Source organism: Trichogramma pretiosum, unplaced genomic scaffold (assembly GCF_000599845.2).
Source record: "Trichogramma pretiosum strain Unisexual culture from Peru unplaced genomic scaffold, Tpre_2.0 scaffold79, whole genome shotgun sequence".
NCBI classification, from domain to species: domain Eukaryota; kingdom Metazoa; phylum Arthropoda; class Insecta; order Hymenoptera; family Trichogrammatidae; genus Trichogramma; species Trichogramma pretiosum.
Genome location: NW_019641700.1, coordinates 261,991 through 333,753, shown reverse-complemented (window position 1 = coordinate 333,753; position 71,763 = coordinate 261,991). Strand labels below are relative to the sequence as shown.

General features: G+C 37.5%; 7 protein-coding genes and 1 long non-coding RNA gene across 8 annotated transcripts in view; 5 read left to right on the top strand and 3 right to left on the bottom strand.

The window, feature by feature from the left end:
• The window catches only part of LOC111694431, a 3,448-nt gene extending 2,823 nt beyond the window's left edge, over positions 1-625 (top strand). Inside the window, exon 3 of the mRNA XM_023462620.1 lies at positions 1-625. This exon is cut by the window's left edge and continues 454 nt beyond it. Coding sequence (XP_023318388.1) covers positions 1-625 — 625 coding nt within the window.
• A 1,114-nt stretch (positions 626-1,739) lies between these two features.
• On the top strand, positions 1,740-2,315 carry LOC111694430. The gene is made up of 3 exons (XR_002763631.1): positions 1,740-1,899; positions 1,969-2,083; positions 2,155-2,315. It is a non-coding gene; the product is annotated as an uncharacterized LOC111694430 (long non-coding RNA).
• A 2,662-nt stretch (positions 2,316-4,977) lies between these two features.
• LOC106657736 (transmembrane emp24 domain-containing protein 3-like) lies at positions 4,978-6,504 on the top strand. The gene is made up of 3 exons (XM_014379397.2): positions 4,978-5,442; positions 5,602-5,847; positions 5,926-6,504. Exons 1-3 carry the CDS (start codon positions 5,281-5,283, stop codon positions 6,148-6,150), a joined length of 633 nt encoding a protein of 210 aa, XP_014234883.1. The 5' UTR covers positions 4,978-5,280; the 3' UTR covers positions 6,151-6,504.
• Positions 6,505-6,704: 200 nt separating this feature from the next.
• On the top strand, positions 6,705-9,252 carry LOC106657734 (CDK5 regulatory subunit-associated protein 3). Its single transcript, XM_014379396.2, has 9 exons — positions 6,705-6,859; positions 7,033-7,207; positions 7,280-7,518; positions 7,601-7,871; positions 7,943-8,058; positions 8,118-8,417; positions 8,490-8,695; positions 8,774-8,945; positions 9,027-9,252. The coding sequence occupies exons 1-9, from the start codon at positions 6,854-6,856 to the stop codon at positions 9,096-9,098; spliced, it is 1,557 nt and encodes a 518-aa protein (XP_014234882.1). The 5' UTR covers positions 6,705-6,853; the 3' UTR covers positions 9,099-9,252.
• Positions 9,253-9,411: 159 nt separating this feature from the next.
• Positions 9,412-11,278, bottom strand: LOC106657722 (otoconin-90). Its single transcript, XM_014379382.2, has 5 exons — positions 11,239-11,278; positions 10,856-11,123; positions 10,250-10,417; positions 9,980-10,089; positions 9,412-9,638 (listed from the first exon to the last, which is right to left on the bottom strand). Exons 1-5 carry the CDS (start codon positions 11,276-11,278, stop codon positions 9,472-9,474), a joined length of 753 nt encoding a protein of 250 aa, XP_014234868.1. The 3' UTR covers positions 9,412-9,471.
• A 22,686-nt stretch (positions 11,279-33,964) lies between these two features.
• Positions 33,965-39,277, top strand: LOC106657738. Its single transcript, XM_014379399.2, has 4 exons — positions 33,965-34,174; positions 34,783-34,929; positions 38,245-38,501; positions 38,575-39,277. The coding sequence occupies exons 2-4, from the start codon at positions 34,848-34,850 to the stop codon at positions 38,623-38,625; spliced, it is 390 nt and encodes a 129-aa protein (XP_014234885.1). The 5' UTR covers positions 33,965-34,174; positions 34,783-34,847; the 3' UTR covers positions 38,626-39,277.
• A 2,548-nt stretch (positions 39,278-41,825) lies between these two features.
• On the bottom strand, positions 41,826-47,647 carry LOC106657737. Its single transcript, XM_014379398.2, has 6 exons — positions 47,467-47,647; positions 45,690-45,825; positions 43,056-43,091; positions 42,771-42,984; positions 42,539-42,707; positions 41,826-42,461 (listed from the first exon to the last, which is right to left on the bottom strand). Exons 2-6 carry the CDS (start codon positions 45,781-45,783, stop codon positions 42,432-42,434), a joined length of 543 nt encoding a protein of 180 aa, XP_014234884.1. The 5' UTR covers positions 45,784-45,825; positions 47,467-47,647; the 3' UTR covers positions 41,826-42,431.
• Positions 47,648-62,050: 14,403 nt separating this feature from the next.
• LOC106657727 (calexcitin-2) overlaps positions 62,051-71,763 on the bottom strand; it is a 48,852-nt gene continuing 39,139 nt past the window's right edge. The window contains exons 2-7 of the mRNA XM_014379387.2: positions 70,582-70,658; positions 64,788-64,840; positions 64,483-64,602; positions 62,997-63,111; positions 62,527-62,624; positions 62,051-62,404 (exon numbers count right to left, since the gene is read on the bottom strand). Coding sequence (XP_014234873.1) covers positions 62,297-62,404; positions 62,527-62,624; positions 62,997-63,111; positions 64,483-64,602; positions 64,788-64,840; positions 70,582-70,639 — 552 coding nt within the window. The 5' untranslated portion in view covers positions 70,640-70,658 and the 3' untranslated portion in view covers positions 62,051-62,296. The remainder of the gene's footprint in view (positions 62,405-62,526; positions 62,625-62,996; positions 63,112-64,482; positions 64,603-64,787; positions 64,841-70,581; positions 70,659-71,763) is intronic.

The window sequence follows — 71,763 nt, the reverse complement described above, 5'->3', positions numbered from 1 at the left end:
AATGGAAGAGATCCTCGCCAACAACGGAGTTATGCGAGAGGAAAAGGCGAAATTTCCCGATCCACTCAAACGTGTCAACGAGTCTAAAATCATCCATGAGGTTAAGCAAAGATTTTCCACTCACCAAGCATTTGTTCTTTTCTTTATCGAAAAATTCAAAATTTCGTCACCCTTGTTATCAAGTTATGTTTTGCATAACATACACCCCGATAATATATCAGATAAAGTTAAAGAAATTATCCTTAAGGGTCAAATAGCTCAACCTAAGCCACCTACAACGCGGAAATATGAACCAAAAGATAATAAAAAGGTAGATAGTCTTGTTGAATACGAAGAAAGTCATCGAAATCGATTGAGACATAACGCAATGGAACGTAAGCGACGTTTGGAGCAAAAGATGGGCTTCGAGATCGTCAAACTAATGTGTCCCGAGCGGTATAAGAAAAAGTCTTCCATTCACAATATTCTAAGAGGACTCAAGAATACGCTGAGCATGACTTCTACTTACTTCTATAAAAAAGTTGTCTTTACGTTGGTGCAAAAAGGATATGGAAAATTAGAACTTTCGAAATTAAAAAAGCTTTGTAAGGAGACAAACACACAATTATGTTTATCTAGTCAGTAAGCAGGCTAGTGCACCATTGTTTATGTTTATATTTTTGTAAATTGTAATCTTCTTAAGTAATAAAAATAAGAAATTAAAAGCAGATACGCAAAAAATTTGAATATTATTATTTCATACATCCTAAATCGATTCTTAAATCACTGCGTAGCAATGACAGAACAAAATTTGGCTGTTTCATAGATGTTCGAGTTTTATCGTAAACCCGCTTTTAATTAATTTAATACCGATGAGACTCGTATTTATATTATTTGTGATAATTTTTGTGTGATAATTCTCAAGTTATACATACATGTCGGTCTACTGGGCGGAGCTTATAGAGCTGACATCATATACGCGAGCAGCTTGAAGATGTAAGCCCATAATAGATATGTACAGCAACGGGTATGTTTGGGACAGTCTGAACGATCTAGCAGCATCCACGATACTGCATGTACTATTGTTTTATTCATTACTTCTTGCTATTTCTCTAAAAGTAACATCAATGAAAACCGCTTATGGTACCATTAATGATTCAAATTTTGCATTATCGTGGAATTTTCGTAAAAATAATGTGAAAAATTAGTAATATTTATGCGTCATCAATTGATGCAAATTTTTCAATTCTCTTTCTCCCGCAATCATTGATAATAAGATACAATGATTTTGACTGATGTATTATGTTAAGCTGAGAGGAGCATTGACAGGAGTTTCAAATAAACCAGGAATGCAACGAAACAGATTTTCAAGCCAAAAATTGAATTTCCTTGTTATAAACAAATAATTATGCGTAGAAAAATTATTATGATATGCATTTTTGATTCTTAAACTTTTTTTATGGCATTTTTATCTTATTTTATATAAAAAAGTACCCTTGTCATTTTATTACAAACTTGACAGTCCTGCTCACAGATTCAAAATTTCAAAGATATTTAATTTTCATTGATAATTCTGGTGTCATTTTAAGGACAGCCAAGTGCCTATGTCGCATTGCACATAACTGCGTACCTACGATCAGTCGACGGTGGAAGGGGAAAGGGTCGTCGCTAAGGAGCTATCTCAATCGCGGGGTCACCTCACAGATTATCGAGTAGTACGTTCAGTCGAGGATATGAATTCCTGCAGTAATGAGTAAGTGTTTACAAAAATTATACCCGTCAAAGTGTCTAGGAACTCGAGGTAAAGTGCTGGCAACTCGAGGCCTTTAACCTAAAATATTTTTTCAGTGCGAATTGTGAAAATTCATAGTAAATACATATCATATGATTAGCGATGGAAAACATAGATAATACAGTCAGGTATAACTCTTTTGTGATTTCTATCGTATTTTTGAATCTACTGCCTCATCAAACTTGATTATTTTTCAGGGTAAAAAAAGAAATGAATGATACTTGACTGAAAGCCGATGATGATCATGTTTTTGATCCAGTGGATTCTCCCGAAGCAAACATTTTTAAAACATTCCCGGTTCACGAATCGATAGTGAGTTAAATGACTTACGAATTGTATTCTAATTTTCCACTATCAAAACTATTGAATAATTTTAATTTTAGAGAAATCATATGAACAAAGCTATTGATTTGAACGAAAAGTTGGAGAAAAAGATGACCATTGAATTTGAGTGCAAAGATGTTAAACTTGAACTGCCGTCTCTATCGACAACCATATGCAAAACTGAGTTTCAGAATTATCCACCAATTGTGAAAGAAGAAAATCCAATTCAGACCAGTTACTTAAACGATAAAGATTTGATAATTTCGATAAAAAAAGATTACGATTATCATAATAATTTTTCATTTCAAGTCGATTACCGATTGAAATTTGACGAGCATAAGGAGGTTGAAATCAAAAAAACTTTTCAAACCAAATCATACAAGAGTGATCTCAAAACGCTTATAAATTCAAAACAAGATCAGAAAAAACACTTTGAGTGTGACATTTGTCACAAATCATTTTCGCTCAAGAGTAATTTCACTGAACATATAAGGATAGTACACAATCGCAGCAAACCCTTTGAATGTGAGATTTGTCACAAATCATTTGGACATAAAGGTGATCTCAAAAAACACATAATAACAGTCCATAATCGGAGCAAACCATTTGGATGTGATATTTGTAACAAATCATTTGGACAAAAAAGTCACCTTAAATGGAGTACATGTTCGTAGCAAACCATTCGAATGTGAGATTTGTCACAAATCATTTGGACTCGAAAGTAACCTCAAAATTCACTTCAATATAGTACATAATCGTATTAAACCCTTTGAATGTGAGGTTTGTCGCAAATCATTTGGACGAAAAGGTGATCTCAAAACTCACATAAACACAGTACATGATCGGAGCAAACCATTCGAATGTGAGATTTGTCACAAATCATTTGGACTTGAAAGTAACCTCAAAATTCACTTCAATATAGTACATAATCGTATTAAACCCTTTGAATGTGAGGTTTGTCACAAATCATTTGGACATAAAGGTGATCTCAAAAAACACATAATAACAGTCCATAATCGGAGCAAACCATTTGGATGTGATATTTGTAACAAATCATTTGGACAAAAAAGTCACCTCAAACGTCACTTAAATAGAGTACATGTTCGTAGCAAACCATTCGAATGTGAGATTTGTCACAAATCATTTGGACTCGAAAGTAACCTCAAAATTCACTTCAATATAGTACATAATCGTATTAAACCCTTTGAATGTGAGGTTTGTCGCAAATCATTTGGACGAAAAGGTGATCTCAAAACTCACATAAACACAGTACATGATCGGAGCAAATCCTTCGAATGTGAGTTTTGTCACAAATCATTTGGATACCGGAGTAATCTTAAGAAGCACATATATACCGTTCATAATAAAAGTAAACTTATCGAGAGTGCAATTTGTCGCACCTAATTGGACATAGAAAATCACTCGAATGTAAAATTGTCATAAATCATAAGGTCTTAAAGGTAACTAGAAAGCTCACATAATGAAGATAATCGGATCGAGTAGTATGAGATTTGTTAAACATTTGAATGCAGGAAGACTTCTACACTTACATATACACGTTTTGTATTTTTAGAAAATCTTGCACATGAATACCTTTCAATTTCGTGGAAAACAACAAAAATAATTCAACTTTTCATTTAATACATGGTGCTGGAAAAAACTGTTTTACTCACTATTTGTATATAAAAAATATTTCTTTTTTAATTCATTCTCAAAAGTATTGCTGTTCGAATTTTCAAATTTCCAATCATCAGTTGAACCTTGCGTAACTCCTCCTTATTGGGCTGTGAATGAAAAATCTTGACTATTAAGATTTTTACATATTACTTTTAGTTTTGCTATATCAACAGTTTCATTAGAAAAACGCAATTTTAAAATAATGTGTCCCTTCCTTGATCGATGAATACTCGACCTTAAAATACTTGGCTCTTTGACTTTTGCGATATAAAATTAATTGTTTTATGAAACATTTTTTCTGGATATTTAGCAAACATTTGATGAATAAAAAAAGATTCGAACATCGAAAATTCTCAGGGTTGCATAAAAATTGATTTTACAATTGAAGGCTGTAAGTTTTTCCGTTTTTGATATATTTTTCTTTTTATAATGAACTATTGATTACGTACTTTTCGAAAAATAAATCGAATAAAAATGTATCATAGTTATCTACTTTCCTTGTCAATAAGTCAGAAAAAAATAAATATTCAAGAAAATTATAAACTTTTCAATTCGAGCCGACTCCGAATTCTTTATAAACTTACGTGGATTTTCTACTGTTATTAGATCTTTATAGAGTCTTTTGCATAAATCGATCCATGACTTCCTCTGGGAAGAACTTGAAGTTCCCGGCAGAAGTCAATGCCTAATCTTCGACTCAATCATCTTCCACAACGTGTCGCAAATCTGCGCAAAGATATTCGCAATTTACCAACGGTCGATACGACTTACGAAATTTCAAATATGTAAAGTAATTATAATATTTTTTGCACATAGTCAATGAAAAATGTTGTTTTTTTGAATTTTCCGTACATGCTCAATGAGATACAAATAAAAATGCTAAAAAATTTGTAGCTCGGTTTAACCATCTTCAAATGTAAATACTCGAGTGGGACTTCTAATTGTTTAACTGACAATCAACGCTCGACTTTGGGTCGATTAGCTGCTGCAATATAATTGCCAATTAAATATTATCCAAGCGCAGGTGTTATAACACATTATCGTACATGGCATTGATAATTGAAACGAAGCTCCCGGACCCCTGACAATGTGTATGATACCTACACACGTTACATTATTATACATTCATACACACTCACGAATGACATACGTATACAAATGCGACACGTTTATTATGGCCACGTTAATCCACGCACGCAGTGCGCAATGTCAACTTGCCATATCTAACACTGTATTAGCGTAAAAGCTGCTGTGTGTATGTGCGGGCAGAAATCAGAAGCGGCAGCAGCAGCATTGCCCCGTGCTTTCTACATAACTACAGCAGCGCTATTTCTATAGTACATATAACAAGTTGCATTGAAAAAGCATCCGGCTTCGCGAGTCGTCTGCGCCCATCCAGCTCTACGCCCGCACCGGATCACGACACGGACGCACCGCGCTCGATTTCTCTCGGCACGAAAATTGGCAGTGCAGCTTAGCAAAAAGTTGCTTCATATGTTAAGGCCGCGATGACCAAGATGCTAGGCTCGCAAATCGCTGCGTTGGTTACGATACTCGGCCTGGTCCTCGGGGCGGCTGGCGTTGAGTTAACCTTCGAGCTGCCCGACAACGCCAAAGAGTGCTTCTACCAGGAGATCGAGAAGAACGTCACCTCCACGTTGGAGTTTCAGGTTCGTTGCTCGCCACCTCGGCTCTTTTCCGGCTGCTATGAAGCTTTACTGACAGAGATTCCTCTCTGATGTCAAACAATATTGCTTGCGAGCCATAGTTACTTGACACGCACATGCTGCAGCCTAGTATGACATATTTTGATCTGATTGTTTGTTTAGGTTGTCACTGGTGGCCAGTATGATGTTGATGTTACTCTGGAGTCTCCCACAAAAGAAATTATTTATAGACAAGTGAAGATGCAGTACGATGCACACACGTTTACTCCAACAGTGTCCGGTGTTTATACTGCTTGTTTTAGCAATGAATTTTCTACTTTTTCACACAAGCTAGTGTACATAGATTTTCAAGTTGGAGATGAGCTTCCTCTGCCAGGACTTGGTGAGCACGTCACAGTTATGACACAGGTAAAGCTAATTTTCATAACACATACTGTACTTTTCTGCATTTCTTTGACTCTAATGAAAAATATTATGTGTTTCCAGATGGAGTCATCGGCTCAAGAAATTCACAAAAATTTGAACAGTATCCTTGATTATCAAACTCATCATCGTTTGAGAGAGGCTCAAGGACGCAAAAGGGCAGAAGATCTGAATGAAAGAGTTTTGTGGTGGTCTGCTCAAGAAGCTATCGCTATTATAGTTATCAGCGCTGCTCAAGTGTTAGTTCTGAAAAACTTCTTCACAGACAGAAAACCTACATTATATTAAATTATTTAGTCTAGGGTTGAATAATTTGTTATTTATGTGTACTTTAAGCTTTTGTTTGTCTCTGATCAACGAGCTCCACCAAAGTTTCAAGAGCTTGAGTATGGATGTATAAAAATACAGAATGTTGTTACTATGAGTTGTAAAATACGATACATGTATGAACATCTGTAATGTGTGGTTATTTAAATTAAGAAAAGTTTTATTATTACATTTGCCAATAATCTAAACTGTCTCTGTAAAAAAAAAAAAAAATGGATAATGTTCTTGAGTCTGTTTTGAGAAATTGTGAGTTAAATCTACTATACTATTTATGTGTGTAAAATAAACCAAATTAAAATTTTTAATTTACTTCAATTTTCATTTATTCTTTGTTATAATCATCATGTTTTTAAAATTACAATGAATGAAAGCTCAATAATTTTCGACTGAATAAATTAATTGAAAACATTGACAGATGATATTAAATCACCGCACTTGAAAAAAAGCGCCTACGTGTCAGGTTTCTTCCGACTTGTTTCGCGGATGAACTGTTAGTATCTGCAGATACACTGAGTCTGACACACAGTACTAACAAACATAACCTTCGCGCGTCAAATTCCCGTATGTTTTTGTAGCAGTAAAACTGGACGACCGACGACGTTTTGCTGTTCTGTCACTTGCTGCCAGCTGTGATTAGTTTGTAACGCATTAGCTATTCGACATTATGGAGGTAAAATTATAATTCAAAATTTTTGTTATTGCAAATATGTTTTAGTTTACTAATGATCTCTTTAATTTCAAAATTTATATTATTTATTTATGTCGATATCGTGACAACATTAAAAGTTAGCAGTGCTTATGAAAAATCGAATCAACAAATGAAAATTATTTTAATACTTTTAGGATCAAGATATTCCAATTGATATAAACAGTGGCAAATTACTTGAATGGCTTGTCAGCAGGAGACATTGCAAAAAAGATTGGGCAACCCATATTTTAAAAATAAGGGAGAAAATAAACAATGCTATTCAAGACATGCCGGAGCATAAAGATATAACAAAGCTGCTGTCAGGAACATGTATGTGACAATTGATAAACTGAATTGTTATTGTTAGAAATTCATAATATAGTGAGTCTTTTTTATTTTCAGTTATAAATTACTTTCACTGTAAAAAAATTGTGGAAATATTAAAAGAGACAGAGGCAGATACAAAAAATCTTTTTGGTCGGTATGGATCACAAAGAATGAAAGACTGGCAAGAGATTATTCGCATGTATGAAAAGGATAATTTGTACCTTGCAGAGGCTGCTTCTATGCTTATTAGGAATGTTAGTTATGAAATACCCGGATTCAAAAAACAAATACAAAAATTAGAACAAATGAAAGTTGTAAGTTTACTTATTTATATGTGTTTATTTTTAAAGTTGTTATTATAAATAATAATAATTAAATGTATTACATTTAATCTAGGACTTTGAAAAAAAAGAAACAGAGTACAAAAAATCAGAACATTTTCTACAATCTGAATTCAATAATTTATGCAAACAGTTGGGAATCTCAGGAGTTAAAATCAAAAAAGAGTTGGCTGAAAGAATAATTGATCTACCTCTTTATTATGACAAGATTATAAAACAACTTAATGGAATAGAAAATGTTGTTGAATTTTATAATGCTTTTGTACAGTTTACTCATGGCATGCCTCGCAATGAAGGATGTGTGCCATTGTTGAAATATTTAATAGGTATAATTCTTAAAGTCAAGCATTGAAAATTTGTATGCGCTTTTAATTAATACTCATGATTTCACTTGTAGAAAAAGGAAATACTACAACATATGAATATACATATGGAGAAGCGCCAATAACTATTACTGAGCCTAATTATCATATTGATGTAGAAGATGAGGATGAAAATAATGAAAATAATGAAGTATGTAAAATGTTTTACATCATAGTTAAAGAAATTTTTTTGTAAATAAACTGTTACAGATTGATTTTGGTTGCCCAGCTGTTGAAGGAATAGATTTTAACAATATTGATTTAGATGGTGGAGAAATTGATTTTGGAGGTGACATTCAGTTAGAAGATGGAGGTGAAATTGATTGGGGTGGAGTAGCAGATGATTCTGTTCCAGCAGAAGAAGCAATAGATTTTAATATTTCTCTGGAAGAATCTGGTATTGTTGTTGAATCAGTTGGAACTGATGGTGGACACGCAACAGGAACACAGGCACTGTCAGTTTTAGATAATCCAGAAACACGAAACGAATTTATTAATCAACTTTATGAGGTAAATAATTTGATAAAATTGAATGCATCATATGATGGGTGTAAAATAAATAATTTTTAATTTATTCTTTAGCTGGAAGCATTTTTAAAAATGCGCTTGTATGAATTCAAAAGTGAAAATAATAAGAATACTTTGAATATGACACAAATGCAAGATGCATCTCTTCAGCACACTACTGTGGATACAACACAAAGTATGTTGGACAGCGTACAAGTTATTCTTTCTGAAGCACTGGATACAAAGCTGAAACACTTGCACAGCATTAAACATTCACCCAGGTACAATGAAACTCTTAAATTAATCAACTTTGATGATATTTTACATAGTGAAATTTGACCATTTTTTTATTTTTTCAGATACGTTGATATATTAGCATCTAGTTTAAAACAGAAACAAAAAATGATCAAGAAAATGCAAGACTTGGCGCAATCAATGAGAAATAAACAAGAAGAAACACTTTCTCAAGCTGATGCACTTAGACCTATACTAAAATTAGTTGTACAGAAAACGAAAGAATTACAAAGTGAAGTAAGTAATTTATTACTCAAAATATTGTTAAAACTACACACTGAAAGTATAAAAAATTGATTACATTTTTACAATTTTCAGATTGAAAACGATATTTCCAAGAAATACAAAAATAGAGAAGTACTTTTAACTGGTATCATCAACACATTGTAACGAATGATGGGTTAAATCGGTAAATTTTCGGTGAACCGGCGATAAATTTTATTATTTTGTACATAAACACTATCTAAATTATCAACTATCACTGTTTTAAAGTTATAATAATACATTTATACTTTTACTAAACATAAATAATGATAAAACGATTTGTACCGAAAAATTTTACAAGAATTTAATAAAAATTGTAAATAAAACAATTCGATCCTTAATAACAAAGTGTAATCAGTATGGTAACTTGGCTACATCATATACATTGAAAATATAATACAGCAAAAAGCGTGAACGGTCAATTGGCACAGGTGGCAACACTTGTATGATCGGCTCGGTGTTATATAGTAGAAGCTCCAACTAGCTCTATTTAAGCCCGTCAGATGATCATGAATAAATTCTGTATCAAGCGCCAGGGCGACGACGTGCACACGGCTTTATGGCGTGGGCAGCGATATCTGCGCAGACACTCGGCGAAGGTCCTGTCGCACTCGCAGAGCCTCTGGGCGCAGGATCCCGAGCTGCCCCAATCGCCGTGCTCGATCGCTGCAACATCGTATCCAAGCCCATTACATTATATACATATTATGCACGTTGCGCGCACGTAAATCCTATAATTGAATATGACGCGCGATTGATTAGTGCAACTGAATTACGCGCGGCTCTCTCGTAGTATATGTAAAGGCATACGGCGATATATTACGCTGATTCTGACGTGTGTGGCGTAAGGATATCATCGCGCACGTGAAAAATTGATGAATTCTCAATGTGTCTTCGCTATCGCGTGAATTATTATTTATTAAGCGGTTATTGGATTGTGTGCCGGAAGCTCGATTATTTTCGATTGAAATTTTTATGCGTATATGCTTTTATATAATGAAACTCACCGCAGATGGGCTTGTAGCCTCGATAGCATTTCCAGTAGTATGGGACGAAGTACTCGATGAACATCGGGCATTCCGTCGCGTCGTAGCACCAGTCGTGCATTTTGCAACATCTGCATCGTGAAAAAATTTATGTTTAATTATCTGAATGAATAGAAAATTCGTTTGAGATTGACGAGTCTATCTTTAGTCATTTAATAGTACAATCATGAAATGAAATGTTCCGCATTGATTCGAGTATTAGTAAAAAAAATCAGATTATAATATTTGTACCTGTCGATACCGTCCATCGGATAACCGGAACCCAAAAATCCGCAGTAGCATCCGTAGCCCTTGTAAGCCAGGGGATTGCAGCCGGTCGCGCAGAGTATCATGTTGTACAGATGAGTCACGGCCCTTTTGACTCTGCCGTGTCCGTGGCTGCTGCCCCTCGGGGATGATCTGCCGATTCGTCGGTGGAATTTTCGGATTACATCAGTTGTGCGATATGTATGTCAATATATTATTAAATCATGCGCGAGTTGACCCGGACAATAAAAAGAGATCTCTATAGCCGCTGCTGAGCTGCTCTTAAACGTGAAGAAATATACGACAATTGCAAAAGAGATGGTGTTGAGACACTGCGCTATAGGCACTGCAGTTGGCATTGAAATGGTTATTGTTTTGCGCTTGTTTTTCGACGAGCGGGCTCGAAATAATTTACTGCACACCGCAGCCGTTTTCGCATAAAAATCTAATTGGCCAACGCACCCGTAATTTCCCTTCTTAAATATTTTTTAGAGCGTAGGTAACGATCGTCAAAGAGCTCTAAATACTTGCGTTCGTTTGCATAAAGAAAAATTATTGAAAAGAGTAAAGAAAAAAAAATAGTGCGCTTACTCAATCGAAGAATCGTTAAGTTCCTTAGAGGCATTAATCTTGGCGAAATTTTGATAATTATCGCGAAACATGGAAAATTTCCCATCGAGGTAGCCGCTGTAAGCCAAGTAGGTGTTTGCTCCATCATCATCGTCGTCGTCGTCGTCGTCATCGCCGTCGCCGTTGCCGCCGTCGGTGGCCTCGTCGTTGTCGGCGGAAATTATTTCATTCGACGCAATACGATGGCTGCTCGGGTCGCTCGAGTTCCTCAAGTCTACGGCGTTTCCAACTGGAAAACGAAAAAATGGATGAAAAAAAAAACAACACAGAACACGGTGCAAATTATTGTAAAGATTGGAAGCAGAAAAGTAACGAGAGGGAAAAAAATCAGTATTAATAATTGCGCAACTGGTTGAGAGCAAAACATAGTCGAAAGGACCCCATGCGTTGTTGATAATTCGTTGCGATATGCGGGCCTTTCTTCTTTCTCTCTCTCTCTCTCTCTCTTTTTCACTCTGTTAGACTAGATCTTGAAAATCCGCGCGGGTGCATATATCCAGGACTTCCGCCAAGGCATAATTTAGCCAGGCGTGAAAAAGCAGCTCGTCTCGACTCTCTCGCGTGCAGAGGGATTTACGGTCTCGACGTATTGTTTTAAAATCTCCTCTTCGTTGTGTGTGTGTGTGTGTGTGTGTACATAAACTACACATATATTATGTGCGAGTATATGTGTGCGTATACCTTAAAGTAAAAGTGAATCGGCGCAGTCTTGCGCTTTGACTCTCGCGATGTATAATAATGTACACAATATTATATATGCACCTTGCTCGCTGCCTGCTGCGTGCACACATAATCGTGGAACGGGATTTAGTCGGATGAGCCGAATGTATTATACGTATATCGCAGCTGCGCGTGCGATTATACCTTCATTGTTCGAGTTTTACTCAGCTTGTATCTATACGCAGCCGTGATATCCTCCGTTATAAAAGTAAGAGTAAAAGTATGATCCATCAGGGCGTTACATAGCAGCGCACTTCTCGTGTCTAAATTTTCCGCGGCGAGCTATGCGATAATAGATATAATTTAAGACCGCGCACGAGTCGAGGGGACGATCTTTGTTCCTCGCAGCGTGCACATATTGGTACATAGAGATCGGATCGAATGACAAAGCTCGCGATGTGTACGTATTTTACAACATCATCGTGGCTCAATCGCGAGCCGCGCAATGGAATATAAAGGTGGAACGCGCCGCGTCTATTATTACGCGTGTATATATATATACACCTATGCAGTCGTGCGCCGCCTTCAAGTTGAAGGTTTATCGTTACACGTACATACACGTGCGAACTCTCTATCTATATTATATGTGTGACGTATTATCTGTCGTATCGTAACGCGCTCCAATGCTATAATGTAACATTATAAGCCTGTCATTATACTACAGGTTGGCATGCATAGAGACCGTACGTGTGTGCGTGTAATATTGCGGCACTCTCGACGAGTTATTTATTTTTCGCCCGGGCGCTTTATTATTCGCGATTATGCTGCGCGTATAGTCGACGTTTACCCGCACAACATATACAATGTATATAATGAGTAAAACAAGCGCCTGTGCACCTGCTTATAGTGGATAATTTGACTTTTAACTCCCCGACAGACAGGAGAGAATATTAATTCTTGCGCAAAAGCCCGTGTGTGCACGCTCCACGCTCAAAATTTCTGTACACGATTATGTGTTGCCGCCGTGAGACATTAGACGATATTGTGCGAGGATTTGTCGTGATTTGGAAATTCCTCGATTAGTTTGAGAGACTTGCAACGTATACGTTGTAATGTTTCATGAAAAATTGCCCATGTATTAATAAGTAATATGCCACATGCAACGAAGCGATAACCTGTATACGATGTATGTATAATCGTTTACGCGAAGAATTCGAGATGCAGCCGCGAGGCGAGTCTCACGCGATCACGATAGTAGCCTGTACGGATTACGTCACGTGTCCCATTTGTTATACGCTCATAATTTTGATTAAAATATTAAAATACTTTACATTTATAATTCTCGAAGGATACGATCGTCTTCTGATCGCGAGTTCATAAATAATGTCGAAATATACAATGTACCCGCGATCGTGCATCGCAAAACACAAAGCGCAAAGGACGCTCAACGCTAGCCAAGATTTACGTATTCGGTTAATTAACGGGCTAGCTTTTCATTGCCTCGTTCATCCACTTGTTCGCGACTCGCGAGTCTCGCTCAACGGTTGATCATATACATTTTCCCGAAGTATACAGTTGACGAACTCCTGTGTCTTGGTTTGCAGTTCGTCGCGAGAGCTCGTTTTGCATTTATAATATAACTCTCGTCGTTGCCGTCGTCGCTACCGGGTCATTATTACAAATATACACTGGGTTGCATCCAAGACGACGTCGACGACGACGACGACACTGCAGGCACATTGTTGGCTTTCGACTTTTACGCAGTTTTTTGTCTTTCGTCTAATAAATTCATTTGGCTCGCGTTTTACTAAGATTTTCCCGAACTAAAATTTTCCTTGTTAATTCTTGACGCGCTAATTATGATAATTATGATGTACGAATGGACATGTACCAGCAGTAGCAGCAGACGATGCTGCTGCGTATGTATGCACAAGCATTATATTAAATCACGTAAACTGCGCGCGAGGAAAATGCGCGAAATGTAGGCTGCTGCCCGTGTTACATTATAAATTAGTTATATTACTATATAATATACTCGTGAAGCTGAAGATTGAAACAAATGTGCATTTATTCAAAAAACATGAGCTCGTATAGTGCAGCCGGAGTTATAACTTCTATGCAAACGGCGCTCGCGGTATGAACCGTACTGAATATTTGTTATATTACATACACATACAATTAACACACATTTCTCGAAGACGATTTCGAAGAACTGCTCGTGAGATTGAGAGAAAAAGGAATTTAATAACCATGCGTGCAATAGTGCGCTAAGTGTCAGGGGCGAGGAATTTTGCGAGAGAACGCAGAACAAAAAACCTATGATTATGTGAGCGCATTACAAAGTGAATTTCGAGAGCCATTGTAATGTGGCACACGAGAATAATCCCTTATACTTATAATACACGAGCGAAATAATTGTGTTCTTTTTCCAAGTGCGGCGCGCGCAAGATGGAAATTTAGTTATTCAAAGTCAGCCGCAACGTCAGCAGCTCTTTGAACTTCTCTATTATCAAAGATCATGCGCAGCTAGAAGGTATATAATTTTCAAGTACAACTGGGTGTGCGGGTCGTTCGATGCAATGTACGATTCATCACAATATACTCGTGAAAGTAATTGAATTTTCAATTACTCAATTTAGCATTAATGCGTAATGTAAGCGGTGCGCGTACTTAACAAAATGCCCATAATCCGCGCGAGGGAGGAAAAAAAAATGAAACGTAAGACTACGAGAGAATGACGCAGATTGCAGCTGTTTGAATAGCAGTGTTGAGACGGGATTTTAATCCGTATACAGACGCGATAGAAGAAATCGATTTGCTTAATCGACACTTGCGAGGGCGAATTCTCTCGGGGCTGCAATTTTCTGAATCCGCGTATTTTGTGGGCGAAAAAGTCAAGACGTATACCACTCCTTTCTCTTTTTCTCTGCTCTCGTCCACACGTGGAAAGATGAATCGGTCGCGATTCTCACAAAAAACGAGCACTCCTAGTATAGATGTTATACAAAAGCTCGAGAGCAATAGGGAAAACGATCGTTTCCGCATCGCTCATTAAATTGCACAAAAAAAAAGAACAACAAATAAATAAATTCGAAGAGCGAACACGTGTGCAAGTTTAACACCGAGAAGAACACGTCAAATAGAAGGAAAAAAAAAATAAAGAGTCGTCGAGAGAAGATATATCGCGTGAAATTAGCCGTACGTCGTTGTTGTCGTGCTGCAGAAGCGGCGGCTTGGGCCAATTAACGGCGGGCGACAAGAGCGGAAAATGCGGAGCTACAGTTGCGGAAAAAGAATAAATTTCTACTCGGCCAGGCTATATATACACAGTACCCACACACACACAGGCATACATAGAGATATAAGGCAGAATCACTGCGACGAGATAGATATAGTATACCATGTAACGCGGAGGACGAGCTGAATGAGAGAGAGAAAGAGGAAGAGAGGGAAAAAAGCCGAGCGTGTCGCGCAGCTCTGCGGCGTGAAGATGCAATCAATTACGAGCACGAATGCACTACGCCAGCTACTACTGCCTATCTCTCTGTCTCTGTGTGTAGGTGTAGGTGTGCGATAATAAAAAGAAATAAGAGCGAGAGTGAAGCCGACTCTCGTTCGCGCGTTCGCTCGTTGGGCTTTTGATATCTGTATTAAAGAGCTGCTGCTGCTGCTGCTGCGGTGTCGGCAGCTATATGGCTTCGCACGCGCGCACGGATGACAGCTCCTTTTGCGCCTTTGCCCGCAAAGTATAAAGAGAGAAAGTCACTTGAATAAATACACCGCCGCCGCCGCGGCTAAGGGAGATGAGGATGTAATTCGCCAACGCGTCGACGTTATCGATCATCCTACCACGAGGACTACGTGTGTACCTTTGTGCGCGCGCGTGTGTGTGTGTGTATGACTATACATGTGCTGCGGTGCGTGGGTGAAGCATGCGGGACGGCTCGTTAGTCAAATCGGAATTTCAGTTGCAGCAAGGATTCAGCGTGCATATAAGAGTGGAAAACGATTAGAGGTTCGCCGACGAAGCGCTGGAAAATCGTTGACACTTTTCTTCCTTTATGTTCTTCCATAATAATTTGAACTGAACTGTGATTTATTATTCTTGAATATGATGTAATTGTATATTTTCAATTATGAATGAATATTAACGAAGATGGGATTTTTATTAATTCGTAATTGTTGACATTATTTGGGATCGCATGACATTTCCTCGAGAAGTCAATTAATTTTTTAAAATAAATACACCCATCCGAAGATGTAAGTTTACTGTGGAAATAACTTTATGAAAGATAACGCAGATGCTTTGTGAACGTTTTACGTAATCCGCGTGTAATATCATATGAAAAAAGAAGAAAAAAAATAAATAATCAAAGGTATACAAAGCGCGTTTGCAGGGATAAAGGGCAGAAAAATATCAAAGCCGCGGATTAAAGCAGGTAGCTAGCTTTGTGTGTTCTAGCACTAGCATAATAATAGGGGTACACGCGAGGAAAATTCTTACATTCGAGTATCAAATTTCACCGCCCTACAAGAAAGTTAATAATATTTTTTAGCCACGCACGGGACAAAAAGTACAGAAAACTTGGTACCCGCATTAGAGTTCTCGTCCTTGCTCGGATTTTGCTTTTTTTCTCAAGTTAAAAAAAAAAAAAAATAGTATGCATCGATCCCAGGGTCGAGCCTCAAAACGAGCTATATAGAGATGCGCTTCCGTGAGAGAGAGATACTCGATGGATACGCGTGGCACACACAGCTCGAGCTACACTCTGCACACGTGATACACAAAGCGAACGCGTAACGGTGCGCTCCTCCTCGCTCTGGCTATCTCGAGGAAAGGAAGTGAGAAAAAAATGAAGTGCGCGCGCCCACGAGTGCAGTGCACTCTCATCAAGACGCTCGCGGCCGCGTGCAGAGCACGATGATTACAGCGAGAGAGACCGCCGAGACACCAATTCTCGAGTATATAGTTGCCCGGCCATAATAGATTAATGATTCGTCCTTATATGCTCGCGAGAGACACTGGCAGGACTTTTGTTTACACGCGTGTGCGTTCACTGTTATGGTCGTGCTTACTACCACTGCACTACGCGGAAGGTGAAATTTTGCAGCTGGCATTGCGCGACGTCGGCCCGCAGGCTAACGATGACAGCTATCCTACCAACGTTAGTCGCGCTGGGACACGCGAACGCGCCAAAAGTGAAAGAGATCGCGCGCGCATTATATTTATGCTCGTACGCATGATAATGCGAGGTCGCGTGTGCATCGGCCCGCGACGCACACACACACACACACGGCTTTTTTCCATGCGTGCATAGTAATTGCGAGAGTCAACGCGCATTTCTTCTTCTTCTATTTTTCGGTCGCGAAATTTAAATCACGCGCTCGGATCGCACAGCGGCTAATTGCGGAATTGTGGCTCGACGCATGTCGTCGCGATCGTACCGACGTACATACTTACGCGCATAGTCGACGTTGAAGCTGTCCAATAACGAATGTATGTACTTTTCTCTCAAATTAATTGAGATTTATCGTTTTTCGCGCGAACGCGTGATACGTGATAAGGACGAGAAAACTAGCGCGCGATTACCGTCGTTGTGTATACGAGTCGCACGTGAAATACCAATTATTCATCGTTGAATTTCGTTTGGATACCGTAATTATTTTTTTTATTATTATTATGAAAATAAGAGATTCGTCTGGTTCGCGATTACGCGTATCATCTAATACCTGACGCAATCTCGAAAATCGATCTGCCATACATCATAAACTCTACGCAACCAAAGAGTACGAGCACTCGACAGTTATGTTGTGTACGAAAAAAAGCTCGACTAGGATTTTCGCGTTTATATTGCATTTTTTTTTCAACGTTATCCCAACTATCTGCATGCGAAATTCAATCAAATTTTTATTCTTACTGCAGCCAGCCGTCGATCGTTGTCGGAGCAAAGATTTCGCCGTTGTATATGTTATTATCATCTCAAAACGCGACCTCGTCGCTACGTCGAGTATATGCACAACATATAATCGTCCGCGAAAATATTTGCTGGCTTATAAGATATTCGCTTATGTGTAGTGGCGGTGGTGACATATTGTCGGTTTTTGCGTTGTTGTCGAGAAAACTCCACCTTGAATCTCTCGATACGCGAGCGCAAGAGAGGATGAATGCGAGCGCGAAATTTCCCGTCGCTCCGGGAAAATTTTTTCGTACATACGCGGAAAATAAAATACGAGCTCCGCGTACATATACCTGGCAGGCGCACAATAGCCCTGCACCATACAGGCGAGACGATAGACGCGCGTAGCTGTACGGAGCTGTGCATGTGGCAGCCGCGAATCGAGAGTGAAATTTTTGCGCTCTCCTGAACTCGACGAACTACATCGGTAGTATAATGTGGTTTACGCGCGGGCCGCTGCTCGGAGCGAGTACATGTGCACGCGCGTATATAGTCGCGGATTACGCGCGCACACGTATATACCTCGATGTGCATTATGGGCGCGATGCTGCGAGCTGTGTTCTTGCGGCCCGATGCTCAGTAGGGTGCGACCATAATAATATAACTTCTCGCGTGCTGCATGCGTTACACTTTTTTTTTTATCGCGTGAGCTGCTGGGATGTATCTGTACGTGCATACGTATGCTTCTGTCGGTGTGTGTGTGTGGCTCATGCATACCTGCGTATATAAGGCAGAGCTATATTAGCTGCTTCTCTGTAGATCATTATTAGGTCTTTGGGTTAGTCTAACGCGGTTAATGAACGAGCAAATTTTCGCGCGCGCAGACGGATGAACGCGTGGGTCGCGCGCGTCGTGGACAAGAACATGTCCCGGATCCTGCGAGCTGAAGGATTATCATTGCGCGACGCGAGAAAACATCACACAGCTAGGCTAGAGGAGAACAAAAAAATGGTGCACGTGGATGACTTTTTTTATTTGTTTACGCATACGAGTGTACACGTAGGGTTTGATAAATAATTTACGATATAGAGCCTGAGCGCGGAGGTAGGTGGGCGCGATGATGTCAGAGGTGGATTTACGAATGTACACGCGTACGCCGTAAGTTTTCTTGTATCTAGCCAGCTGCATATATTTCAATTTTTTTTCGTTTCAGTCTCTTTTGCAAAAAGAGAAAAGTCACTGAATTATCGATAAAACGATCCTTTTTTATTGTCGCGTATTAAATGATTAAAGCCAGCTCTGGAGTTAGTTATCGCATAGTTTTCTGACGTAAGCTGCATGTACATTTTTAACTTTGACATTTTCCATTCACGCTAAAAGTTTTAGAAATTATTTCGTTAAAAAAATAGAGAAGTAAAATGTACGAGACCATGGATGGACCGACATTTCTATTAGTACTTGATCTCTTTTCAAATGTATCTTGATACTTATTGAACTTTTCTATAAACTATTATATCGTACCGGCATTTGATTTAATTACCATCGCATCAAATATCAATATAAAGATAAATTTTGTTTTAAATAAAACGGTTAACAAACATCAGTTGGGGCCACGTTATTCAAACTATATAATCGATCAAATTATTACGGTTTTAGAGCTTACATACGTTGCACGTTCAATTAAGCTTAAATTGCCGTGAAAAAAGAGCACACACTCAGAATCGCTCTAGGCGCGCGTAGAAAAATAGACAGAAGCGGAGGCCCCGCGGCGCAGTACGTAACTCACTTCCATTGACTTCGCGTGATTTTGTTTTTCTTTCCGCGGAAGCGAATTTCATATTTCGCGCTTCGCTCGTCGTAGTTCTTTCGAAAGAAAATATTGCGCGAAAAATGAAGGAAGAAAAGACAGAAACAAGCGAGCGAGGAAGGAAAAGAAAGTGCTCGATAGAGGCGACTGCATACCTCGAGTCTGCAACAATAGAAGAGCCGCGACGGCGATGAACGACAGCGCGGCGGATTGACGATCGACGTCGAGGAGGAGGATCCGCCGCATCGGCAGGAGAAGCGTCGGCGGCGCTACTGCCGTCGTCGTCGTTGATTGCATTGAGTATTATCTCGGGTCCGGACGCCACGCACACAGCATCCGCCGTCGTCATCTGTCGCGCTTGGCTCTCGTCGTCGTTGTTGCGCCCTTCATCTTTGACCGCCGTGGGTGACGAAGATAATACACGTCGTCAACGATCATTCATTTATTCCACGACCGATGTCAGTAATTGCGAACTTTGTACCGCGCGCGAACTACAATATAGATATGCGCACTGCACCGATCGACGATCGAACCAGTCGAGACTCGGACTTTGACAAGTCCTCGGGTCTTGTTTATATATAGACCACGAGCTGGGACTTGCGACGGCGGTGGCGGACCCGACTCTCTTGACTGCTCCAGCGCAATGAGTTTTACGAGCAAACTACCGCCGCGAATAGACCGACGAGAAGACACGCATCGCGAGAGATATGCACACACTTACACACACACACACACACCGAGAGAGGTATAAGTCGGCTCGCGGGAGCGATACCCCCGCGCGCGTAAACGCCGTGCAACGCGGGCAATTCTGCTGATACACTTTCACCGCAACCCGTACGTTTTATACGTGTGTGCAGTACAGCACAGGTATACACACACACACACACACAGAGGAGTATTCGCTCTATGCTCCCGCGGCAGCGATAATAGAGCCCGCCATCCGACTGACTTTCCGACACCTCCTATGTGTGTGTGTGTGTGTGTGTGGATACGCGACTCTCTTTCCGGCAGACCCGAGATTTCGTATGTATTATACTTTTATACACGAGACGAGGTAATTCTTTTCCTCTTTCTCGCGACTTTGTTGTGTTTTCTACGGGGAGCAATAGCGATTGTCTCCGCATCGTGTCGCGTGTATAATCCCCCGCGCGATTATCCTGCGAGCCCGGATTTCAGATATACACGATAATAATCGAGGAGTCGTAAAAATGTCAAATTTTAGAAAATAAAGCCGCCGCGAGAGAAAATAAATTTTGATTTGTGTGCCGATGGATCGACGATCGATCCCTGCTTACAATATCTGGCACGTGCAAATGAAGTAGTTTAGCGAATTTTTCAGCTGCATCACCGCGATTTTTTCGTATAAACATTTCGCAAAGAATTTCTACGGTAGTAACGACTTCGCACTTTCTCAAAAACAAAAGTGAATTTCATTCGACCGAAATTTATGCTCCGGTGTATCACGCGCGAAAGGATCGATGAAGCGTTTCATTGAAAAAAATTCACGTTTTGCGTGAGCGACGCGGAGCGTATTTTAATATGCGCAACGCGAGCGATCCGCAATGACGCGTGTAGAGCCAATTTTTTTTTTTTTTTGACGTGGGTGTACTAAGTACTTACGTAGGTATAATGAGCGATGAAAAGTTTCGGAGTTTCCGCCACGCCCTAACACGAAGATTCGCATTCGGAAGTAAAATCTCGAATTTCCATGCCTCTTAGAAACAGAGCGGTCTGGATGTAAATGCAAATCGTCCCAGGGAACGGTAATCGATCGAGAGCAGTTCTTTCTCTTCAATTACTAGGATGGATGTAATAGTTTTGACCGAACGGACGGTCGATTGAGAAATCGCCCGCGCGCGCGATACACGAGGAACATTGCGCAAGTCTCCTCTTTCTCTCTCTCTGTCTCAGTGCAGCTGGCCTCTACGTAAAATCCTCAGCCGTCCTCGCTACTATACACGCGAAAAATGCCGTAGTTGCTCCATTAGAAGCCGAGCATAAATGTCAAAATGCCCCTATTGTTTCGCGGTCAAGTTAACTTTGTGTGTATGTATTACCCCAGGATCCATGATACAATCTGAATTGCGTGAGCTTTGGGAAGAAAATTAATGATTTTTTTCGTGTTTTTTTCCGCGACTGCGACACGAGTACCTAATTTTTTTTACGTTATATGCTGCACGGAATTACGAAGAGAGTACAAAACGCACATTGAGTAAACTTGGAATAGTATAATAAAGTTTCGGGGGAAGATGCGTTATTTGCTCTTATTCAAATATCGTTCATCGGTAAGCATAATTATTCATTCGCACCCGATGAAGTTTAATTTTACCATCTCACAGGCAAAACAGCAACGATCAATGCATTCATAACATAACAGCTCTAGAATCGTATAACAAGACATCGCCGCGCATTATAAATATATATGTTGGTATACGTGCGTTCTCTGCTACTGGTTCACTGGATTATGCTCCATACGCTGGATGATGCTTTCTTATGGATATTTTTATCGGCCCGGCCGATAAGCCATACGCGCGCGCCCTATAATACGGAATATCGTGTATAATAATGCCAGTTTACGCTCGTAATGATCCGCGTTAGCAGCAGCAGCAGCAGCAGCAGCAGCAGCAGCAGCGATCCCACTCAAAATATTGCCAAGCTGCCAAGCATTACGTAGCACATACACACACGCAGGTTGTACAGAGGAGTAAACACGATACGCGCGTATAGGTATAGGGTGTTAGACGCTAACTTGCAATATTGTATCTGACGTCTAAGCGTTTAATAAGCCATCAAAGCTTCTGTTTATGTCACAGTTGGGAATATGTATACATATACGATCATAAACGACGCACATTGAATTAGCGCATTACGTAGCAGCACACGCGCTTTGACTGATCGATCTCCTACGACGATCGAGGAAGTGAAATTTCAAACGAATTGTTAACCCACTCGAATATCCTCGTGCGTATGCGCGACACATATTTTGTTATGCATTATAGCCTTTGGAAATTTACTCTACTCGGAAGATCGTCGAGCACGTCCTTCTTCTCTCGTCGTATCTCTCTTTGAGCAGGTCCGTGTGTTTTTCCACGTGATTACGCATAACTTTGCAATTATCCCAGAAAACGTGTAAAATCAACTTTTGCCGTCTATAATTTTCTCTAGAGCACTCGTACGCTTTTGAACGCGGTCGCTTATAGTATGTGCTCAACCATATACAAGAATTTTCATTATATACGTACAGAAAACGTGCGTATATAGTCTATAAGTTTATTCAAAGTACATTATGTATATATGGCATAGCTGTCCGCGACTCGAATTATGGGATTCAATTTCAAGAGTTTTAACCTTATGTAACGGCTGCGCGGCACTCGTGTGGTTTCGCTGCGTGCTTCACCGCGAGAGAGAGACGCATTCTCCTTCTCAATGATATAGAAATTAGCGGCGCGCCGAGAGTAATGGCAATAGGTGATCGACGGTACCCGCCGCCGCCGCCGTCGCCGCGAGCACGTTGGATTTACACACTTTTCGGGGCGACGCGACGACGGACGATTACGCGCGAGCATGCACTGCACGGCCTAGACTATATGCACAAGGATTTGATGAATTTCTCGATCGCGCTAGCGCGTAATACGCAGCTACGAGTAAACTGGGATAATTCTTTCTTTCTTTTTGCTCTCAACGATTTCGTCATTAGGATAATGGTTGAAAGACACACACGCGTTATATCATCGCACGTACAGGTATTATATGGATCGATGTAAAAACGAGGTTTCGCGCGCGCACACGTACTTGGTTACATATGTGCGCCGACTGAAAGAGCAAACGAGATCAGCGCGCAAACGAGCTTTGAGCGAGTGCAACAGCAGCAGCAGCAGCTTCCGTGCAAGCGCCCTTTGTTCCGCTCACACACCTATAAATTACACTTCCGAACTGCTTCTAACTTACCTTTGATAATCCAATTGGATATGTATAGGACTACATCCCAAGTCTTCCTCGCAGAGCTTCGATCGCGCGACGAATATTTTCATTCGCTCGTCGGGTGTGTGGCGGGCTTCGCGTTCGTTTATTCATTTTCAGTCAATTATACCGAACGTATATGCACCTCTTTCGATGAATGTATATTCGTAATATCATAATGAACGCCTCTTGCCTAATCATACATGGCTGCATCGAGTGCAGCCACGACTTGGTTTTTTTCTTTTTTCTCTCTATCAAAATTTCACGTATATTGCGCAAATCTCTACTATGTAACTTTCTTGAAGACTTTGATTACATGCCTGCTGGTACTCCGTGATCACGTACTACACCTCTAATTTGAATACGCGTCAAATTTAAACTTATCCAAGATTGCTGCAGTTTTTAATAGATCTTTTATTGTACAAAAGTTATGAATTACATTGGGATCTCAAAATTGTGACAATTGTATTATAAATATGGCTTGTATGTATAATGTCCCTAGTAAATGTATCGCAAATTCTTTCAGCGATTGGTCAACAATGTCGTCGTTTAAGCGTGTTGCGCGCAGATATGGGCAGATGATAGTAGAGCAAAGTCAATTAGCTTGGTATTATAGATCAACGCTAATTATGAAATGCTTTAATTATATCCATCATGTAAGTTACTGATATACTTATTTTACAAAAATCAGCAATCATAAATGGTTATTCATCAATTCGTTTGGAATAGAATGCCAAAAACTCTACATTTCAATGTACATTTAAGATTGATTCATAATAAGTAGTAGAGTTATTTTTTGTAAAATAGTTTTTGATTTTTTCCAAACTTAGACATTTTTATTATTTACTGATTTAACGTAATACAGAATGTTATTCATAAAATTATAATGAATGAAAATTAGTCTAAATAAATATGTTAGATAGTAAATCAGCTTTTACGACTCGATTGAGCATACATTTTATACATTTATTAGGTCATAATGCGTGAGCATGTGCCATGTCAATGTGGGCTATGAGGCTTCTTTTTTGTCCAAATGTCTTCCCGCATGTCTTGCATGAATGCATGGTACCAATATGCGACGATTTAACATGTTTATAGAGATTAGATCGTTTTGTATATTGTTTTTTACATAAAACACATGCATAATTAACTTTATTGTGCACCGATTCGATGTGCTTTTGAAGATATCTCTTATCTGAGAAATTCTTTCCGGATATATCGCATGAATGTGTGACACCCATGTGCGCAGCGTCAATGTGGATTTTGAGAGAACCTTTTTGAGTAAAAGATTTTCTGCAAATATCACATGCACGAGTAATTTTATTATGCACCGATTCGATGTGACTGTTGAGATTAGACTTTTTTGTGTATTTCTTTTCGCATGTACGGCCACACGTATATGTGATGGTGCGATTATGCACCGATTCGATGTGGATTTTGAGATAACTTTTTTGTGAAAATATCTTGCCGCATGTAACGCATGCATGAGTAATTTTATTATGTACCGATTCGATGTGGATTTTGAGATAACATTTTTGAGCAAAAGACTTTCCGCAAATATCACATGCATGAGTAATTTTATTATGCACCAATTCGATGTGCCTGTTGAGAAGAATTTTTTGTGTAAATAAGTTTCCACTTACTTCACAATTGGTATTGCTATTTATTTCTGTTTTCACTCTGTCTGCAGTTTCTGTTTTAGTTATGTTTTGATTTTTATAATCGTCGCTATATTGCATATACTGTGAATGATTTTGAGAATAATCAACAATCTTCTCAACTTTAATAAAATTCGTGCTAGGCTTCATGTCTCTACACTCGAATTCGATTTTTAATTCGTCAAGATCGGTTTCATTATTTTCGTTACATTCGTTAATTGCCTGTAATAAAATATAAAATTATGACAACGGTTTGGTAAATGTTTATGTGAATTGCATACGATTGCCAATATTTACTGAATGATTTCTGAAGATTCGAACATTTTTAACATCGAACGTCGCGTCAATCACTTGACGATCATCATTTTCTGTAAACGACTCATCATCAGGTTCGTCCTTTACTCTGAAATATTTTCAATTTCAACAAAATTAAGTATTTTGCTACAATATTTTCGTATTTAAATTCTTATAAAATAAAGTTTACCTGACAGCCCAATTAAAGAAACTACCGGAATTCATCTTATTTGCTTAGAATTTCGTTAACGACTAATGTTTCTGTGCACATTTGAAACCAATCAACTCAAATTTTATTCAATAATATTTACAAATCGTGATATTAAAGGCAGAGCAAGACAATGTAAACAGAGCATCAACAAGCTGAACAATCGTATGATATATTATTGAAAAAATTACACCATTGATCACACTAATGAATAATAATTTTCTATAAATGATATTTTATTAAAAAGAATTAAAAAAAACAGAGGATTTTGCAGAAAAAAAATCGTCGGGAAATAGAGCTAGCGCATATGTAAGTACTCGTGAAAAATATACGACCAAGATCGTTGAAATTGTAACAGCAAGCTGAGAATTACTTTTTGTACTTTTCTCGAAGTTCCTATTTTGCCTTACGATATTATGCCTCTTTTTTGTAATTCAACTTTTTTTATTGCAACAAGAGTAAAATCCGACGAAAAAAGTAATCCAAAAGTTTTCAAAAGTGTACCGATTGCGAACGTAGCGACGAGTTTCGTACGCATATCGATTCAAAACTACATTCCGCATAATACAAACGAACTGTCAGCCAACCAAAAGCCACAAACCGCAACGAGTTTTACTATTAAGTTTTCATTCATATCACTCGCCGAGTGTCCATCGATTTCTCGCCAATTTATATCTGCGTTATTGTTGATGAAAATGTAAACGGTCAGCAACGTAGCGGCAACTCGTTCAAACTCATAATGTGTAAAACGGAAATTAATATCCAAACATAGACTAAAATAGTCTTTCTATTCTCATCTAGTCCACGCTGCAATCTTGAAGGATTTTAGCTCTCGTCTTCAAAATTACATTGATTTCAGAGAGCAAACTGTCGGTTGTCAATCAGAAAAGAAAATTATTGCCTCGCTAACGAGGACGATAAACATTACGAGCTGTGCGCTTAAACCAACCGTCTTCGATCAATCCGACGGCTGATAAATTATGTAGCGAATAAGCTATTCTGACGCTAAATCGCTCGCCTACTGAATACTGATTTTTTTTCCTTCATCTGCGTGGTAAAATGTGAAAAATGATGTGAAAAAAAGTTCGGTGATATTTGCTCTATGCTTCTTTTTTTTTCAAGTTTAGAAAACCAAATTTGCAATCACGCTCATTCCTAATTCTGTCTTAAAATAAATAATCCATTCTAATATTTAGAAAAAATGCATCTACTACTGCTGTATCGATGAAATATATGAATAAAACTCGATTGATTTCCATGTTAAATTAAATTTAATACGGCAGAAAAAAATCCCATTCTCTCTCGTTCGCTTAATCAATCGACTATAAGCTTTCAAAGCGATCCTCGCAACGTTTAAAAAAAAAGTTTGTGCAACGTTGTTATATGCGTAAGCCGAAGCCCGTCGGTGTATAGGGTAAAAAGAGGGAGAGAGAGAGAGAGAGAGAGAAAAAGAGATATTGTCTCACTGCTGTAAATACGATTACAGTCTGTATACGGCATAGCCGAAGCGATAAAGGGCGGCCCGCGCGAACAGCAGCAGCAGCTCCGAAGGCAGGCGCACACGCACACACACGCGAATCCAGCAGCGCGATCCCGTAGTACTCGTTTTAATTGCCCGTCGCTTTAATAAAGTCCTCCTCCCGTACACCCGCGACATATATCCGCGATCCACGTGAGTCAGCGAAGAACACAACGCAGGATCGTTGTGCAACCGAAAAACTTGGCGTGGCACGTTTTTTTTTTCATTCTGTTATTCGCAGTCTTTTGTACGGTGTGCAGCGTTTGACAAATAATGTACTCGTATACTGCAGATCGTTTGGAGAGCGTCGCTCGAGTAATACACACGCGCTTCCGTGATTTTATGCGTCGAATATTCGCAGGATAATTTTCGCGGGATATCCTTGCGTATTTGTCACGCACACACACACACACTCAGCTCGTGTATCGAGATTTCGATGCGTCGAACGTTGTATCTGAAACAACAAACAGCACAATAAGTCAGAGGTCGTTTTAAAGCTCTTGCTCTCGAATCAATAAAGAACTTTATTCAGCTTTCGCCCCGCTGTTACGCATGCAATCGACGCACATTACGATTATGTATTGTGTATTTATTTTTGCATATAAAATAGGAAATCTGACGAAAGTCAAATGCATACAATTTTTAGGTACTAACATTTCCTAATTTAAATTTAAACTTCTGAAGTATACTTCCGACTCCATTTCTATCGCGTCTAATTTCTGCATTTCTGTAGATTCCCTTTCTCTTAAAGAGCTGTCACTCAGTGTCCAGTCGTCCGAGAAACCACAGAGTAACACACACGTGGCCCTTTGAAATCTATCGGAGGGCATATGTAATAAATGTAAGTCAAGAGGGTGACGCGATACACGTGTACTTATCGTTCGTGCATATAAACGCACACACACACACACACACACAAACGCAGGCACGCACGCCTCCGACCATATCCCACGATTTCCCCGATAGATTTCGTGATCGCTCTTGGCGCGTGTAATGCGCGCCTACTTAATTCCTTCGAGGGTCGGTCGCTTGCCTCGAAACGATCATTAGCCCCGCTCGCAGACGAGAGCTGCTCGAGGGGGAGGCGGCCGACACAAGCGGCTTAAGGACTTCTTACACATGATACATATATTTATTCGGGCAAAGAAACGTGAAAGACGCGCGCGCCGCACTACTTCGATCGTACCCTACACGCATGTATGTATTACACAAAACCTTACTGTACACATACTGGATTTTCGACGACGACGACGGCGGCGCGCTCGAGAGACCCTTGGCACGCGTGCCCGTGCACACGCGTGACTACAGCGAAAATATGATAAATATTTACTCTTTTTCATCGAAGAGTTTTGAGCTTTTTGCCTCCTGTATATACTACATGCTCGATTATGTATATCATGCTCTGTGTATGAGTGTGCTTGCAGACGACGAATGTCTTTACTCACGTCTACGAGTCTCGACGACTGAAATCACATTTGCTCGAAATCGACAGGGATTTCTCGCATACTCGAATCACATTCGTCTTTGAATGCGAGATTTGTGTATACTCACGAATGGTTTGCTTAATACGCAAGATCAAAGGGTGAGATGTCGACATTGCGTTACCCTAGTCTATTAATTGCATTTGTGCATTGCCGATTCACTGTGTACCGGATTTATAGTTGCAAAAGAAAATGGATATTCCGCTTTTCATATTCGAACGTACATAAAGTGGAGAGAAGAAAAATTAGTTTCGCGCAAAGCTCGTAAAAATATCTCAAAATGAAAACCAACCAAGCAAGTATTTGCGTGGGGGCAGAAAAAAAATTGAACAGGTGCATATATCCGTAACACGATTTTCATTTCATTGGTACGAGCTTACAATAATGGCCATTTCGGCGCGAGATACATGCTCTGTCTAGAGTCTATACGTAGTCTGAATATATGAAAGGTAAAGCTGCTGCTGCTGCTTTGTCGTATATATAAGCGCGAAAAAAAATTTCGAATAATAGTTGGCTCTGTGCACAGCTACACGCAGGTTGCGCGGGGCTTAGATGTTCACCTCTGCATTCGACACAACAACGCGCTTCGCCGCCGCCGCCACCGTCGGTAGTGATGCTGGGTGTGGGTGGGCAAAAAACTTTCGCATGTTGCCCTCCCGCAATCGATTCTTTTATACATAGATATTTTTTTTCTCCAACGAAACGAGAACTAACAATTTTTCTCTTTCTCTTTTCTTTTTGGCGCGTCGGTATCGAGAATATATTTATATGTACAGGTTGCAACTACGTAACATCCGTTACGACTGTATATCTGCGAGCAAGTTTCATCGATATGGGAATTAAGCGCGTCGTTGAAACTCCATGCGTACAGGTATGTGCAGCTACACTTGCTTTACGCGCGCCGAGCCCGAAACTTTATTCGAACGTCGATGAATAAAGAAAAAAAAAAAAGGAGAGAGGAAAAGAGAGAGAGAAGGGAAGTTTTGAGTGCAGGCTTTTCGTTAGGTGTAGCTTCTGCTTTACCTGGAAAAGTTTTTCCGATGTACTTTGCAGATAGCTTATAAAGGTGATATCCTCGACCGATATATCCTTGATGCAGCTGATTTTGATCAACCAACCATAAATTCCAACTAGATGTTTTCTTCTTCTCCTTTTCTTTATTTCTTCGTAGTGAAATAACTAGATTGAAAAAGAATAAAGTAACAGGTCGGAAAAAATTAATTTGAGAACTCGATCCCAACTTGTTTCGTTATGACGCGCAGTTTCGCAATTCGGCGCGTTTTATCAATTGTTCTACTGGAGCAAAACGCAATGACCTACAGACACACATGCACAGAGGGTGAACCATGGGCCTGCACGGCGCGTCTCATTATATGCACAACGTAATTTCCATACAAAGTGTGCGGCACCTCATAAACTGCACCGATTATTAATAATGCATCGTCATCGTGCTCGGGGCTCTTCTTCGCTCGGTGTGTATCTTCGTTGCGAAACATCCATTGACTCGAGCGAATATTCGTGTCGTCGCGCTCCGACGCGACACTACCCGAGACGCGAAGCTCGAGTAAACGCAAGTGTAATACATTGGCCTTGCTCACCCGTCCCCCTATTCTTCCATTATTATTTTCATAAAGTGCAATAATGTAATCCCATCAAAAGTTTGGGGGAAAGCTCGCACTGTGCCTCATCGTGCGCCGAGGGTTACGTATAGCGAGACAGTTTCGAGCTTATATTATTATAGGCGGGCACAAAAAACTTGTGCGAGTTGGTATAAACCTCAGCTCTCGAGTATTCTAGTCTAGGTAGGCTGATCTCGGCTGAGAGTCCTGTAGCACCGATGCTATATTTGGCGCGCACGCTCGGATAACTACTTTTCTCTCTCTCTCAGCCAGCAACAGCACCGCCGCCGGGAGCTTTACTCGTTGAGAAAACGATCAATCTTCCTCCTCGGCTAGCAGACACGCAGCAGCAGCAGACTCGTAAACGAGCATCGGTCTCTCTCGCTCTCTGTCGTCGCGTGAATTCTCCAGCTATCCCAATACCGTGGGGAGAGGGAGCTAAGGTGAGTTTAAACAAAACAAAAAAAAAGAGAGATAAGAAGGAGCGAAAACGAGGCAAACGTGTCCACGAGCACATGGGTAAACTATACTCATTTATACCTGCCAGAGGATCGGGGGGCATGAATGGTACGCTCAACGCAAGTCAACCTTGATGAAAAGTCATACATATGAGTGTGCACGACGAGAAAGCGTAGGGGGACAGCAGCAGTGATGCACTTTCTTTCTGTCTTTTGTCTCCTCCCCTCAATGTCATGTACAATAGCTGCCTTCGGTAATCTATGCATCAGAGAGAGAAAGAGAGAGAGAGAGAGAGACACCAGTTTACGTCAACGAGCACGACGTTGTTGCGTACATTACGCGCAACCCAATCTTTCGATCATTGCCGCACTGCTCGTTATAGATCCGACCACGTACATTATCTGGAATATTATGCGATGTAATATTATGACACTGACTGTTTCAAAAGTATAGTATATATTGAATAAGCGTAATGCAGATACCTATTCATCCTGCGCCTGGCTGAAGATGTTGTTGTCGTTACGCGTATAATAGAGCCGATGCTTTCGCCTGTAATTCAATTTTCAAAAGAATACGAGCCGCTATTTATGTGGAAAAGTAAAAGAAAAACTTGATCAAAGCTCTCGCATTAAAAGTTTGGAAGTACCGGCCTTTGCGCGAGTCATTAAAGTCGCGTGGGGGCTGGATGTCGGTGATTTCGACTAACTCATTTATCTGTCACGTGGTAAAAGACGTACTGCACACGCTTCGCGCACGAAACGATACGTATAGCCCATGATACGCTACATGTGCTGCGAATAGATGTTTTAGCCCGAGCGCATTCTTATTATTATAGCGTAAAATTGTCCACGTTCTGAAGGCCCCCGACATCAAGTACACTTACGGCTGCAGCTGAGTACACTTTTAGATTCTGTCGTCTCGATTAGTCATAACTTTTTTATTTCCACGCGAAACGTTACTTTTTTACATTTACGCGCGCACAAGAAAATTTGCTGCGTTTTTCTCACGAGTAAAGTATGACTTTAATCCGGTTGCATTATTCGCGAGCAACAACAACCACACAATTGAAATAAAGAGCTCGGGCATAAACATAATTTCTGCAAAATAAGAGAGAGAAAGAGCGAGAGAGTCGAGAGCGAATCCGTAAAAAAAACATTGCAGAGCAAAAATAGACGAATATCTAGGGCAGATGATCGCTCGAATACGTTGCGCGTTATTAAAATCGATGAAATAATCGAGGCACAGACCGATGTGACAACTTTAGTATCGATGCTGAGTATCTCGGTTGACTTTTCCAACGACCGAAATCCACTCGTCGAGCTATAACATTTGTCGAAACGAGACTCTTGTCCACGCCTCGCCTGCACTCTCTGCTGTCATCGAAAAACTCGTGCATTCACCATACCCAGATTTTATATACCGTATTATACATTGTATACGCTACATAGCGATACACTCCGGGTACCTATACTACACCGAGTGAATTATTATCGTTCATTATCGCGTCGCGCAAATTAATACGGCACAAATACAACATAGAGAGGATCGCACAAGTGTCATTTGAATTATTATAATCAATAGGATGGACTTAGAAGATATATTATAATAATTAAGCGATAGCCGGGCCGCCGCCGCCGCCACCGCGTGTGCGCCATCGCGTCCTATATACCCATTAAAATGATTGTTTTGTCACTTCCTACATTGTGATCTGTGGCGGCGTTAGCGGTGATGCTTATATTATAGACGCACTTCAATGAGTTTACGCAAAGTAAAAATAAAAGCACCCGGAGATAAAGAGATAAGAGAGCCGATCGATGGATAAATTGTCTACAGTTGAGGCTTCCGTTTTAGCGCGACTCCGGCATAATACGATGCGACTCGCGGCGTATCTCACAAATGAACGCGCGCGCGACCAACGTATTTTCTTTTCGATCGGAAACGTGATCGTCATAAGTTATTTATAACAATATATATCCGGGAGCTGCAGTAATTTCGCCGATTGAATCGTCCCCCGTTTTGTTTTAACGACTCAACGGCTATGATACAGCTGGCGGCAATTCTTCCCTTTGAGCGCAAAAGCGGCGGCGACTCGTCGACTCACCGAATTGAAATTTATCGGCGATTATCCCACCGATCGTTTCTCAAGAAGACGTGTACTTACTGCTGCACGAGGACAATCGTCCTCGTAGTTGGGTTCGTTGGTAAAATTACGGTCCTCTGCACGTCGAGACTCTGTATGGATAAGGTATATTTATTATCTATAAAAAAATGATCGAGCACGCGAAAGATGTGCGGTTGTTCTGTATTCAATAGGGGTCGTCACACTTGATGTGTCTGCGCGCCTCTTTCTTGGCACCCCCGCAACACTTACACACACACACTTTTCATCGGTACCTTTTTTTCGATCATTTATTTAAGGCCTATACCCTCTTGTACGCGCGAAAACATTATTTGCAGCCGTGATGAAAGGTTAAAAACCTCATTATTATTGATATTTTTCCCATGCAAAAATGTATGAATTCGACGAGAATGTAAGTAATAAATGCCGGTAATAAGCTTCATTCATGTGGCTATCTTAATCATCCAAAATACGTCTGGAATATTTAGGTCAACAAGTAACTTTATATCACTTCCGATTTTGAGAACAAATTTGATAGCATCGGTCGGAGGCAACAAAACTTGCTCTCGCGCGCTTATACACCACAATACAAATACGAAGAGGCAACCAGTACTTTCGGTCAGCGCGTAGCGCTTTGAAGTCGTCACGATGCTCGAGCTCTCTTCGCTCGAGCTTTGACTAGCTAATGAAAATCTAATAAATATACATCTACGCCAGAGGTATGAATTGTGTGAGCAGCAAAGAAAGTCGCCGGAAATCTTTCCTCTGATATTGTGTACGTGTGCAGCATCGCACTCTCCGCTTGCGCGTGGCCCGCAAAAGCTCGAACATCTCCTCGGCTGTCTCGGGGTATAATCGGAAACGAGAAAGCTCCGATGCTGCATGGGCGTAATGGAAGATCGAGCGTATGACAGTATCAACGTCATTCGAAACGCGCGAGAGAGAGCGTACGCGACTCGACGTATACTTTTTAGCCTGAATGTGTGCAGGTGTATTTGTGTGTATCCTCGTTCGTTCGTACCTGTGTTCTAGCGCTGGTTGAGCTGCTGCTGCAGCGACGAAAGCTCGCGTATATACATCAGAGCGTCCGCGAAAGCTGCAGAGAGCGCCGGCGCTATATCGTGCGTTATAATACGTATATACGCAGGGGTTCATAGCAGCCAGCGGCGATGTCTATGCTATATGTTTGTGCTCTATATGTGTATATACTCTGTGAAGAAAAGGCACGTCGCCGCGCGCGTTGCGTCGGGCTCGAGGCAGCCACTGTATAACAACGCGCGCGCGCCCCGAACCGCCCGCGAGCAAGAGAGAGAGAGAGAGAGAGAAAGACAGACAGATACTGCGTGAGTAGTACCTCGTCTATGTCTGCCTGTTGTGCCTTCGCGTCGCTCGCCCCATTTACAACCACCTGCTCGCGGCGGAAGCATCATCGTTCCGACGATTACGATTTCGCAATCGGTCCAGTGCCACAGTAGTGTCTCGTTGACGGGGATATAATAATCGACGATTTTTCGTCGAGAGCTGCTAGTGTGACAGGGTGCCAAAGAACGAAAAAGGAGAAGAGGAGAAAGATAACACGAGTGCGACCGTCGATTTCGCGTAAGTTTAGTTGAAATTACCGGCCCCCCGATCGCGTGCAATTGCCAAGAACTAGAAGCAAATTGACGATTTTTCTTCTTTTTTTTTTGTTTCGTATTAAGAAACAAAAGTGAAATGGTAGATGAGAGTGAAATTAATTTTTAGTGCTTTAAAAGGAACTAATCGAGCTTTGATCCACTAGAGCAAATACAGTGACATTTTTAAATTGTGTTCATCGTTTCGTTGAGGTTTTTTAACGTGAAAGCTTGCAAAACAATTTTTTTTTTTCAATTTGCATAGAAATGAGATTTTTTTATAGTTCAATTTCTATGTTGACTTTATGCTATTTTCCATATCAGCGCGATAAGATTCTTATCGATATTTTACTCAAATTTGCTTGTAAAATGTATGCTTCGAGTAGAATAATATGATCATGAAGTGACTTTATTTTCACTGTAGTCTTCTTTTTTTTTAATGTATACAGAGCTTTAATGAAAAAAATTATTTATTTAGATATTTTTTATTTATAAGAGCGATATTTTAAAAATAATTATTAGGTCTGCGTATTCGTTAGGACAGTGAAGTGATTATGATGCACATGTCGAGTCATAATTTTGTCCATTTTACAGATCAAGGATAAGTTCTATTTTTTGTCAACCAAAAACCAAGGATTAGAAGTCTGAGAGAGAGAAAAATGGGTTCGTTACCAACTAGATCAGCATTTGTTGTGACTGTCTTTCTCTTCACTTTGTGCTGCGTTGAAATTTCAGCTAAACGTAAGTCCAGACATTGTTAATTATTCATCGCCCTCTCACTCATCAAAATCATAATATTGTGTGGCCATGTGTGCAAAATATAACTTTATCTATTCTGCATTCAATTCCATCATGTTCATCCATTAATTAAACGCTTAATAAAGCGCGTACTTACTTAAGCCGACCTGTAAGAGCAAAGCCCCTTGAGCTTTCGTAGACTACCACTACCCGAGAGGCAAATTATGCATTTTTCAATGATATTAGTTAATCATTTTTTACCAGTCCTATTTTCGTGACTATTTATAGAAGCAAAATATGAAACGTCGAAAAACTCATAATTTTTTTATATTCATGTCTTTGCACCGCGATAAAGGTATAAAAATGACTCCTGGTATTACCGATTTTTATTTGCTCAAAAGCCACTCATGTGACCAGTAAATATTCAAGCATCAACTCCGAATAAAATTTTCACGAAGCGTCGTTTCGAAGTTTATCGCAAAATAGAGTGAATTTAAAAACCCAATTTAGTTAGAGCTTGAAAATTGTTCAACAACTTTCAATGGACGTTCGTGGGCTTAAATAACGCAAATTTGTAGGATTACATCGCATTATTAATGTCACAGGTAAAATAGTCATTCGCACAACAAGAATTTCGTGACGTTCCGAGGTGCCATTCGGATCAAGAATAATGTTTACTGAAGTTACGTTTTAATTCACAAGCATCTGTCTTGCGTGAAAAGTCACTTCGTCTTGTGCTTAATTAGAAACGCCAAAACTTTGCATATTCCGTTAATTTAATTTGATCATCATTTGTGCGAGTATTACATGAAATGATGAAATAGAATTATCCCACAAAAGTTTCTTTGACTACTCCAATAAGAACCTGAGGGGTCGCGAAGCCTACGGATACGACGAAATTTTCAAGGTTTCGTATAAAAAAACCCTCCATACATCATATACATGTATTTTAATAACTTATCTAATCGGAAAGTTAATCTTGGGGCGCTTTGGTTCTTTTATGCAGCTGACGTAATTCGTAGTAATTTTTCTCGCAATGTTTTATCAAGGCCAATAGAATTATAATATTTTGATAAGTAATTAATAAAATTATGAAATTATTTTTTATACAATATTTATAAATATTTTGATCAATTTATAAATATATTTCCATCTTCAAAAATATGATATTTTCATGTGTGAAAATTTTATAAAAAAATTTAATGAATAAATATTAAATTCGTAAATTGATTCATAAATCGTTATTCCTTATCCAGTAAATAAAATTTAACGAAAATCGAAAGTTCGTCAACGCTGAAGCCCAATTACCATCATTTGTTTCATATTTATTTTATTGAGTAAAAAGTACTGTTTCTACCTTTAATATTGCTTTCTTGCCTTAATGAGTTCACATTCAATAATCATGCTCGGAATCAATTTCAATTGTGGCACGTTTTCGTACACGTGTCAATGCATAATTATCTGCAATGAACGCGTGATTTTTTTTATAAATGTTAAATTAAAAATATCACAAAAGTACAATAAAACGAGCGAAGAAAATTCGATAAAAAATTGATGGGAAAGTTACCCTAAAGCAACAAGAGCTGAGGAATTGGCATTTTTCTTTTATAAACCTCATGGTTGGTGTTGTTATATAACAGAAACTCTGTACACCATCTCTGTGCAATTTTACAGAAATACTAGAATTTTGTTAAAGGTAAGAGATCAAAACTCAGTACACTATTGATTGTTTGGCAGGTGGCTTTAACACCTGATGAAATCTTTCAAGTGAGGGGTTTATATCGCTGAGAATTAAATTCATATCAATCGAAAATGATCAATTTTGAAAGAAAATTTATAAAACCTTCATGTTAAGAAATACAATTTTGAACATTTAAAATGCGTACCGTTGAAGATGGCTCAAGCTGCTTGTATGATTCCAACTATAAATACGAGACTATAGAATTCAATCGGATTAAGGAAGCAACCTTGTGCCTCTATTGCGATTTAAATCATTATGGTTAAAAACAACTGAAGCAGTATAGAAAAATAAGTTATTTATTAACAAAAGTTTTGTAATATCTATTCAAAATTTTTTCCATCTACTAACAAAGCTTTCTAAAAACTTTTAATTAGATTGCAGATGTACTTTTGAAAATGTTAATTCAAAAAGGGTTTCCGGGATTTCATTTTTATGAATAATTGTTCAAGAAAATTAAAACAAGTGCCAAACAAATATTTCATAAATAATTCTAAAAATTTAAATTACTCTTCGTATATAATAATTCGCACGCGAAGCGCATCGAGTCATTTGTAGCGGTCGTGCTTGATATAATGTTCAACATACGAGAGTCTCTCACGTGAAGCTCGGCTATACACGTGCGTTATAATGATCACGTTTCTATGGTTGTGCTTTTTTCGTTGTATTTATCAACACGCTCGACGCCTGCAGCCTGGCGCATCGAGTCACCGTGAAACGACATTAGATTTCGAATGTACGACGTGTCCAGCATTATGAATTCATTATTACACTAGCCTAACGAATCTTTGATTGTTTGATGTATTATTTTATTGTAATTATGGCGTTTTGATTAGAGGATTACGCGATTATACATGGATCTCACCTACAACCAGACTAATAAGGTATTAATAGATATTGCACGAAGCAACGGTGGCATTCGCGCTTTACGAATCATTACTCGCGCAAAACTGTTGTTATTATAGTATATTAGATTATTTTATTTTAATTGCCGATTTCTAAGCTATAACTGCTTGCTCAAATTTGTGTAGACTGTAAATAAAGTGATGTGTATATTAACAATTAAATTGGCAAATTCATCAAGCAAAAATTATGAAATGTTCAGTGGATCATTTGAATAGCTCATTTATATACTTCCTCGAAAATCTCTAATACTCAATAATACATAAATTACTCGGTCAAAACTTATTAAATTTCAACAACTACAAAGGAGTTTCATCGATGACTTATTGGATTTGTGGTTTTGTATTTTTGACTTTACGAATAATCAATCTTTTGACGTTCAATAGAACGATTCTATGTTTTGACCCCAAGAAGCACTCAACGATTTTGCTAAAAGTATGGAGTCATGTTAATTACTTAGCGTGTTTCTTATCAACACTTATCTTAAGCTGTTGTGGCAATTCGAAGTCCGATTTACTGCTGTTATTTTTTTTAATACTTCCGTTTAGTTTGGATCGACTTTTGCAATATAAATCAATATTTTTCTCGTGAACTTTCATATTTTGTCCCCGATAATAATTATTCAAAAATAAAATATTGAATTTTAAAACGATTAATTTACTGAATTTGTATTACAGGCGGTTGTTCAGCATTTGGCCATTCCTGTTATGGAGGACATGGGAAGCGTTCCAATATAGAACTAACAGATTTCAACGAGAAAAATAAAGATGAGGTTCAAGAAGAATATGACCTTGCAAAACCAAATCTTGAAAACGTGGCTTACGTTCCGTCACAAGGATTTACTCGAGATGGATTCAGATTGGATAATCGAGCGATCGATAGGCTCCCCTTGCGTCTAAATCCAAACTCTTGGTCACTGTTTATAAAGAAATTGGTACGAAAACAATATCTCTCTCTTTTTTTTAGAAATTTTAACTTCAAGTACTAACATTCTCGCTGATTTTTAGATGACAACAAATCGTCATCCATACATGACTTATGGAGAAGTACAGAAGTAAACGCTATACTAAACGATACATAAAAATTACGAAGAAAACAATTTTTATCTCTAAACTTCTCAGCTTATCAGTTTTAACAACTATCTTCTACTTTCATCCAACAACATGGTTCAAACGTATCATATTAGCTCATCAGTCTACTTTAAAATTAATTACAAATTTTTACTAATAGTTGATGCCATATTTTGGTCTGAATAAACCATTTTGATGCTGAATTATTTTAGCAAAGAGCTAGAAAATTGTATGAACGATTATCAATCTACGAATTGTTGATTCATAGTTATTGATTTGCTCAATTGAGAAATTTAAGTAGCAACGATTACTTTTTCAGAAATTTCCTTTTCTGAAAGTACACTTCCTGAAATCAAATGAAAGAATACATTTTTCAATGTATAACAAGTAACTGTATTATTATGAGAACGAGCTCTCAAAAATAGAATATTTGACGTTGTTATTCATGGAAGTATGTTCTTTCAATAAAATGTAAGTATCATAGCAAGTAAATTAATACAAATAGTACTTTTGACTAAGACTACATCGTTCTCAAAAAATGAATTAAATAATCTATTTTTAGTTAAAGCTGTCTAGTCAAACTCTGTCTATATTCATGATAATTTGAATGAAAAGTATTGTCCTAAATATAGATTTTATTTTTCAAGAATAACATATAACTATTTTTAAGAATAAAATTAAGTTATTCGTAAAAGATATATACAATTATTTATATGTTGAAATTTATGTATAAATGTATATAAATTTTGAAACAAATCTATTCATGGAGTATGAAATACATTGATTGTATTACATAAATGATATGTACTTCAAAATTTAGCGAACATTGTTGTTTATTTATGTTTATTTTGTAATGAAAAATAATTTTAATATCTAAAAATAATCTTTACATGAGTCTGTATGAAACATTTTTCAATGACTATTTGTAAATTTTTCATACAATTTAATGAATGTTTATAGTTTTAAATAAATTATTTTGTCATAAAACTTGATCAAAATACTATATCTATATCATAGTTTGAACAAATTCTTTGCGTTCAAATTAGTTTCTAATAATTTGTATGAAAAATAAAAATTTAATTTCGTATTTACCGAAATTTTTCAGTTACATTGAAGAAATAAATGTATTTAAAAAACCTAAAATAGCACGATTTTTTTCACTAAAGTCCTTGACTCTATGGTTTATTTCGTAAGTTTGTAAGATATCGCTAAAATATATTTTGACGTCACGATAGAATTAGTTATAAAATTATTCATGCTAATAATGTAACTCACATATTTAAAAATTGAATTTTCCGATATTTGTTCTTGTCTTTTCTTATTCTATGAAGATTTGTCGATTATCATTTAATGGCATTGCGAAATTGTTAGTCAAGTATGTTATACACTATCTCCGGGAAAGATTCTCAACATAAATGATTGATGATGACCAGAAAATTATCATTTGTAACGTTTCAAGTCTTTTTTATGCCTTTATGTTGCAAATATAAAACGCATTTTAAAGGAATTTAAAATGACGTTCAATCGTTCCCAAAAATTTAATTCAAATAGAAAATCAAAAGACCAGTTTTCAACCAATTTACGATAATACCATTTTAAGCCTTCACCACTAGATGGCAATTTACCTATATAAATCGTATCAAATTATCGAAGTAAAAATAATTGTGTAAGTCAAAGAATGGTTTTTAGAAATACTCGTGCATTTTCTTTTCTTGATGAATTAACTTACAATTTGAATAATGAATTAAATTTCAATTATAGAAAAGTAAGATACCCATTGAAAGTTGATTCATTTGGTAGGGGAGAGCGGGGTGTGTTGGTATGTTAGGTAAGTTTGCAAAAATGCATATTTCTCCATATCACTAACTTGTATAGAGATAATACTATTAGTAGTGCTAGTCAAGTCATTGATTAGGAGAAAAATGTCATTTTGCCAATTTACTTCACATGCCAACACACAGTCATGAAATATTGAAAAGAAGTTTTGGTTAGTATATGTACAACTTTAATGGCCCTCTTATGTCCAAGCAACTTTTTTGTTGGACAAAAACTAGTCATACAATATTGAGCATTTCTACCAGGGATATCGCGGGTAAAACAACTTGAACACTATTTTCTAGTACCAGCTGATTAAAATTGACTAGGCAATTTTTAATTTAAGTTTTTGGAGCGTTTAGATCACTAAAATAGTATATTTGAGTCATTAACTATCAAATTATTGTACTTATTGTATCAAAAAAAGTTATATAATAAAAATAGTTAAAATGTATCATATATTAACATTTTTTTGAATTTTAGAGAACTTGATTATTCATAGCGACGGTACTCGTTCAGTTTTTAACATAATTTTTGGATGTTCATTTATATTTACAGTCAGCTTACCGGAATTATGATAAACGTATCTGTTTTATAAATTTTGATTGTTTTTTTAGATAATTAGCATTATTTGATTGATTTCTTAAGTGGTCGGGTAATTTAGTTTTACTCTATTTACCGTGGATGATATAAGTTTAGTGATTTCAAGGACTCATATTTATCGACTTTTAACAACGCAGTAGGTAAGTTAGGAATTGTGCTTGTTACTGGCATACCAATGAATCCTTCATATACTGTGTATAATGCAAATAGTGAATAAATTTTGATTTTAGTATTCAATAAAATAAATGAAAAATAATAATTTTTTGAAAAAAAAAAATTAAATACATTCGATTAATGGTGTATTTGTTACTGAAGCCAACGAAAGCAAAATTTTTGAACTTCTTAATTCTACATTATTTTTCGCCATGTTTTATATGATTCGGTATCTCATGGTTTAGTGTAACTAAGACTACCATAATTGCAAAATATTTTAACAAATTTTTCAATTTCTATATTTTTATTATGCTTTTATTATTATTTTTATTATTTCTTATTTTTACTCGATGTAGTTCTTATTTTGAAATAAAATTCACATTTTTGCATAGTGTTTTTATTATATACTCAGTATAATATATTTATTAGTATAACTTACATAATTGATAACTTTACTATAAAATGTAATTTGACCCACAGCGATTAAATAGTTATCATTTAATCAGAAAATGCAGAAAAAATTGTTTAGTGTAATATTGAAATAAATTTTTGCTTATAAGGTGTTGAATTCTGAATATTTGATCAAAGAAAATGATATAACATGTTTAAAGTTCTAGTTACTTCGAAAGTAAACAATATATAATTGCTTCATTATATTTACATAAAGTTAATGCTTTCTTTCTAATGGACTAACGTACATAATTAAGCTATCCTTTTGTGATTGCCAGGAGTTGAGGGAAAAAAGTTAACGTTCAACGACTTTATTAGAATCATTTAATAGAGACTTGGATTGAATAAAATTAATATTTAATAAATTTAAGGTTTAAAAAAAATTAGAATATGTATTTGTCTTAAGTCTAATTGTACTTTCGTGTTTTAACAGTGATTTGATTTCGTTACAAATTAGTGTATGATTAATCTTATTCAACAGTTTTTATGCTAAATTGTTGATTTTAATATTCTTAATGTCTAAGAATGAAAATATTTTTAAATGAACTATAATTTTTTGATTATTATGAATAAAATTTTAATTTGATGAATTTAGCTCTTTTTTAATGAAAAATCACACTTATGAATGAAATTAGACGCACATAAAGGAGTAAGCCTACGATTGTCGAAATTCATTCGTAGATAAGGTTCGAATTTACTAACGAAAATGACATCCGAATTTGTTATTTGGCAAGTAGGTAGAGGTTTCGTTTAGCGTAGCCTTGAACGGTGATTTATTTTTTCATGCTTTTACCTAAATTTTTCTGAAAGTATAAATTTATTAAATAATATTATTAAATTCGAAATTTAAATAAAAAATGCAAAATACAAAAAATCTCACCAACAGTAATTGATAAAATCTTGAGTCCATGGACTCATCTTCAGATTCAGCTTGTTGTTTATCCTGCGGTGTTAACAAATTATCTGGAACTTCCGCGCGTTGCGGCACAAGTCCGCGTCGCGAGTAATAGGAAGGATCATCAATATCGGACATTATATCCGGTGGCATACTAAAAAAAATTCAAATTCTCGATTAAAACATTTTTGAATTTATCGTTCAAAAATCATCGTACCCATGTTTCAAGCGGGTGGCCTCAGTCTCATCATTAAGATTACGTGCTTGATCTTTAATGAGAACCTTGTCTCGGAGTCGGGCTGCGAGTTGAGATCGTCGATTCAATAATTTCGGTAGAAGTAATCGGTCACCGAGTGTCAAGGGCAATACTCTTTCATCGGTCAAGTAAACCTCCTGTCGCTGGGGCTCTGTGCCGCTTCGTTTACCATGCGCTACACATTAATTGTAAAAAGATTAAAAATCGAAAAAGGTATCTGATAAAAAATCATGTTATATATCTTACCACCCCAACATGAATGCCCATAACTTAAGCAAGAACCTGTAATAATAAATGACTCAAGTTAATTTTGTTTAAAAAAAAATATATGACATAAAGAGAAAAATGTTGTGTAAATTTTATCCGTCTAATTAAAAATCTTGAAAATTTAGAATTTTTAGTTTTCGTAAACACTTGCATAAAATTGTTTAATCTATTTTATAGAAATGTCAAAAATTGTATAGAACAGTTTTAGAAATTGCAGAAATTACTTATGAATACAATTTTTATTAATTCAACATAAAAGAAAATTATTCTGAAATTAATAAAGAACATTTTTATATAACTTTAAAAGAAGATACTGAAGTGAACTTGAATGACAATCAACGTCCCTAAAGTAGGGCATCAGAGTGCTTCAGTTCTACGATATGAAAAACACACTGCAGTATAGGGCTTAGCGCTATAAATCAACAGGTGCTTATTTCAAAACATGTAGTTTCCATAAACTTTGGATTAACTTTATGATTCACTTTAAAGAATATGATTTAATTTCAAAAACCCTTTTACACTAATTCAGTAGTCTTACAATATGAGAATAAATACTTAATAGTAGTGGACAATGACTGAAAATTTCTTAAGAAAGTTCCCTCAAAAAAATGACTATCGATAAAGGGTCTTGAAATTTTAACCACATATTATTGACAGTGCTATTCATATGTGTGAGAAATTTCAGGAAATTAAACCAAACCGAATAACCGAATAAACGAAATAGCGTGTCTAAAAGACGCTATTTTGTGTGATTATAAAAAAACGCATCGATAAAATCTTTTTAAAAGCTAGGAGATGACTGTTCAGTATGAACTAAAACATAGCTCAAAAACTAGAAAAACTTGAACAAACAGTTTTTGAGAAAAGTTAATGTAAAAACATTGCAAAACTAAAAAGTTAAACTTTTTGACCCCAAATCCAATTATTAAGGTTTTTAGGGTACTTTTAAACAAAAAAGTGCTCTTGCAAATTTTCTCTAAAATCGATTGTTCACGAGCTATAAACGATTCAAATTCAAACAATCTCAAGCAATGAATCTTTGCGATTTTTCATCTCAATAAGTATAAACTCTACGAAAAATTTTAAAAGAACAAAATAGCCTTAGAATTTGTCAAGGAAAGCGTATGCATTTTTTCAGATTTTTTCTAGACATATGCCCAAATTTATCGGTCAAGTCTGACGGAACCACCTTAAAGCCATAAATTTATGTCAGTGAATGCTGGAGGAGTTTTAAATTTTCAACTTTGCTTAAATGGAAAATTGTGGCTAAAAACTTTTAATGCTCTAAAAGCGCGTGGAAATAGTTCCAAATTAGTAAATTAGTGTAGTGAACGTAGGTGTACAGTATAACGTCAGTGTTGAGTAATATCGTTGTCGTCATACCGTTACATTTTGAAGTACTGATTATAATATAATACCGATAAACTTGAAACATCTTTTACGTACGTAAATCATAATCAAAATCGGTAGTATTCAATTTCCTTACCCGTGAATGAACGTAATTTGATTCATAATTTTATTAAAAATTGTGAAAGGGATAAAAAAATCTCCTTCTGGAACTATGTTCGGCTTACGAAAAAGTGAATCGGATTATATTTTTTTGCTTGTATTAGTTTTACGTTTATTCTTTTTTTACTTTTCTTATACCTTTTCAAATAGAGCAAAAAATTGGAAACTGTACAAATAAAACAATGCTACGATAAATTTGTAGCACATTAAGACTCAAAATTAATCCCAAGGATCATTCCAAACAATTCAACTGAATTGTTCCGTAGTTGTATAAGCAACCCAATTGAGAGTTGATTGGTTATTTCGATGATTATTATAAATATTTTATTACATTGAATGATTAATAAAACCAATTGTATATCTATAAGAAATCCGTCCATCCATTGATTTAGTTACCTTATACTATAAAATTTTATCTATTATTATTTCGCAATATCAGGCAATAATAAATAATCTACTTTGACAACATCGTTATAAAAGGCAGCCTGTAAGGACCCATCGAATCGAATAATGTCACATGAGCTTTGATCGGTACTTTTTTTATTGTATTGCTACGCGATAATGACGTCACAATTGAAAACGTAAAGTTCGCCAAGGGAAATTCATCTCGCTGAGTTTCAACTTCCTTTTCTCTATCATTTCCGTAGAGTTTTCAGGATATATACGAACGATTGGAAACTTACTAACAAATCAATGACGAGCGAATAAAATTTTTATGTTTTTATACATAATATATTGTTCCGGAGAAAATTGAAAACTGGTGAAACTGACGTGGTACGTTTTTTTTTCAATTCAGCGGTATTTATTACATTGTAAACATATTCTTCTGTGTATAGATTATATCAATGTCTGACATTTTTCATATTAAGTTAATATTCGAAGGCAATGGAATGTAAAAAAATCCCTTTTACCGCTCTAACAAAAAATTGCGGGAAAAGAGTGTTTACAAATTATTAAATTATGGCTCGTGTTGCAATTACTCGTTTTGCTGAAAAATTTTATGCCTCACGTATTTATTCATATAAAGAAATGAAACACGTATTGAAACAGCTATAATGTATTCTTAATACATTATTAGTAAAATTAAATTGTATGAACTAATACCTGTGGTGCTGCTGACAATAGCCAATGTTAGAAATGTAATAAACGCTGCGTGGGCTAACATTCCTACTCTAGTAACTGTAGAATGTTGTCTCATTTTGATTGACGTTGTTGAATGTTACAATAAATTAGATGGAATCTGAAATGGTAGATTTCTTGAATCAATAAGTTATTATTAGTTTTATAAATGCAGTATAATTTTGGACGCACATAAAAATTGTGCCAGCTAAATAGATTATTTTCGTACAAACTGAAAATGACAATTTTTTATTGATAAAAATTTTCAATTTTATTTTCTGAAGCTTATATTTTTTTCGTAATTTCTTAATGAAAGCTAAAAATAAATTCTAATAGTTGATGCTTGAAGTAAAATAGCTCGAATATGCATTTTCATTGACGCAATAGAGTTACTCATAAGTTTTGTTGGTCAATTGACTAATATTCAACGATAAAAAATATATCTTTCTCTTAATGTAAGAGTGACATTTTGATAGCAATTTTATTTCTTGATTAAAAAAAATTTTTCATGTCAATATTTAAATAAATCAATTTGAAAAATTAAACAAATACTTTCTTGTTTCGTCAACCAATCGCGAAAACTTTACTTATATTTAATTTTTCTTAGTGCAGGTAAACGGGTTCTTAACTTTGATAAAAATCTTATGAGAAAGTTTTAATTGAATGCGGTATGATTCGATGGCTTCGGCTCATATTACTTCTAGAAGAAATGAAATCAAATTAAGAATGAAATAATTTTAACATGAGATAAAGCTCTTAACAACAAGTAGTTATACAATACAAATTAGCAGTAAAATGGTATGAAATACGATCATTTTCATTAGATTTAGTATTGAAAAAGCCTATATGAGTCATTACATTTCAATTTGACTTTTTTTTATTATGTCTTTTTTGATTTTCTTGCAATGTGCTAGAGTATTATTATTTATTGAAATATAATATTCACCTATTCAATACATATTCAATGTATATTTTAATGTAAAGTATCACAATGCTTGACAAATTAATTGTTACGAAGTTTGTTAAACTATGTTTCTCTTTGAAATTAATTCATACAAATATGAATAACTATATCTAACACCAAGCGGTAGTATAATATTCCGTCCAAATCTATTTGACAATGAACTAGATTCATGAATCCTACATCACGTCCCAGTGTTAATGAATAAAATTAGTTTTGTTTTTATATTTGTGCAAGTTTTACTGTCTTTACGATAAATTGAAGTTTTCAAAAGATTGCAATGCATTCATTTGGAATGTATTTATCGGAAAAATATGCGGTGCATTCATAACATTGAAATTAAAAAAATGTATTCCTAAGTAGGAAAAAATCACGATTTTATGGATTGATTCTGCGTTGACTACGTAATAAGATATTTCGATTGATTGGCATCGTAAAAAATATGCATCAATTATTCATTTGAATACAATTACAATAAGTGGCAAACATGGCTCGATAATACATCAAAAATGCTCATCATATCATCTCATAATTTCATTTTTGATAGTTTTGAATAATTTTCATGTATTTTAAATCTAATCAATTCAATCTAAAACCTTGTCGGTACGTAGATTTGTGATTTTTTCCACGTGGATTACTTTAGAAATTGACACAGGTTTTAAGTAATTACTATTATTACTGTCAAATAATTTATATAGTGTAAAATTTTACGATCGGTCACGAATTTATTATTATATTTTCTAACAACCAAATTATGGCACTCGTAACTATGAAAATAATCATCTTTATCCAACAACTTACACAAATTTCAACCAAAGCTATCGCCGACGCCAATTAGTGAATGTACAATACCACTGGTTTCACTTAATATGTCATCACAAACTGTCCGTTGCGCAGAAAAAAGCCAGTCGTTACGAATCGAGCACTATAAATAATTCTCCTTCTTCTTATCTCCCTTGCAGATGCGGAAGCAGAGGATCGAGACTTACACCTGCCCTCGCATGATAGCCAGCATGAGGTTTTTATACGTGCAGAAATACGCGCGTAGTCCGTGCGCGCTTTCGCGCTCGCTCGCTCTCGTAAGCGCGCGCACCTTTTACGCCAGCAGCAGCAGCAGCAGCAGCAGCAGCATTGCAGCACACGCACGCCATAGGACTCGGGGAGCGAGAGAGACAGAGAGAGAGAGAGGCAAGAAAGAGAAAGAGAGAAGGGTGATACTTGCGTGCTGCACATCACCTGAATTACCCCGAGAGTATGAACATCTTCCCGTTTTTCGCGGGCTTCCTTATAGTTATAAGCTGCTGCTGTTTTAGCGTTAGCAGAGGGTACTTGTTTTTAATGGGGAATACGGAGAAAAGCATTGCGGCTTCTTACAGTTTGTAATTAAAAAGGTTTCACAAATAAATTCATTATACTTGCGAAGGGTATGCCGCAGAATGGAATGCATATTCAAAGTTAGGAAGGATATTTTTTAATTTTCGATGGAAAAATTTTTGAAGGAGAAGAAAAAAAATTTAATCAAGGGTAAACCGAAGCCTGGATGACAATGAAAACTTCCAACTACGTTTTCCGAGACGTCAACAGATATTTCTTTCCAAAAGAGCCACGTGGGTGTCTTCAATTTGTTGTTTTTTTTATAGACATTTCTGTAGTTATTTTAGAATAATATACCAGTGGGAGATTCGAGGAATGCGTGTTTGATAATATTCAGTTTTTACCTGGCTTCGTTATTTTTTAAATCTACAGATAAATCTGTGAATCGTTCGATTTAATAACTTATTTCTTTTTCCTTCAATGCGATAAATATATTTTTTTCTTCCAGATGAGTAATTGCTAACAAATAAGTCGAGCCACGACACGTTTGTACAACGACTTATAGCGAAGTTGAGCTAAGCGAACTAAAAGCTTCGACGTATTGAATGCGCACACCTTGCATTCCGACACACGAGAATTTTCTAAAGAAGATGACGTCCGAGACGCTGTTACACGAGTCATGAAAGTACATGAAACTCAATCATTTCATTCGGACGATATGAGACTTTGGCCGATAATACATACGTCAATGAGTGCAGCCTTAATATTGCAATACCACCTACCTGCGCATTCCACAATAACTCATTTACAAGATACTAATTTGATTAAATTCACAATACGCGATACATGACGCAGTTGCCATGAAATATAATTGCGACAACACACTTTACGAGCTTGAAAATCATCAATTTAAAATCATTTTCAGGGCCGTGCACAAGCTTTCAATAACACAACGCACAAGCCATCATAAAAAGCTAATGAAAGCGTGTGCGAAAAAAAAGAATAAAAGTAATCATTTGGTGTTTAAACATGTAGGGTTTATACCTAAGGCCAGATTTAATTTGCCGTGGCCGCACGGCGCCCGGCTGCGTATATCCACCCGCGAGAGAGAGAGAGAGTGAGAGAGAGATTCTGGAAAAGGCAAAAAGCGGTCGAGCAAATGCTCGGCTTGTGCACGCGGGGTAATGCGCTCAGGCGCGGCCAAGAGAAATCCTGGGAGCTATTTCGAATAATATACATATAAGATCAACGCTATATTTACGTATAGGTGCAGGCAGTGCGTACATAGTAAAATATATAAGGCGATTACGCGCGAGGTGGTCCGCGCGCGAAGGGCCACGCACCCACTACTGTTACTCTTACTGCTGCTGCTGCTGCTGCTTTTCGCCTTCTGGTCGCGGTATCGTCACGTAGGTATTATAATACGTCTCGTATACACCGCATTGTACGACGGTATATCAAATATTATATGTACCTTAGACTGACAATAAAAAAGTCGTTTTCTTGTAATATACGCATACGGGTTTTCCATTTAATTTAATGTAAATCAACACTCGTCTTGTAGCACGGGTTTGTTTCCTTCATATGAGCTGAAATTGTGAGGAGATTATTTTTTTGGGGGTTTGAAAACATTGTGGGGGCGTCCCGTCGATTAAAAAAAAATCGATTTTTTATTGTCAGTCTAATGTACATCCTGTCTTGTGGGAATGTGGGAGTTCATATATGTACTTCTCAGCCCTTTCCGTGCTGCACCTACGATTATTCTCGCACTTCTCGCAGCAATGCGATACGCACGCGACGTATTACAGCGGCACGTCTGGACGATTTCATTTCAACCACTCTTGCCAATTCTTATGTTCACTCGTCGAGTTCAACTCATATATTGAATTGCTTTTGAATTATTTTAAAGTAAAAATGTTTATGGAAGGAGCAGAAAAAAAGAATGAAAAATTTACGATTTCTCTTTCTCTTTCTCTCTCTCTCTCTCTCTAGCCCCGCCCGATACTCGCACCCAGCAAAAATATATCCGAGTTTATTTTACGTTTGTACGTCATATGTTATAGATATCTTTTTGCATATCGGGGCTTTCATATGTACGCGCGTGCACGCATCGACGATATAAATCTCGTTCACCGTGCGCGATACCTTTGAATTTGAAGAAGAAAAACGCGCGATCATCGCCGCTTTGTGCGATGCGCCGTAGGCTGACCAAATCCTGTTTTTACTACTTGGCTGGATTTACGTCGGAGTCGTACGGTATGCGTGTTGCGCTTACCGATGCAACAGCTATCGGATATATGCGATCTTTACGTCAGTAAAAGTGAGAGACTGGCTGCGGGATCGGGAAAGCTCAGCTCCTTTTCAGTTAAATCTTTTTATATATTTAAATAATAGCCGTAATTCTTTTGCGCATGAAATATTTCGTCTTACCGCGATTCTCGGAGAAGTAAAAATTATTCGTAAACGAGTACTTTTGACAGACGTTTCTACTGGAATATTCAAGTACAGTCATAACTGAGTGAAATTTTTATAATATATATTTTTTAAAAATTTTAAAAGTCGCCCTTAAAATCAATGATTATTACGTGAAAAAAAAGTATCAATAATAAAATAAATGCTGAGGTACTAATATTAATATTAAGACGATGTCGAAGCCATCCAAAAAATTCAAATTGCAATCCCGTTTTCTAAAATATTGCTGAATATTTCTCTAAAAGGCTCTATGGTGCCCTAAAAACTATCAAAATTAATTAAGATCACCATAAAATCTTTCAGGGAGTTTCGTTAGTCTTATTCAAAATATAAATAAAATTTTAGAAAACCAATTATTTGCTTTGAAACTTTGCATTACGAACGTTAATATTCAAATATAATGTTTCACCGTAAAAATTTGTTTGAAAAAACAAAAACGAATAATTTGACTGCAAAAAATCTCATTGACCCTTTGGTTATTAAGAAACAAATTGTTATGTGTAAAAATTCGTGGTTCATTAGTGAGTACCCTAACCGACGAATGAGCTGAAGCAACAATAATATGTGCTCATTCTATTGTATCGGCAGATAGAATATTGTTTTAAGAAATATAGCAAAGAAAACGTAGCATAATTATGAACAATGTCGATAAAAATGTGTTGGCTCATGAAAAAAAAACCTGTATTATTGTGTTATTTCGAAGTAGACATTTTTGATTTTTTAACGCAGTCAAAATTCGAGCTCCTCACGTCTCACTGAGCTCCCCTCTGAATCCTCCGAACCACCATGGAGAAATATGCACTATAACAGTCCAAAAATTGGATTTAAAATATGGCAACATTTTTGAAAATTACAAAACTTTAATTTATTGAAAATTAAGGCAAGTGTGTTGAAAAGTTCATATATCGGATACTTAGTAGTTCACAAGTTACCGATCGATGGCGTATATCCTAATTCTCGAAAACCAAAAAAGAAAAGACGAAGTTTTACTTTTAAGTACTTATGAATTGAATGTCAAAACAATTTCCTTTTTCGTCGAATGTTGTGATAATTGTAATTTCAATGAACTTACTACTAATAATTACTGACAAATCGTAAAACTCATGATAAAATCTGATTTTAAAAAATGCAGTATATTACTTACATTTTCAAGCAGAAAATTGATACACGACGATATAACAGTATCGGGAATATTTAAATTTTTAATTCATTTAGTTAGAGATCAATTGTTTTCCGTTGATGTATGCGTAAGATCTCGATCTTAAGCCTAAAAATTTTCAAGAAAACGTGCAAAGTTCGCGTGCAGCATATAAATACCCCTATCAATAAATTATGTCATTTGAAATACCGCAGGTGTACATCCAGGTCACGAAGTTTATATACGAGCAAATACGCGCGCAAACGTATACAGCTAGCCCATATAAAAAAAATGCGCGAACGACGCACGTGACGAATCATTGAAAATCGAGAGACAAAATTTTTTCGTCCATAACTTGAGGAGAAATAACCACCACCACCATCGTGAAAGTACGCGTGAAAGTTTATCAAAATAAACGTCGCGTATAAAGAACAACGTCGAGGTAAAAAAAAAACAACATCGGCAGGACGAAAGATATGATATACGGCCAAGGGAGTTTTTCATTTCAATGTTACACGGAGTTGCTTTCATGTACGCGCGCCGCACTAGCGATACCTATAAAACATATGTCAATATGTACGCTCGGCAAGTCTCACGACGCGCGTATACATCGTCGCTCTTTTTCTTGCCGCGCGCGCGCTGGTGCCCCGTGTGTGCTTAACTTATGAAAGTGTCTCCATACCCCTGTATATAACGGAAGAGTGTGTGCCGTTTCTTCTCTTTTTCGTCTTATTATTGCTGCTGTTGCTTCGTGCGATGAGATCGTGGGCGGAAAAGCCAGCACACACACACACACACACACTAGAACGAGAGAGAGAGAGAGAGAGAGAGAGATCGCCCCGATATATTTCGAGTCTGCTCCTAGGTACACTTACGCTCATTTGGACCCGTATCTTCTTTCAATTACAAGCAGTGGTATCCACCACGTAGAGGCGATATAAACGAGATGAATAATATTTTTCGATCGTGTGTCATCGCAGCCACCCCCTCCACCGCCGCTGCCGCCGTGCAATACGTCACGAGCACAACGTCGTTCTCTCACTTTGGGGGCTTCTCGGCGCCTCCGCGCCAATTCGGTGTTACGACGTCACGAAATAGATTTTGCACTTTCGCAAACAATACGAAATTAATCTAATGTACACGTGTGTGCGTTTCGAAAAACGACTTGTAATATTAAAAATAGCTGGCTTATATTACCGGTGTAGTTGCCGCGAGCGGCCAGCCAGCCAGCAAGCAAGCCAGTGCAACCACGGACGGGCGGCGCGGTGCGAAGGGAATTAATTTTGCTTGTACGATGGATTAAATATGCAAATTATAATTTTAATCCACTTATTTTCCGGGACTAAATTCAGAAATACGAGCGCGCGTGAATTATATCGTTTATACGCGTATTAAACGCTAAAATGCGCGAAGAGAGCACGCAAATTTTCAATATCAAATGACAGTAATGACGGAATTAACTTTTCAATTAAAAGTGCACGCGCCCGGATATTGGCATTCCTTTTGTCGATGGAAAAAGCACGATTGTATCACGTGAATTACTTTTAATCAGCGTGATGATAAGGTGATTCAAAATAACATTACCGTGCGAGTCGCCATAGGTATTCGTTTTCTAAACGCAACGCTCGCTCCGAGTTGCGTCGCTGTTTTACACGCGGTAATGAAGTTTACGTAATTTACATGAAGAAACTCTAGGTCAATAGTGCACATGAACCAATAATTAAAAATACAGCTGCAAAATCTATTACGAGTGAATTCCTAATGGCATAAGGAATTCAAAGCGTTTCAACTAATGTAAACCCATGAGACTTTCGTAATAATTATGCCCAATAAACATTCGCAGCTCTTCTTTGTGTCGTGAATTTGCCAAGTGTGACGTCGTTGGACGCAGAGCAAATCGTACATATAGTTCAACGAATGAAAAAAAAAATAGAAACACGATCAAAAATAATAGTACTCGCATTAGTTGCGCCCGATAAAAGTGACGCTCGTTAGACGGTAGCGAAGCGTGTGGGTGTTTGTTGCTCTTAAACTTCAAATGGAGCGCGCACTCTTTCTCTTCCTCTCTTTCTCTCTCTCTCTTTTGCAGCCTCTATCTCTCTTTGCGTGCCTTCCGTCGCGATTTGCCTGGGTAAGTCTCTTAGAAATTTTGCATGATTTTTTACTTCGAGTTGGCAGATGCTTGCATTACTACGCATTCTTCGCTACAACTTTTGCTCGAATTAACATGTTAATTTGCTGTTCCATGACGAATCCGTGTGTTCACGATGAATTAATTCCTCAAAATTATACTCAGGTAAATTAATTTTACATTGCTTATACATTATTTTTTATACAATTATTTAAAACAATCTGGAATAATATCGGGTATTAGGATCTTAATCCTTTTTTATTGAAACTTTTTCAATGAATTTGAAAAACAAGATTATCAATGGATTTAAAATTAGTGATTATTAAAAAATAATGCCAATACTTTGGCCATAAGCTTAAAGTGTTATTGTGCCTATTTTTATGTATGAAAGCTACAATATAATATAGACATTGTCATAATTCAAAGTGAAAAATTTTAGTGCAAAAATTGTTCAACCTTTTCTTAAATTCTATCACGAAAAATGTCAGTTAAGTTGTAACATAAAATGTTATTTCAATAAAAAAAGTGTTATTTATCATGTAAACCGTTGTTTGATTTTCAGGATGTAATTTTTTACTGCTTTTATAATCACTGTGCAAATAGGGTCAACCATTCACTAGCCAGTTAACCCTACTCTAATGAACATATTTCAGAAAATCAAGAGAAAAAAATGAAAAAAAAAATGAAAGAAAAAAGAAGTTTTGAATGGTAATCGCAGAATAACTGTTTCACAATCTCAATAAAATTGCAGAACATAAATGCAATTTGTTTTGATACAATTTAAAGTCTCGTTTTTGAGATTATGTATTTAACACACTTGCATACAAACTCACGTATGAACATTTGTCGGGAGGTAATAAATATATAAACTAATTTAGCCAACGACGTATGGTTCGAAAATTCGTTTTCCAATCTATAGCGTGCGTCCTTTCAGAAGAAAGTAGAAAAAAATTAATCTACGAACTCTTGATAGTTTTTAGTTAAATACCTGCGAGATTGAGAGGAAATATTTTTCATCTATTTCGATGTGCGAATCAGGTCATGTTATTTAGGTGCATGAAAGCTCGGGCTTAAAAAAAAAGAATGCAGTAGACATGTTGCGTTATTATATTTTATATGCGTTTGTGATGTTGAAACTTTCATTACTTTTCAGCTATAAACCCAATGTAAAAATTTTTCCAAGCTCAATGTGTACTTGTTTGAATTTTTGATAACTAATGGAGACAAAGCTTGTAGCGGAGTGTTCCTATGATTTTGGGACCATTAAAATTAAAAATCTGGGGCTTGATGATATAAAATAGAGATTATGCAGATTCGATAGTTATAGATAATTTTGATTTTTGGAAATTATCACGTAGTTGCTAAAACAAAATTCCCAAAAAAAAGAAAATTAAAACACACAATACTACACTTGACACGAAAAATTCTTATTACTTAGGTTTAGTACTCGAACGGTAAGCTGTCTTAATAAGTTTCCCAGCAAACCAAAAAATCTAAGATAATTAGGGAAAAGGAAGCATCGGAATGAGTGGTCAGTTGAAATTTATGGTAGTAGTTAAGGAGATAGATCGGTACGATCATATGTTGGATGTGCCGTTGTACTGACATTGTCAACCCACATCACCTAATGTTATATCCCTTGATTTTTACTGTTGGAGTAGAGTTACACTTAAAAATATCTGCTATCAAGAAGCTAACTAAAAGGGGAACATCATATTCAACCTCACTTGAAACATTAATTTATATATCTTGTAATTATGATATTTCTATATTATTACATAATCATTAATCATTCTTTAAATAATTGTCTAGTTTAACTCTTTAAAAATGAAAATATTGTTGATCAAAAAGTTATAAAATTTTTAAATAATCAATACAATGCAAAAACTTCATTCTTTAATCATCCAAACGTAACATTTTTGAAGAATGGATGCCAATCAAGAACATTCGATAGAAATGGGTATGTGAAAAAACTATATAAACGGTTGAATTTATATTTTTTATATCCAAAGACTCAATGCTGATGGTATCAGTAAATCCTTGAAATGATTGTGTGAACTTTATCGAGCTCAGTCATAAAATGTTTGAGAAGTTCACGTAATGTGTGGCCATTGGAGAAAAAGTTCACTACCTTACCAACGTTAAGAATTCCCTCTGCAATATCAGCGATAGAAAATTACCATTCGTCTCTATTGTAAGTTATCATAAATAATTGAATCTTAATTCATGTTTTATTTTTTTTTTAAATATTAATATTTTTTACAAATAATATTTTCTCACTTTACGCATCGCATGGATTCTATCACTTATACAATTTATTTAAATTAATAAATCATCTAATAATTCCTAGAATTTTGCGTTATGAAAAACCAACATTGTAGAATCTCAAAATTAAACTACAAGTTTTGATTAATCTTCTTTTTACATGAATTAAATGGTATCTTTTCTTGGGTGATTAGTTCCCGCTGCTGATATGAATATAAATGTTTGTGAAGTTGAATTGAATGTTGAATTTGTAAGTAAATCATAATAAGTTGATTTACAGTTAGATACGATATTAAACAATCAATTATGATTAGAAAATTAATGTTAATAACGCCCTCTCGTTGAGTACGTTAAACTGACAGTTACCAGTTTTAAATTTTCAAAAATTATCGGTTTCGTGAACTATTATCAAACAACCGGAATAATACTCGTACATAGTAAAAAGTGATAAGTTATCAACAAAAACACTATATCTTTGATAACTCTGGTAGAAATGCTCAAAATTAATAAAGCCCCACTGACCGGAAAATTATCAATTAAAATTGTTTAAAATTTAATACAGTTGTTTTTTTTTTGCTTATTTTTGGCGATTTTTATGTTTCAATTGTGTTACAAATATTCGGAGCACTTAAATTACCTAAAAATGACAATTAATAGTTTCCGAATTTTAGACCAGTTTTCAATAACTTCAAATATAATAATAGAACTTAAATTCTCCACCAGTAGATGGCGAGTACCCTTGTCGTAAATCTGCAAGAGGCAAAGTAAAAACATTTGCATAATAATTTGTATATTGGCTATATCGCGTCAAATGTCGCCACCTTGAATTTTTAAATTTTATTCTGCTTCCCAAGTGTAAATATGAAAAAATTGTTAAAACATGACTTTTATATAAAATTTGACGAGAAATTCAAATTTGTTATGCAACATCATATTCATAACCTCAAAACCCCTAAATTATGAAAAATAGCATAAAAGTTCAAAAATAAACATGTTTGTATCCGTCGATTAGGCCAATATTGTAATATGTTCATCGACACTACCAAAGCTCCCTTTCTCTCAATTTTGGTCATCGGCGACAAACGGAATTCATTACTGAGCTATATATGAGCCCAGAAACATGGTTTTTTTTAATTTTTCTTGATTCTTGACTCTTATCGTGCTCAAAAATGAATTCTGTGTGTCTGTCGATGACCAAAATTTAGGATTAGTGAGCTATAATTGCACGCTAATCTTATACTTACAAGGAGACCACCCCAGCTCCGGGTCATGGATTTGCTCCAAAATTTTTTTGGGGTCTCCTGGTACCCAATACTAAAGCTCCCTGTGCTTAGTTTGATCTCATGGGCCTTAGGGCCCATTTTTAAGAGGATTTTCCACATCATGAAAAAATCTTTGTTATTTTCTATATCGATATAGAAGTACTTAAATGAAAAAAATGTGACGATAAAAAGTTTCAAAATTTTTCAAAGAATCTGCTTGAATTTTTTCAGAATTTTCGGGGCCATCTATCACTCTCTTTAAGAAGTCCTAAAATCTATTGAAAAAAGCGTCAAATTTAGGCCTCTTGAATTAAGTGATAGATGGTCCCAAAAATTATGGAAAAATTCAAGCAGATTCTTTGAAAAATTTTAAAACTTTTTATCGTCGCATTTTTTCATTTAAGTACTTCTATATCGATATAGAAAATAACAAAGATTTTTTCATAATGTGGAAAATCCTCTTAAAAATGGGCCCAAAGGCCCATGAGATCAAACTAAGCACAGGGAGCTTCAGTATTGGGTACCAGGAGACCCCAAAAAAATTTTGGAGCAAATCCATGACCCGGAGCTGGGGTGGTCTCCTTGTTAGAAACCAGATACTGAATGTAAGAAATTGATATAGACAGTGCTATTGGACAGGTGTAAGTTTAAGCGGCTCATAACAAAATTGTACTTTACAAAATTGGAATATTTGACCATAACGTGCAATATTCAGAGTATTATATGATTATTTTTACTTATCAACTTGCAGATTTACAGATAAAGGTACTGGCCATCTAATGGCGGATGCATAAAGTAATAGTTCAATACAGTTAAATTATCATTTTCAGGACATTAAAAATGCCTTTAATGTTTTTAATATAATTGTAACAGAAATATCATAAAAAATAAGTCAGTTAATGTAAATTAATTTTAAAACATTTTAAATAGTTATTTTTTGGTCATAATGTTGAACAATTCTACAAGGAAAGTGTTGATAATTTCTTAAAACCAATTTATTAAAATTTTTCGTATATTTTTAAGTAAATGTAATATCAAGATGTATTAGGAACAGTCATATATTTTATTTGATCCAATAAATTATTTCACATTTCAAACAATGTTCTACATAATTTCACGTGTACTCATAATTTAATTTTAATGCATTATACATAAAATTTATTACATCAATGCACATTTATGGGTACGATGAAAAATTGAATACGCAAGAGACATCAAAATTTTCCATAGACATAGGACAGTGAAGACACAGCGCTCAACGCTTAAATTCAAATTAATAATAAATAATCGTAATCAACAATAACTGTATTAATTTTGTATTGTTTTAATAAATTAGCGAGGAAGAAATTAACCAAACAAAATGAAATTATTCAAGCAAAACAAATGTCACTGAGAAAAATTTTTTGTTCGAAAATTAACAAATTTTTTATGGCATAATTATCTAATTTCTGTTTTCATAGAAGATAAATACAAATAAATTCACAATTTAATCAAATTGTTTTACGATAAAAATACAATGAGATTTTAAATTTTCTGTAGACAGATCAAATAAGTTTAATGGGCATGGAAAAGGTCGCTATTATGTCTATTTAATAAATGATAATGTTAGATCTAACCAAAATTATATCAGAAGCACCAACTTCGCCCAACTAATAAAAGTTCTAATATGACTTTTAGCTACAGTTAGCAAAGTAATTTTAATCTATAATTTACTAATGAATAGAGAAATCTAAGACCACTCTAATTCACTATTTTCCACTTAAATATTTTAAAACTTTTTTCTTTGGATTATAAGGTAATGATTTCAGCAAAGTTTCGATCTTTTATCGCGTCTTTTGTACGACGAATAAAATTTATGGCATAGGATCAACAGAACTGATATTTTTTCATCGGAACCTGCGACTCGGGCAGTGATCGACGTTTCTAAGCACCGGTGATAAAATCTGACGAGACTTCGACATTCAATGTGGAATGTTCTTCTTCAATTCAGCTATTAAGCTCAAAACTCAAGGTAAAATTGCAGGAGAAGAAATCGTATATAGCTTACTCTCTTTTTTCTTTCAAACATATTCACTTATGCTCTAAATACTCGAGGTTCGAGGTAAAATGTTGTATGTTACATTAAAATTTATTATCCAACGAAGAAATTTACGTGTTTATATCGATATATTACATATATTATATATTTTTTTCATAACATTCATTTTAAAGACAACGATAACACAGCTCTACAAAAAAAAAAAAATTTTCAAATCCACCGACCGGACCTAGTGGACTTTATGTTTTTGGGGTCGCTGAATCCGAATCCGGGGTCGGTTTTTCAAGGTTGGCTCATTTTAGAGGTCATTTGAAGGTCAAATAATTGGAAAAGGGTAAAAAATCTGAAAAAATTCATACATGGGTTTTTGAGGATGCCGAATCCAAATCCGAGGTCGGATGACCTTTAGGAGGTCAATTTCAAGGTCATTTGAAGGTCAAACTACAAGAATTCAATGAAAATATCCGAAAAAATCACCCTTTTGTTTTGAGGGTCGCTCATTCTAAATCAGAGGTCATTTTGACTGAATCCGGCCTTGTAAAGGTCATTTGAAGGTTATTTTAGGGTCAGATCACGAAAAAAGCTTTAAAAAATCTGAAAATACTCATTCTCAGGTTTTTAAGGATGCTGAACTCAAATCTGAAGTCAGATGACCTCTATGAAGTCACCTTCAAGGTCATTTCAATGTTAAATTTATTTAATGCGATAAAATATTGGAAGAAGTTTGTGCTTAGTTTTTTAAAACTGAATTAATTTTTTAGTCTGAGACATTTAGCGAGCTCACATTCTGGGATAGAGCTGCTTTTTTCCCTACTCAATAAATATAATACATTTTTTCTAAGCTATTTCCCCGCAGTAAAGCAACCAAAAAAATCTCTTTATTTTTTAACAATCAATTTTTACTTCCGTTATTATAAAATTTACCTTAATTTTGTTGACATAGCTTCAGGTAAATTTTTTATAGGACTTCTTTATATGTGAATATAATATAGGCTATTTTATTTTTTACTATAGAATTGGGTCACAAAATTTGAAAAATTCTTCATCAATGGATTTTTCTTCGATTAAAACGAATGCATTTTAAAATTTTGTGAAACAATGTCTGAGAGTGTAAAAATAAATTCACTATAAGTATATCCTTATGACAAAGTAGAGATGAGCCAGGTGGATCGGCATGGGGAGTGAATTGACAAATCGGCATATTTTTTCATATTAATGCACCGTTTTCGTTCGTGATATTGATATGGAGAAATATGCGGTTCTGTTAACTTACTCTCATTCTGACACACTTTTTTCTCTTCTAGTCTTTACCTGCTGCCTCGATAAGTTTGATGTCGGTGAAATGAAATGTAATATGTCTTATAAACTGCATTTCTTACATAACCATTCAGATGAGTTTCCGGATAACTGTGGTGATTTTAGTGACGAGCATGGAGAACGATTCTATCAAGACATGAAAAGTATGGAGCAGCGGTATCAATTAGGTAGATAGGATGTTTCGATGATGGCTGATTACTGCTGGATGTTGAAGAGAGAGAGTCAAAATGAGAAAGGCAAAAAACGCAAACGAAAACCATTACGCCGTTCGTTTGAAGAAAAAAAGATGCGTTGCGAAAAAAAAGTAAAAACGCATGCAAAATTAAAAATATTTTCTTAATTTTTTACTTCCTTGTATTAATTTAAAGTTTAAATGACCTTGAAGGTGACTTCATAGAGGTCATCTGACTTCAGATTTGAGTTCAGCATCCTTAAAAACCTCTGAATGAGTATTTTCAGATTTTTTTAAGCTTTTTTCGTGATCTGACCCTAAAATGACCTTCAAATGACCTTTACAAGGCCGGATACAGTCAAAATGACCTCTGATTTAGAATGAGCGACCCTCAAAACATGAGGGTGATTTTTTCGGATATTTTCATTGAATTCTTGTAGTTTGACCTTCAAATGACCTTGAAAGTGACCTCCTACAGGTCATCCGACCTCGGATTTGGATTCAGCATCCTCAAAAACCCATGTATGAATTTTTTCAGATTTTTTACCCTTTTCCAATTATTTGACCTTCAAATGACCTCTAAAATGAGCCAACCTTGAAAAACCGACCCCGGATTCGGATTCAGCGACCCCAAAAACATAAAGTCCACTAGGTCCGGTCGGTGGATTTGAAAATTTTTTTTTTTTTGTAGAGCTGTGTAATTTATAGTTGACACAGTAGTTATTTTCTTGTATACTTTCCAATATTCCAGATGGTTATTTAGTATCTACTTTCACAATGAAGTATTTTCAATTATTTATTAATCATTGAATAGATTCGCATCGATATTTTAATCTTAATTTTACATTTTTTCTTCCAATGCCTCGAAAAATATTATTTTTGAATTCATCAATTTATTTTCAGTAGTGTAACTCTCTGTTAAAATTTTGAAAAAGCAACAACTTTAAGCTTCATCGTATAATATTGATTTTTCTCTGAAGTAATCATAAATCATTAAAATCATGTAAGTTCATTTACATTGACGAAATACAAAGCTACCATTAAAATCAGGCTTAAAGGGCTAAATAATACTTTGAGATAAAACAACGATTATAACTGCGGAGAGCGTCGAAAGTGATTGTACTACATCGCCGACAACACCCCCTATTTGCGCTTTCGGCGCTCAACAGCGTCTCAATCATCATTTCGAATTTTCTATTATCACGTCCAATTTTATGCATACATCTATTGTATTAGTTTTTTGTTTGCGTAGTGTTTGGTAATTATTACTTTATAATTTTTTTTTTTTATTTATTTACTTTTTTTTTATTCTTGTTGTCTAGCTGTCCCAGCAAAGTTTTTATGAATAATTCACGTCCGCCTTGGCGCAGAGCCGCAGGTACAGCACACAGTAACGGATGAAACGTTGGCGGGGCTCACTCTGCAACGCGCGCGCGCCTAGCTCGGCTCTGCTCTTTTTTTTGCGTGCGCTGCTTGTGTGATACACCGAAGAGAGTGAGACGACAGAGAGTATATAAAGCGCTTAGTAGGACGTTTTTCCGAATATGAAGTTGCCTGGCAGAGTCGGGTCATCCGTCGAGAAGAATTGCTTCCAAAGTTTCTCGAACTTTTCGCGCGTCACCTCGTCGCCCTGCGATACAAGAATATACAATATATAGTACATACTTCGTTTTAGTATACGAGGTAATCGAGTGATATTCGCGTTTATACAAGCACTACGTTTACGAGAGAGATGGGAAATTCGTAACTTACGACTTCGAGTTTCTTGAATGCCTCTCGCGACTCGCTCTCGACGACGCCGTAGGTCGTGCATACTTGGCTGAATTCCGTCTCGTCGATTGATCCATCACCTGCGAGCGCAGAAACACACAAGAGGATATTGGTCAGATTAGTCGAATTTATAAAACAAAAAAAAATGTACACGCTTAGCCGAAGAAAGTACGAAATATCGTATATTTGCGGCCCTTTGCAGCGCAACTTATCTTATACGTGCTAGTCGTAAATCAGCATTAACGTGTACGATAGCATAAGTCGCTACATGAATCAATTTGAAAATACAAAAGATTGTCTTTAGCCGGGCTTGCAGCTCTAGAGATCTCGCGTGCTTTCCACGGTAATAATTTCAAGTATCATAATACTTGATTTAGCTTATTGAAACCACGATAAAACTATATTTAAATTCGAAAAAACGATCGCTACGGTTGAATTAATTCACACATTACCAGAGACATCTTCGACGTCGAAGACAAGATCCATGTAAGTCCGCTGCCACTCGAGTGGGTTCTCCGGGTTCTTGGCGAATTCATCCCACATCGAGTACCATTCCTCGCGGCTGATCTGCGGAGGAAAAAAAAAAAAGTCAGCAATGAATGCGTCGTTAAATTGTTTCAATATGGTTTTTAATTCTCCTTCCTCGTAAAGAGAATACAATGCAAACGACATAAAAAAAAAAGAAAAAATATGACGAAGGCACGAAAATCTGAGGCATCGTTTTATTGCCTCGAGATACCGAAGCGTCGTGGTTTTTTTTCGCATTTCCCAGAAATGACCCTTGAACCGGATTATATTTTTTGACGTTATTTATATACGCCTACTTTCTTCTAGGAGTGGTGGTGGTCGACCAACGTGTCATATATATTATAGGCTGAGCAACGAAGTTTACCGATACGCGCGACACGATGCCGCATTGCGATACACCACTAGCTCCGTGTCGTTTTCCTCGCGCGTATGTGTGTACGTAGAGAGACACGAGCTCGCATGCACGGACAGAACAGACGCGCGCATCCAGTAAATTGTTTTTAAGCCCGTGGAGAGTACACGGCCGCTCGCGAGAACGACATTTTTTCGCCCTGTGCGCGGGAAATGGAAATTTACGAGACAACAGCGTGATAAAGACGTTAGTGTCTTTCCAAACTTTTCGCGCGCGCAAAAGATATTTTCTTTATTTTTTTTTTCGTACTCCGCTCTCAAAAAGTTGTAATAATGTATCCGAGTACTCCTCGCTTGCCCTTCGAAAAGTTGAGTTCGGGATAACTATTTCTTTCTCGTTTGGCTACTGCTCGCACCGAGTGATGCCACGATTTTCGATCGTTATCGAATATCTTTGCCATTAAAATGTTAACTCGCAAATTTGCTGCTCGGTGGCGATCGTATTGGTTTTTTTTTCAAGCAAATATATAGCGATAGAAACGTTAAATAGAAACGATAGTCAGAGAGAAAGTCGAGAATATACTGGCATTGTTTAATTAGCTCGGTGATATAGCTGCAGGCGATATCATTCATTCATATCCCCGTACGCGCACTCGAACGTCGTCGACGTCTCTCTTTATACATACAGTAGTTATATATTTGAGCACGAGAGAAAGAGAGAGAGAACAAACTTTATTACATTATGTACTTTCGGTCCATTTAATTCATTCAAGTTTCGTCGCTATCGGAAATCTATGCCATTATCTGTATCGCTGCTTATATTATACCACGCATTATATAGACGCGGATAGTGACGCTATCGCGCAGATGCAATTGTTTTAACCGTGTATAAACAACGAGACCTCGACTGCGCGCGGTACAATAATTATCCGAGATATATAGCGCAATGCCACGACTATACAATGATGCGAATTAAAAAGGAGAGGAGAGGAAAAAACACAGAGAGTGAGAAAAAAAAAGTAAAGAGAGAAGCAAGAAATCTCCCGATAACAATATCACCTGTCCATCATTGTCAGCGTCGGCTCGTTTTTGCAGTCCGTCCCAGACTTTGTTCATGGTGTCCTTTGTTTGTTGAAATCGCGGATGACTGGCGTTCCATCCTCGAGCCTCGCAGATTTTCTGCAGTGGCGGGGCAGCGTAGTGTTGGTGGTCGGTGCCAGAGAAAGAAAAAGAAAAGACAATTAATTAGCTCTCGGTGTACAAAGCCACGTAACAATGACAACAACGACGACGACGATCGTCGATCATCATCTTTGATTATTATTATGTCGTAATATGTATTGTGAACATGTATTGCTCCATACCTGCACTGCAAGATCGAAATCCTTAATGTCGATCGAGCCGCTCTGATTGACATCTGCAATTTGAAAATTATCTTAGTTGCTTATGCGATTGTTCGCGATGTGTGAGTGCTCGATGTGCGAGATATGGAATATATGAATCATAATGGACTTCATTATCGTCGCTAATTAGGATAATTGCAATCGTTTCGCGTGATATTTTTGCTTTTTGGAGTGTTAGCTACACGTAGGCATTGAAAACAGTTGATTCGCCGCATGAAGATGATGCTTGAAGGCCTATTCATTTCCGAGCTTTTCTGCAAACACGCAGCTATCGAGCTGCTGCTGCACACATACATAACACACATACACATACCACTCAAAGGCCATAAAGCAACACAACAATAAAGAATCAGAGCTCGGCAGCAGCTTCAGTTTTTCTCTCTCTTTCTCTGTGCAGTCGAAAGAGCCTCAATTTAAAAGCTTTAACTTCTGCCTAGTTCACCTACATGTATACATAGAGATATAAGCCGGGACCAGTGCATCGTTGAGCTTTATTACTATCCAGTTTTTAGCTTGTGCTGCGCAGCACATCGCCAGAGCCAGAGATAGAAAGAGAGATGTCTGTGTCGAGAGCACGTGGTCTTCTCTCTACCTCTCTCTTCCTTGCTACGAGTCAAAAGAAACGATAAAAATTGAAAAAGTCGCCCGCCAGCACCGCCGCCGTTGCTGCTGCTGCTGTGCAAGCTCGAGAGTTTTTTCTGCTCACGCCACACTCGTAAATCTCGGGAGCGAAAGATGCCGGGAAAAGCAGGAGAGCCGAGCCGAGCCGAGTCTTAGTGCTTCGCTGTATAGGAGAGAGCACGTGCTTCGTGTGCACTAAGAGGTACGAGAGCAGCAGCGGCGGTGACGGGGGGACCTATATCGCTGCACGGCCCTGCGCACAAATACGCCAACACACAAACGCACAAACACACACCAACCACTCTGGAGTATCCCCAAGCCATTACCGAGGGCTCCTTTATGTCCATATATCTGTATATATTGTACGCAAGCTGCAAACGACAACGTTGAGTCCGCACGAGGTGCAGCAGCAGCAGCGGTAGTAGCCTCTGTTAAGATGCATAATACATAGACGTCCGCGACGAGTCTCGTTAATGTTGTAACCTGTATAGCGCGTATAACTCGAAAGTGAGTGTGCCTGTGTATGACGTATGCACTTTGTAGCTGCTACCGCGTATACATGCGGACATACACGCGCACAGAGACGTACACAAACACGCGCGTAAATATACACAGGCGCAATAACTCGTCCCTCGGCGATGAGATTAATTATTCTCATGGTGAATATGTTGATTTCCGAGTCGCTGATTCGCTGCCTCAACGCGACAAATTGACCCCCACACACACACACACACACACACACACACACGCACGCACACACATACATACAAACACACGAATGTGCTTTACTATATATACTGGCAGTATACAGGTATATGAGCGTAATTATTTCGTGTATACCGCTTTTAATGCGTAGCGCGAGTGCCTTTATCAGCCCGCGCGCATTACATTATACATATACCTGCACACGCATAATTTCTTTCGGCAATGGAAAAGTTTAGGGTTTATATATAGACACGATGCGCACAGGGCCACGATGCGAACGTAAAGTTTTTGCCCTTTGTATATATAACAAAATCTTGATTTAAATCTCAACCGTAAACTTGGCTCGCTCGCGACTCGACTCTGTTAAAAACTTTGTGCGAGCCGGACTCGTGCGCTTCATTGTTGTGACGGACAGATATTACTCTTGCTCGCTCGCGTCGACACTAATTACGAATGCGAGTCTGCGATCCCGCGTATTATATAATAACACAAAGCCCCTCCGAAAAACAGCACTATAGTGTATATTACAATATTACACTACTACTAGGCGTGCTCAGCCTACACACCTGCTGGTGCGCATAAAAATGAAAAATCGACGGATTAAAACGATCTCTTATTCTCCCTCTCTTTCTCTCTATTAAATATCCCGAGGCGCTGCAACGACGACGACGAAAGTTTCTTTATACGGCGAGCGCGCACGGCAATAACGGATGTCCCGCGCGTTTTATAGCGATCTCCAACGACATAACGATCACTTTGATGTATTTATTTTCACTGTGTAAGGCGCTTGCTTAATAACGCGCGCGCTGCACATGCAGCAGCAGGCCCCCCCGCCGCTACACTACTACTGGCCGTGTGCAGTGTGCAGCAGCAGCAGCAGCATCGATACGAGCTCGACGCACACAACCTTGATCGAGGGATATTAATAATATATAGTTGTACGTACGCACACGCTGCGCTCCATACACGACCTTTATGTCGCGCATGTATTATATGTATGCGTACCTGTGTGAGCGATCGCGCGTAGCCGTATAAACTATTATAAAGCTCCGGCGCGAGACTATATTGTGTCCGAGCGCATATATTAAAGCTCGCGCGACGAGCTTTTATGTAGCGCGTACGATCGTGACGACGACGACACGAGCCGAGCGCAAAGCGAAGACCCTCAAACGAGAAGCGTTTGCAGCTACCTGTACGTGAGTTACCTTATGATATAGCTTGAGATACGTATATACCATGTATGACATAGAGAAGAAAAGTCTCGACTGGATATAACTTTTGTGCGTAATATATTTAATCGAATTGTTTTTTTTTTGTGCTCTTTTCAGTAACATTTTTTTTTCTACTTTCCAATTGTACGGGGGTGAATTTACACGAAAATAATTTGACGCGCGGATATAAATCATACGCGGAAGCACAGGCAAAAATCTAACGGTCCGACGTACGCCCCACTGAATGGAAGATTTCCTCGAGATTGCCTTTAGTCATAGTCGCTCTTTTCGCGCGGCTCAAAGAAAGTACATTTATCAACTTATTCGCTGGTGCGAGATTTCATTGATTCTTGTAATATTAATTGAAGCTGAGCGATGCTTTCTCGACGTTATCACAATTTGACGTGTTCACATAGAGCGATATCGATCGATGTGCGCAAGCGCGCGACACGAGAAAAAAAGATGAAAAAATTAAAAAAAAAAAAAAAGAAGGAAATCAATTTTTCACCTCGCTTTGACATTGAATATAGGTCGGGCTAAATATTAAAGAATTTGCATAAGCGACGAGAAAAAATGTAAAGAGCTTCAACGCGCTGGTAATACGCACGCACACGCGAAACGTGTAAATGCTCCGTACAGTCGCGTATACGCGTGCGTATCGCGTGTCAAACAAATGATTTGCACAAAATTTTTTCGTTAACAAAAATACAGGGTTTTTCATATCATCGCGTGTCATTCGATATTTTACGCCGAAGGTGGAAGTATTTTTTTTTTAATTCTCTCTCGCGCGAAAGCTGTGTGTATCTAAATTGAATGGTGAAAAAAAGAGCTCGCCTACATACATATACTCAGCCGAAGCGACGAGTCACGCGAAGTATGGAGCTATTTTCTCGTTTTACAACTTGATACGATGGGAAATAAATTTTTTCAATGGTCAAAAAGAAAAGAATCCTCGAGTTGAAAGAATCCTGAATCGGGATCGAGCGAACGATATAAAACGGTGAAATATGAATACGGCTTGCTGCTGGCTTATTCAAGCTCGATGCTAATATCATCCGAAGAAATAAAGGAGTCGTCTACTCTACTTTCTCCTCCTGCTACCTATGGCTAATATCCATGATAAATCGTAATTTTACAGTCGGCTCGCTCGAACAAAAAAAATATCCTAGAAGCGGCATCTGGAAAAATAAATCTTATGTCTTAGCCTTTTAAACCTAATTATTGGAAAACGCACAAATCATACGCTAATGCAGCATCTGTGTATAGAGACGCGGTGGTGGAGGCGGCAGCGGCGGCACACATGGCACACATCCTTTGCGTTATATGGACGGAGGCATCGTATTAAACGCGCGTGATCGAAGGTTGCGCGGAACGAGCGAGCTAGCCACGTTATATGTAGTTGCACACTATGCACACAAACACACACACACACTCGTACGTATAAACGATATCGCGTCTATATGAATATGACACACGTGCGCGCGCATCGACTCTCTTTCTCTCTCTCTCTCTCTGAGGGCCAAAGAGAGAAAGAAGGAGAGAAAGAGTGAGAGGCGCGAGTTATGTTTAGAGTGTATGTGTGTGTGTGTGTGTGTACGTACTATGTAGAGCGCAGTGTGTCAAAGGGAAGAAAAGGTGACGATGCGGGAGTTAATGAGAAGTATCCAGCCGTGATGTAGCTTTTTTCCTCGCTCTCTCTCTTTTTTTTTATTAGAGTACACGCCGGACGTTTCATATATTGGAGCCGTGTGTCACGCGTGCGACCGGCCTTGCACTTGCTCTATTATATATTACAAAGCACGAAGATGCCTCGTACACAGGTTGCATTGTCTATTCGGTTCTTTCCTCCAAATCGAACGTTACTTTTTTGACGTTCGATAATTTCATTATGAAAATCATTTTTCCGTTTATTAATGTGCCCCACGACGACGATAAATTAATCTTCGTTGAAGCGATCTGCGATATAAGCTAATTCGAAGTTCATTAATGTTTCCTACACGTATTTCTCTGCGAGTTATCGCCTTCGTCAATTTCGAGACCTCTATTTTTCTCGAGTGGATTATTTATTATGTACGAACGAGATCTACTCCACACCGAGAGTATAAAAAGTGGTATGCGCGCCGAAGTGTAACCGACTCCAAGTATTAATCCACTTGCGAGATTCGCGCGAATTTCGTCCGTATATCGGTTCGTTTTATATACGTAACACCGAGCGTGAATATAAAACTAGCCCCGAGTTAGTCAAGGTATAAAGATTAATCATCGGGTGCGAATGCGCGGTGCGTTTACCTATATATAGGTAAAGTCGCTATTCGTATACGCTTATACGAATCGAGGTGATTTTTTTTGTACGTCCGTTGAAATTCAATACTTTCTCTCTCTCTCTTTTAGGAAAAGCGACGCATTTAAGAAATATATATTTCTCGAACAATACAAATCGTCTTCTTTTCTCCAGCTCAACTTTGCAACAGTAACAGCAGCAGCAGTAGCGTTGGGGGTGGCGACTCACACATATACTGGCCTATAAACAACATTTTTAACCTTCCGGTTCATCGAGTCCTTTTATCCGCATTGCCATTTCCACGTTTCGAGCTATTTCGAGAACAGGGTGTGTGTGTATGCGCGCGTTTTTCGTCATTTTTATCCCTCAGCCGCCGCCGCCGCCGTTGCCGCCGCTCGCGCGTCACGTGGCCTTTCTTGCTTCGCTTCCTTTACTTACTCCCCCCGGAGCTATAGTTCAGCGGGACGCTTTTCTTTTCCGCTCGTCTACTCTCCGCCTCAAAACTGTATGCAAATTAATTTCGAAGCTCCATAAGACTCATCGTGCGGCTTTATTCTCGTCTTTCTTTATCTTTATCTCTTCTTACCTGCCGCTTTTTTATGGCCTCGGCACAGACGACGACTATGACGACGACGACGAGGCGACTGTGCCGCATCGTCTCTTTTCAGCGATCTTTATATGTTCCCCGAGAGCTACCTCGATAAAAACGTCTAGAAACAAAGCCCTAAGCCTGCTCGATGGAACAGTCGTTTTCCACTTCATCCAAAAAGTCCTTGAATCCTTTTCTTACTCTTTTTTTTTGCTTCTACCTTTATTATTCTAAAGAAGTCCCGTCTTTGGGGTCGGTGTCCGTTAACGTGACTTTTTTGTACCTCAAAAGTATCATGGGACACGAGGAGGCTCTGCAGGTCTATTAAGAAAAGTCAATGATACTTACCGAAAAATGTGTTGAACACGAAGAGCAGCTTCTTTTTGCGGAATTCCGACAGAGGCATGATTTCTTCGGTTGTTTGTCTATAACAATCAAGAAACGAAACATTTTAATAATCAATCTTAACTAAAACATGTGCTTAAGTTTAAAAATAATTGTAAAATAAAAAGGTCTTGACTTTCATCGTGACGCTGATGATTCGTCTTGTCACGGCGTTGAATATATAAATCATATGATCCATAGAACGTATTTATCCTAACGATTTGCGCGCGCGTCGCGAGAGTACACATGTATTGATTTTTCGAATTAGATGTCAGCTGCCGCGCGCGGACGAAGAATACACGCAGGAAAATAAAAGCAAGTGAACCAGGCGAGCGCGACTTTTACAAGCTAGCTCTCGCAATTCGTCGGGCAATTCCCTCGATACCAAATAACCCGCTGAAAATCCCAAGGAAAAAAAATTGATCCCTCGCGTCTGTTCGCCCCCAAAAAGTGCCGAAAGATATTCGAGCGGCGATAAAGAGACAAAAGAAAAAAAAAGGAGGAAAGAAGCCCCAAAGCTTTGAATGGGATTTCCATATAATATCCACGTGAAACAAGTCCTCGAGGCTATGTGGGCCACGGAGTTTTGTAGTACCGTGTCACCCTATCGTGTACCACACCGCTCATCGAATCAGATGATCGGAAAATCACCCTGTAAAAAAAAAGGAAGTTCATCGTCGACGACAACTACCATCGAGTCCTTTATCGTCGGCAGCAGCGGTAGCGAGCTAGAATCGGCTCGAGCTTCTCTACGATCCTGCGGCTTGACGTCCCCGGAGGGACACGATCTATACGCGCGGTATGTTATACAGTTGTCAAAATTGCGATCTCGAGCCCATACCTGCGCTGCGCGACACGTAGCATTACACATGTATCGTAAAGCCCAAAAATGGTCGAGCTTAATGAGCTCGTGGTTTTTGATTGGTTGTCTCTCTTATTCCTCGATTTTCGACCTCTTCCTCTCGCCAGCGATATATACATTTGCGTATACGTGCAGTTGTCCGTGTGAAAGCTCATCCGTTCGGCCGCGTATTTGCGAAGCAAGACCTCACGAATCGTAACTTTCCACCATATAGGATTACGAAAAAGAGACACAGTCAGAGAGAGAGAGAGAGATTCGAAATGCCAAAGCTCCGCGTGTTCTCT

Bases quoted from the DNA above. Each gene is read 5' to 3' on its own strand.
- LOC106657736 (XM_014379397.2), top strand. From the start codon at position 5,281: ATGACCAAGATGCTAGGCTCGCAAATCGCTGCGTTGGTTACGATACTC. The intron at 5,443-5,601 runs GTTCGTTGCTCG...TTGTTTGTTTAG, and splicing joins CCTCCACGTTGGAGTTTCAG to GTTGTCACTGGTGGCCAGTA. The intron at 5,848-5,925 runs GTAAAGCTAATT...ATGTGTTTCCAG, and splicing joins ACGTCACAGTTATGACACAG to ATGGAGTCATCGGCTCAAGA.
- LOC106657734 (XM_014379396.2), top strand. The intron at 7,208-7,279 runs GTATGTGACAAT...TTTTATTTTCAG, and splicing joins AAAGCTGCTGTCAGGAACAT to TTATAAATTACTTTCACTGT. The intron at 8,696-8,773 runs GTACAATGAAAC...TTATTTTTTCAG, and splicing joins AGCATTAAACATTCACCCAG to ATACGTTGATATATTAGCAT.
- LOC106657722 (XM_014379382.2), bottom strand. From the start codon at position 11,278: ATGGGGTCCTTTCGACTATGTTTTGCTCTCAACCAGTTGC. The intron at 10,090-10,249 runs GTACAAATATTA...TTCACGATGCAG, and splicing joins CCGATGGACGGTATCGACAG to ATGTTGCAAAATGCACGACT. The intron at 9,639-9,979 runs GTGAGTTTCATT...ACGATGTTGCAG, and splicing joins AGGCTACAAGCCCATCTGCG to CGATCGAGCACGGCGATTGG.
- LOC106657738 (XM_014379399.2), top strand. From the start codon at position 34,848: ATGGGTTCGTTACCAACTAGATCAGCATTTGTTGTGACTGTCTTTCTC. The intron at 34,930-38,244 runs GTAAGTCCAGAC...TTTGTATTACAG, and splicing joins CGTTGAAATTTCAGCTAAAC to GCGGTTGTTCAGCATTTGGC. The intron at 38,502-38,574 runs GTACGAAAACAA...GCTGATTTTTAG, and splicing joins CACTGTTTATAAAGAAATTG to ATGACAACAAATCGTCATCC.
- LOC106657737 (XM_014379398.2), bottom strand. From the start codon at position 45,783: ATGAGACAACATTCTACAGTTACTAGAGTAGGAATGTTAGCCCACGCA. The intron at 42,708-42,770 runs GTACGATGATTT...AATTTTTTTTAG, and splicing joins GCCACCCGCTTGAAACATGG to TATGCCACCGGATATAATGT. The intron at 42,462-42,538 runs GTGAGATTTTTT...TTATACTTTCAG, and splicing joins GATTTTATCAATTACTGTTG to AAAAATTTAGGTAAAAGCAT.